Genomic DNA, 72,089 nt, shown 5'->3' on the forward strand with positions numbered 1-72,089 from the left:
GAAAAATGAAAATGATTTTCTCTTCTTGGCTCCTGCTTTGATTTTACATTTTAAAATTAGATTTCACTCGTGCCTTCCAAATTGGTAGCTTGCATCATCTGCTGCCTTCATCAACTACATTCTGTTTTTACTCACCTTCTTTTTTTTAATGGCATACGTCCAAAAGGAAAATTACTTGAATTGAAAGGGGAGACATATTTGGCATTTTTTTTTCTGAAGCAGTATATCAGAAACCAGATAAGTATACATGATTTATCTTACGCTTGTTGGAATCTAAAAAGCACATGGACTTTCTCATGAGATAGCCAAAAGCACCTTTTTTTTGACAACACAAATTATTTCAAACAAATCAAGTAGCCATTTATAAAGTTTTATGTTTTAGGGTATTGCATATATTCTCCAGTGAGTAAATTTGAAAAGGCACCATTTCAATATAAACTAGAAGTACACACACATGTGTTTGTGTATAAGTGTACTGGAAGTCTCTCTCACTCCATGATAATGACAGTATCAGAAAAAAGCAAATTGGGAACAATTTAAGAAAATCCAAACCACTCTGTAAGAAATTTATAGGTCACTAGCCTGGAGAACCAAATTTGTTTTTCTGAGGTGTTTATCAAAAGGAGACATCTAATATGTCATGGGAAATTCAACTCAGGAAATTGGAAATCTCTCAGAATTGAACAAATTGTCCTGACTGAAAGGACAGCTGAAGTTTGCATAGAAGCAGTTTTGAATTGAGGCTACTCAAGCATCCAGTGTGGATGGAGACTGAAAACTAAGACCATCTGTCAACATAGCAACAATTTACTGCAGCAAATTCTTATCTTGGAACATCAAACTGATAACCAGTAAATAATGCCACAATTTTAGGAATTTTTGTTAATCAAATTATTCAAGCACACAGTTTGCTCATCTGGGAAAAGAGCTGTCCTTTTAGGATAATAGTTTGTCATCAAAACATACTCAGGACATTTGACTCACTATGTCCACCAAGCCTTAAATTACTATCTTGCAAACTTTCCCAAATCCAACCTGTTGCCTACCTTGAAAATCTTGCCTTAAATTATTCAAAGCCATGTCCCCAAATCTTGTAAATTTCTTATCTTAAATTTCCCCTCTACAGACCTACTGGCACATCTCAACGTGGAAATCTCTCTCTCTCTCGTAAATTTAATGAATTTAGCTTTGCTCAATCATCATATTTTTGTCATGGTCTTTTAAAGGAAATTAAATGAAATTAAATTAAATAGTAATTGAATATTAGAATAGGTAAATCAAAAATCAAATAGTTTTCAGGTATTGGTGTGATAAGACATTATAAAAGCCACAAACTTGAACAGTAATAAAATTACTGCTTTATTAAAAACAAGGATTTGAAGAATTTAGGTTATGTTTTTCTGGCTTCAGAAGTCTTGTATCCAATAATGTTTATATTCTCATGCTAGTCATGCTATTCTCTGTCAAGTGTTTGGGGGACACTCTAGTAGATCAACATTCTTCCTTCCTTTCCTTCTTTCTTCTTGACATCCAATATTTTATGATAGTGTTTTTTATTGTTTTTCAGTACGCGGGCCTCTCACTATTGTGGCCCCTTCCGTTGTGGAGCACAGGCTTCGGACGTGCAGGCACAGTGGCCATGGCTCACGGGTCTAGCCGCTCTGCGGCATGTGGGATCCTCCCGTGTCCCCTGCATCGGCAGGCGGACTCTCAACCACTGCGCCACCAGGGAAGCCCTATGATAGTGTTTTGTTCCTTTTAATTTCTTGTTATTTTCATCATTTATCATTTATAGACCTCCCAGAGTAGTCTTTACCCCAATGAAAGACTATTTATTGAAGGTCTGCTTGTCCTTTATACATTTCTATTAGCAAATACTCTGGGCATTTTCTAATTAAATCACCTCATTGTCTTTGGGTGATGGAAAGTCTGCATTTATGAATGGCAAGCGTAGAAGACCTATAATTTCCCAATACTATTGGTGAACAAAAAAACTTGGAAAGATTGATAAACATTAAGGGGATTGTACCTATAAAATGTATAGTAAGAGCATTTTTGCAGTTTTTACAGAATAAACACCATAATGACTGCTTGTCAGTATTTCTGAAATATCATAATCATTGGAAGAAATTTAATGCACTATTGATTACTTTTATTGAAGATAAAAACAAAATAGTATGCTAAGGCTACATTAATGTCTCATTAACATAAAGAGATTTTTTGTTGTTGTTAGCTCGGCAATTTACAATATAGTGCTTCCATCGTTGATATTAGGCCTCCAGGAGCAGGAACAACCGCTTCTCAGACTTGGAGACGTAAACTGAGAGTTAGGAAAAGGGGAATGTTGAAAGCACACTGTTATTTGAGGAACTTGTAATAAAGAGTAGAAAATGCAATTGAGGGCAGAGGCACACTCCTGAAGATGACTGGGTGGATTGGAGCCTGTCCCCAGGGCCACCTTGGGAAGCATGTGCTTCCATGAGCAGAGCTACATGAGGGAAAGAGCCTGGGTCATTGTGTCACACCTGGAGGAGAGTCACCCCCTTCCAGGAACACTTGAATTGAACAGCGACAAGCTGACTCCACATAAAACCATGAAATTGTAAGACCCAGCCATTTCCAGTTGATTTCTCCTGAGTTCTTAGAATTGAAATCTAGGTCTCTTAGTTAATACTTTTGGAGATTCAGTTCTCTACCCCTGACAGACTGCTTTGACCAAACACAAAGGCATGAGAAAGACTTCAGAGAAGGGAGATCTCTGGGACCTTTGTAGGCAGGACCTGAGGAAACTTGAAATCAAGAGAATGAGCCTCACCCAGGGATGTGGGCCCTGACAGACTTATGTGCAGAGAAGAGGGTATCACATGGGAGTGCTTTGAACTTCTAGGTTTGCTGTAGGACCAGGTGGGGCCTGGAGTAGCAGATCTCCAGGCTGTAGTCAGCCATTTCCACTTCCCTTCATCTACTGTGTAAGTAATGTAATTTTCTTTTCATGCAGTGAGCTGAGCAAAGTTAGGGAACACTGTTTTCTAGTACCTGGCTGGCTTCCCCGTCCCTCAGTCCAGCTATTGGACTACGCTGTTTGCTTGGCACTGTACACGTTAGACATGGATATTCCACAGGGTTTCTTGTGATCACTTGTGGCCCACAGGATGCTGGCAGTTAAAGACAGAGCCTTCCCCTGAGATGTCTTTTCAACAAGTCCTGGAGCATCTTTGCATTCATCATCACTGCTCTGATGATGACATATTAATACTTGAGACAAGTTCCAAGTCTCCTTGGGTGTCCCTGGGAGATACTGACATGAACAGCTGTGATGGTTTTTTTGTAAAGAGACAACACATATTAAGAAGGGAAAATGAGATAGCCAAAAGTTGCTCCATCCGGGTTGAAGGCTATGGAAAAAGCAGTGAGAAGAATGGAATAACAGCACAAGCCAATGAAGCCCTCAAGTCACCTGTGGTGGAAACCAGCCCTTCAATGTGACAAACCCTGTATTTGGTGACACTGAATACAAATCTGAGCAGGGCTTCACTTGAGGATATAGTAGAATTTCTTAAAAAAAGGACAGAAAAATGAGCCCTTAAGTTTTCCCAAGTGACTGATGCCAAACACATCTTAAAACACAGCACAACTTGTAATGCTGGCTAATGTCAAATCCAAATTCAGGTCTTTCCTAAGTGGCCATTTTTGCTTCTGCTGCTACACCTGCAGTCCAGGGAGGCCCAGATGTGTCAGGGATCCTCTGGGTCATCAGGTCTCCTAGGAAGGAGGTGGGTCACACTGTGAAGGCTCAGGGATTCCAAGTCCCCTACAGCTTTAACAGAACAGGTCAGAACAAACAAATTTGAAGAATCATCAGCACACTTCATCTTATTCCACTGAAAGTGTGTGTGTGTTATTGTAGTCATTAACAAAAATTTGCTTAATGAATATCTATTGAGTTTCTTCGATGTCTTCAAAATTATTCTAGATGCTTATGATGCAGTGATGGAAAAATAACCGGATAAGGTCTGTGGACCCACAGAGCTTACATTCTTACATATCAAGGTCATATGATAATGAACAAATAAACAAACAGATGGTAATATGTGCTCTGTGAACAATCGCAACAGGGATTATAGGATAACACCAAAGCTGTAACTAGTCATGTGGTCATAGCTGGTATTTATAACTACTATTTTCCACTATACATTCACTCTTTTTGCCCTTAGCAAGTTTTTCAGTTGGTCATGGTTCTTTACCTGGCTGGGGTAAACCAAACTTTTATTCCTGAAGGATCTGTGCCATTAGTAGTCCTGCCTGGATTGGCTGTTGTAGTTTTCTACTAACTTTAATCACAGGACATGGTAATACTGAAAGTCACCCTAAGAGATCTCCTACGTATTCCAGACATACTCTTCCTTTTAACAAGGATGGAGGAAAAAAAGAAAAAAAAAAACATTTGCCAGATCAATAACTGCATGCCAGATACTAGGGTATGTGTTCATTTTCTCAAGCAATGAAACCAATTAAACAGTTGCAATTGGAGTTACCACTTGGTTAAATTTATGATAATCCACTGTCAGACTCCAAGATCTGTCTTCTGTACAGACCAAATAGGCTAGCTGAATGGGGAAGTGGTGAGAATCACCACCTGTGCATCTGTCTTTTAAGTCCTTCATGGTGACACTAATCTCTGCAATCCTTCCAGGGATACAATATTGCTTTAGTTTACTATTTTTTCTGGGTAGTAACAGTTCTGGTGGTTTCCTCTTGGACTTTTCTACCATCGTAGCCCACACTCTACATCTCAGGGAACCAATGTGGAAATTCTGCCAGCAGACAGCCTTCAGATTGGAATTGCTGCATTGGATTTTCCCTACATCTCCAGTTTCTGGCCTGCTCTGCAGATTTTGAACTTGTCAGCCTCCATAAACATGTGAGTCAATTCCTTAAAGTCTCTATTTCTCTACACACACACACACACACACACACACACACACACACACACACACACCTTATTGGTTCTGTTTATCTGGGAAACCCTGACTAATACAGACTTTATATTAGTCAGGGTTCTCTAATATCTAAATACTAAATGTTATGAGCTGAATTTTGGTCCCTCAAAATTCATGTGTTGAAGTCCCAACCCCTGCTACCTCAGAATATAACCATATCTGGAGATAAGGTCTTTAGAAAGGTGATTCAAATGAGGCTGCTAGGGTGGGACCTTTATCCAATATGACTGGTGTCCTTATAAGAAGGAGAAATTTGGACACACAAGGAGACACTAGGGGTACCCATGCCCCGAGGAACGTCCATGTGAGGACACAGAGAGAAGGCAGCCTTCTTGAAGCCAAGGAGAGAGTCCTCAGGAGAATCAAAAACCTGCCAGTACTTTGATCTAGCCTCCAGAACTGTGAGAAAATAAATTTCTGTTAAATCTTCCAGTGGTACTTTGTTATGGCAACTCTAGCGAATGAATTCACAAGGCATTGTTGGAATTTTTCCTATCATTGCCAATGTTAATCTTATAATTTTACTTCAGATAACTGCAGAAAATATTTCCCAAATTAATTAGAAACTCCACTATTTGTTTTTGCTTAGGGTTCAGAATTTCCAAGGTTTATAACTGACTCAGGATCATTTTGTATGTTTGCTCCATTTATATAGGGTATGGTTTTCTGTACATTGTCACAAGAACAGCAAGGTGGAATCTGTAGCCTATTTCCTAAATAGTTGTTCCACTAACCAGGATAAACTACAGCCCTTATCCTGGTGCCTGTGCACAGAATATTCTTTCTCCTAGTGAAGCAGAGAACAGCATATCCCTTGACAGTTTATTTCTAAGGTGATTTTATCTTACTTTGAAACATCATTGTGCAAATGTGGAGTGTGACTGTAAACCATGAGTGTTTTTGGAGTATATTAAATTTTCAAAATATGTCCCTTTATCCATTCAAAAAGGAAATATTCAGACTTTTGCAGAAAAGAATGGGGCTGAAACTATTTATATTTATTTGTTGGTTGTGTGTATATGTATGTGTGTGTTTGGGGGGGGAAACAAAAACTGTAGAGTAGAATATAAATTTTACATGAAACCACATTTTACATGATTATTGTGCAAGTTTTATTTTATTTTATTTTTTTTTAACATCTTTTTTGGGGTATAATTGATTTACAATGGTGTGTTAGTTTCTGCTTTACAACAAAGTGAATCAGTTATACATATACATATGTTCCCATATGTCTTCCCTCTTGCATCTCCCTCCCTCCCACTCTCCCTATCCCACCCCTCCAGGCTGTCACAAAGCACCGAGCTAATATCCCTGTGCCATGCGGCTGCTTCCCACTAGCTATCTACCTTACTACGTTTGTTAGTGTGTATATGTCCATGACTCTCTCTCGCCCTCTCAAAGCTCACCCTTCCCCCTCCCCTTATCCTCAAGTCTGTTCTCCAGTAGGTCTGCGTCTTTATTCCTGTCTTACCCCTACGTTCTTCATGACATTTTTTTCCCTTAAATTCCATATATATGTGTTAGCATACGGTATTTGTCTTTTTCTTTCTGACTTACTTCACTCTGTATGACAGACTCTAGGTCTATCCATCTCATTACAAATAACTCAATTTCGTTTCTTTTTAAGGCTGAGTAATATTCCATTGTATATATGTGCCACATCTTTTTTATCCATTCATCTGATGATGGGCACTTAGGTTGTTTCCATCTCCGGGCTATTGTAAATAGAGCTGCAATGAACATTTTGGTACATGACTCTTTTTGAATTTTGGTTTTCTCAGGGTATATGCCCAGTAGTGGGATTGCTGGGTCATATGGTAATTCTATTTGTAGTTTTTTAAGGAACCTCCATACTGTTCTCCATAGTGGCTGAACCAATTCACATTCCCACCAGCAGTGCAAGAGTGTTCCCTTTTCTCCACACCCTCTCCAGCGTTTATTGTTTCTAGATTTTTTGATGATGGCCATTCTGACTGGTGTGAGATGATATCTCATTGTAGTTTTGATTTGCATTTCTCTAATGATTAATGATGTTGAGCATTCTTTCATGTGTTTGTTGGCATTCTGTATATCTTCTTTGGAGAAATGTCTATTTAGGTCTTCTGCTCATTTTTGGATTAGGTTGTTTGTTTTTTTGTTATTGAGCTGCATGAGCGGCTTGTAAATTTTGGAGATTAATCCTTTGTCAGTTGCTTCATTTGCAAATATTTTCTCCCATTCTGAGTGTTGTCTTCTGGTCTTGTTTATGGTTTCCTTTGCTGTGCAAAAGCTTTGAAGTTTCATTAGGTCCCATTTGTTTATTTTTGTTTTTATTTCCATTACTCTAGGAGGTGGGTCAGAAAGGATCTTGCTGTGATTTATGTTCTGCCTATGTTTTCCTCTAAGAGTTTGATAGTTTCTGGCCTTACATTTAGGTCTTTAATCCATTTTGAGCTTATTTTTGTGTATGGTATTAGGGAGTGATCTAATCTCATACTTTTACATGTACCTGTCCAGTTTTCCCAGCACCATTTATTGAAGAGGCTGTCCTTTCTCCACTGTACATTCCTGCCACCTTTATCAAAGATAAGGTGTCCATATGTGCGTGGGTTTATCTCTGGGCTTTCTATCCTGTTCCATTGAACTATCTTTCTGTTTTTGTGCCAGTACCATACTGTCTTGATTACTGTAGCTTTGTAGTATAGTCTGAAGTCAGGGAGCCTGATTCCTCCAGTTCCTTTTTTCGTTCTCAAGATTGCTTTTGCTATTCGGGGTCTTTTGTGTTTCCATACAAATTGTGAAATTTTTTGTTCTAGTTCTGTGAAAAATGCCAGTGGTAGTTTGATAGGGATTGCATTGAATCTGTAGATTGCTTTGGGTAGTAGAGTCATTTTCACAATGTTGGTTCTTCAAATCAAAGAACATGGAATATCTCACCATCTATTTGTATCATCTTTAATTTCTTTCATCAGTGTCTTATAATTTTCTGCATACAGGTCTTTTGTCTCCTTAAGTAGGTTTATTCCTAGATATTTTATTCTTTTTGTTGCAATGGTAAATGGGAGTGTTTTCTTGATTTCACTTTCAGATTTTTCATCATTAGTATATAGGAATGCCAGAGATTTCTGTGCATTAATTTTGTATCCTGCTACTTTACCAAATTCATTGATTAGCTCTAGTAGTTTTCTGGTAGCATCTTTAGGATTCTCTATGTATAGTATCATGTCATCTCCAAACAGTGACAGCTTTACTTCTTCTTTTCCAATTTGGATTCCTTTTATTTCCTTTTCTTCTCGGATTGCTGTGGCTAAAACTTCCAAAACTATGTTGAATAAGAGTGGTGAGAGTGAGCAACCTTGTCTTGTTCCTGATCTTAGTGGAAATGCTTTCAGTTTTTCACCATTGAGGACAATGTTGGCTGTGGGTTTGTCATATATGGCCTTTATTATGTTGAGGAAAGTTCTCTCTATGCCTACTTTCTGCAGGGTTTTTATCATAAATGGGTGCTGAATTGTGTCGAAAGCTTTCTCTGCATCTATTCAGATGATCATATGGTTTTTCTCCTTCAATTTGTTAATATGGTGTATCACATTGATAGATTTGCGTATATTGAAGAATCCTTGCATTCCTGGAATAAACCCCACTTGATCATGGTGTATGATCCTTTTAATGTGCTGTTGGATTCTGTTTGTTAGTATTTTGTTGAGGATTTTTGCATCTATGTTCATCAGTGATATTGGCCTGTAGTTTCTTTCTTTGTGGCATCCTTGTCTGGTTTTGGTATCTAGGTGATGGTGGCCTTGTAGAGGAATTTGGGAGTGTTCCTCCCTCTGCTATATTTTGGAAGAGTTTGAGAAGGACAGGTGTTAGCTCTTCTCTAAACGTTTGATAGAATTCACCTTTGAAGCCATCTGGTCCTGGGCTTTTGTTTGTTGGAAGATTTTTAATCACAGTTTCAATTTCAGTGCTTGTGATTTGTCTGTTCATATTTTCTACTTCTTCCTGATTCAGTCTTGGCAGGTTGTGTATTTCTAAGAATTTGTCCATTTCTTCCAGATTGTCCATTTTATTGGCATAGAGTTGCTTGTAGTAATCTCTCATGATTTTTTTTTATTTCTGCAGTGTCAGTTGTTACTTCTCCTTTTTCATTTCTAATTCTATTGATTTGAGTCTTCTCACTTTTTTTCTTGATGAGTCTGGCTAGTGGTTTATCTATTTTGTTTATCTTCTCAAAGAACCAGCTTTTAGTTTTATTGATCTTTGCTATCGTTTCCTTCATTTCTTTTTCATTTATTTCTGATCTGATTTTTATGATTTCTTTCCTTCTGCTAGCTTTGGGGTTTTTTTGTTCTTCTTTTTCTAATTGCTTGAGGTGCAAGGTTAGGTTGTTTATTCGAGATGTTTCCTGCTTCTTAAGGTGGGCTTGTATTGCTATAAACTTCCCCCTTAGAACTGCTTTTGCTGCATCCCATAGGTTTTGGGTCGTTGTGTCTCCATTGTCATTTGTTTCTAGGTATTTTTTTATTTCCTCTTTGATTTCTTTAGTGATCACTTCATTATTAAGTAGTGTATTGTTTAGCCTCCATGTGTTTGTATTTTTTACAGATCTTTTCCTGTAATTGATATCTAGTCTCATGGCGTTGTGGTCAGAAAAGATACTTGATACAATTTCAATTTTCTTAAATTTACCAAGGCTTGATTTGTGACCCAAGATATGATCTATCCTGGAGAATGTTCCATGAACACTTGAGAAAAATGTGTATTCTGTTGTTTTTGGATGGAGTGTCCTATAAATATCAATTAAGTCCATCTTGTTTAATGTATCATTTAAAGCTTGTGTTTCCTTATTTATTTTCATTTTGGATGATCTGTCCATGGGTGAAAGTGGGGTGTTAAAGTCCCCTACTATGAATGTGTTACTGTCGATCTCCCCTTTTATGGCTGTTAGTATTTGCCTTATGTATTGAGGTGCTCCTATGTTGGGTGCATAAATATTTACAATTGTTATATCTTCTTCTTGGATCGATCCCTTGATCATTATGTAGTGTCCTTCTTTGTCTCTTTTAATAGTCCTTATTGTAAAGTCTATTTTGTCTGATATGAGAATTGCTACTCCAGCTTTCTTTTGGTTTCCATTTGCATGGAATATCTTTTTCCATCCCCTTACTTTCAGTGTGTGTGTGTCTCTAGGTCTGAAGTGGGTCTCTTGTAGACAGCATATATAAGGGTCTTGTTTTTTATCCATTCAGCCAATCTGTGTCTTTTGGTGGGAGCATTTAGTCCATTTACATTTAAGGTAATTATTGATATGTATGTTCCTATTCCCATTTTCTAAATTGTTTTGGGTTCGTTATTATAGGTCTTTTCCTTCTCTTGTGTTTCTTGTCTAGAGAAGTTCCTTTAGCATTTGTTGTAAAGCTGGTTTGGTGGTGCTGAACTCTCAGCTTTTGCTTGTCTGTAAAGGTTTTAATTTCTCCATCAAATCTGAATGAGATCCTTGCTGGGTAGAGTAATCTTGGTTGCAGGTTTTCCTCCTTCATCACTTTCAGTATGTCCTGCCACTCTCTTCTGGCTTGTAGGGTTTCTGCTGAGAGATCAGCTGTTAACCTTATGGGGATTCCCTTGTGTGTTATTTGTTGTTTTTCCCTTGCTGCTTTTAATATGCTTTCTTTGTATTTAATTTTTGACAGTTTGATTAATATGTGTCTTGGCGTATTTCTCCTTGTATTTATCCTGTATGGGACTCGCTGTGCTTCCTGGACTTGATTAACTATTTCCTTTCCCATATTAGGGAAGTTTTCAACTATAATCTCTTCAAATATTTTCTCAGTCCCTTTCTTTTTCTCTTCTTCTTCTGGAACCCCTATAATTCGAATGTTGGTGTGTTTAATGTTGTCCCAGAGGTCTCTGAGACTGTCCTCAGTTCTTTTCATTCTTTTTTCTTTATTCTGCTCTGCAGTAGTTATTTCCACTACTTTATCTTCCAGGTCACTTATCCGTTCTTCTGCCTCAGTTATTCTGCTATTGATCCCTTCTAGAGTATTTTTAATTTCATTTATTGCATTGTTCATCGTTGCTTGTTTCATCTTTATTTCTTCTAGGTCCTTGTTAACTGTTTCTTGCATTTTGTACATTCTACTGCCAAGATTTCGGATCATCCTTACTATCATTATTCTGAATTCTTTTTCAGGTAGAATGCCTATTTCCTCTTCATTTGTTAGGTCTGGTGCATTTTTATCTTGCTCCTTCATCTGCTGTGTGTTTTTCTGTCTTCTCATTTTGCTTATCTTACTGCGTTTGGGGTCTCCTTTTTGCAGGCTGCAGGTTCGTAGTTCCCGTTGTTTTTGATGTCTGTCTCCAGTGGCTAAGGTTGTTTCAGTGCGTTGTGTAGGCTTCCTGGTGGAGGGGACTAGTGCCTGTGTTGTGGTGGATGAGGCTGGATCTTGTCTCTCTAGTGGGCAGGTTCACGTCTGGTGGTGTGTTTTGGGGTGTCTGTGGCCTTATTATGATTTTAGGCCGCCTCTCTGCTAATGGGTGGGGTTGTGTTCCTGTTTTGCTAGTTGTTTGGCATAGGTTGTCCAGCACTGTGGCTTGCTGGTCGTTGAGTGAAGCTGGGTGCTTGTGTTAAGATGGAGGCCTCTGGGAGATTTCCGCCGTTTAATATTATGTGGAGCTGGGAGGTCTCTTGTTGACCAGTGTCCTGAAGTTGGCTCTCCTACCTCAGAGGCAGAGCCCTGACTCCTGGCTGGAGCACCAAGAGCCTTTCATCCACACGGCTCAGAATAAAAGGGAGAAAAAGTAGAGAGAATTACTAGAAGTATGAGGAAAGAAAGAAGGAAAGGAGGAAAGGAAGGAAGGAAGAAAGAAGCAAAGAAGGAAAGAAAGGAGGGAGGGAGGGAGGGAGGAAGGAAGGAAGGAAGGAAGGAGGGAAAGAAGGAAAAAAGACAGAAAGAAAGAAGATACAGTAAAAATAAAATAAAGTATAATATAGTTATTGAATTAAAAAATATTTAGAAAAAAAAGGGACGGATAGAACGTTAGGACAAATGTTGGAAGCAAAGCTATAGAGAGAAAATCTTACACAGAAGCATACACATACACCCTCACAAAAAGAGGTAAAGGGGGAAAAATCATAAATCTTGCTCTCAGAGACCACCTCCTCAATTTGGGGTGATTCGTTGTCTAAAGGAGGGAAGGAAGGAAGGAAAGAAAGAAAGAAAGAACGAAGGTAAAGTATAATAAAGTTATTACAATTAAAATTAATTATTAAGAAAAAAAATTTTTTTTAAAAACCATGGATGGATAGAGCCCTAGGACACATGGTGGAAGCAAGACTATACAGACAAGATCTCACACAGAAGCACACGTACACACGTACACATTCACAAAAAGAGGAAAAGGGAAAAAAATCATAGATCTCGCTCCTAAAGTCCACCTCTTCAATTTGGGATCATTCCTTGTCTATTCAGGTATTCCACAGATGCAGGGTATATCAAGTTGATTGTGGAGCTTTAATCCGCTGCTTCTGAGGCTGCTGGGAGAGATTTCCCTTTCTCTTCTTTGTTCTCACAGCTCACAGGAGCTCAGCTTTGGATTTGGCCCTGCCTCTGCGTGTAGGTCGCTGGAGGGCGTCTGTTTTTTTTCTCAGACAGGACGGGGTTAAAGGAGCCGCTGATTCGGGAGTTCCGGCTCACTCAGACCGGGGGTGGGGGGAGGAGGGAGGGGCACTGCGTGCGGGGCGGGCCTGCGGCGTCAGAGGCGGCGTGACGTTGCTCCAGCCTGAGGCCCGCCGTGCGTTCTCCCGGGGAAGTTGTCCCTGGATCCCGGGAACCTGGCAGTGGCGGGCTGCACAGGCTCCGCGGAAGAGGGGTGTGGAGAGTGACCTGTGCTCGCACATAGGCCCCTTGGTGGCGTCAGCAGCAGCCTTAGCGTCTCCTGCCCGTCTCTGGGGTCCGCGCTTTTAGCCGCGGCTCGCGCCTGTCTCTGGAGTTCCTTTAAGCAGCACTCTTAAACCCCTCTCCTCGCGCACCAGAAAACAAAGAGGGAAGAAAAAGTCCCTGCCTCTTCGGCAGGTGCAGACTTTTCCCCGGACTCCCTCCCGGCTAGCCGTGGTGCACTAATCCCTTCAGGCTATGTTCAAGCCGCCAACCCCAGTCCTCTCCCTGCGCTCCGTCCGAAACCGAAACCCGAGCCTCAGCTCGCAGCCCCGCCCGCCCCGGCGGGTGAGCAGACAAGCCTCTCCGGCTGGTGAGTGCCGGTCGGCACCGATCCTCTGTGCGGGAATCTCTCCGCTTTGCCCTCCGCACCCGTCGCTGTGCACTCCTCCGCGGTCCCGAAGCTGCCCCCTCAGCCTCCCACAGTCTCCGCCCGCGAAGGGGCTTCCTAGTGTGTGGAAACTTTTCCTCCTTCACAGCTCCCTCCCACTGGTGCAGGTGCCGTCCTTATTCTTTTGTCTCTGTTTTTTTCTTTTTTTCTTTTGCCCTACCCAGGTACGTGAGGAGTTTCTTGCCTTTTGGGAGGTATGAGATCTTCTGCCAGCCTTCAGTAGGTGTTCTGTAGGAGTTGTTCCACGTGTAGATGTATTTCTGGTGTATCCGTGGGGAGGAAGGCGATCTCCGCGTCTTACTCTTCCGCCCTCTTCAAGCCGTCCTTGTGCAAGTTTTAATACTGACAATTGTATCAGATTCTTATGAGTCAAATACTGCTAAAATAATAATAGTAAAAGGAATAATAATATAATAATAGCAACAGCTTTGGGTTGTTTACTGTTTGATAGACAGTGTTCAGCTTTGTGTTGTTTACTGTTTGATAGACAGTGTTCTGTGTGCTTTACATTTTTTAGCTCATACCATTTTCACAACAAGTTATGAGGCATGAATTATTGTTTTCTCTACTTTACAGGTGAGGAAGTTGAAGCACAGTGATTGTACATCATAGTCCCAAAGTCAAAGTCAAGAATAGAAGATATATTAAAGCTTGGATTGAACCAGGGCCGTCGGTTACTAGATTCAATTCCCTTGATAATGTAACACACTGCCTTACCATGGAAACTTCAAGGATTTCCAAATATAATGAAAACAACTTCATATTTCATTGCTACTAATTTACCTTTTCTCTGTTGAGAAATTGTGAATGCTTTATTTGCAAGTATATAGGTCTAGACTTATCCCTACATATGTGTATGTAGATGTTTCTGCATGTATATTCATGTCACTTATGTTTCAACTCAAAAAAGAAAACTCAGTCCTCTTGTGGGTTGTTACATTTTTCTAAGTAGTAATATTTAATTGGAATTTTTTTAAAAAGTGTCATATTTTTTCCTTTACATTTTGCTAATATAGATGCTATACTCTTATTATTTTTATATTCAAGAAATGTTTATAAAAGGAAGTAGAAATAATAATAATGTGTTTAAATACTGCTTACAGTGTGTTAAGCATTCTTATTAGTGATTTATGTTTATTAGCTTATTTAGTCCTGATGATGTCTATGAAGTAGGTACTATTATTAGCATCATTTTATAAATAGGAAACTGAGGCACAGATAGATTATATAAGCTGTTCAAAGTCACACAGCTGGATTTCAAATCTTGAACAACTGGCTCTAGAGTCTGTGCTCTTAAACTTTTCTAAGTTTTGCTTCTCAGTTTAGAAAAAAAATCAGAAAAAAAGTAAATAAAAACTGCATAGAAATGTAAGTTCATTTTTCTAGCAATTATTAAGTGAGAAATGTTAAATTATTAATAATAATATACCTATAGTATATATGTTTAATCCTAACCTATTAAAATTAACTACACACTATGATTTCAAAGCATATTTAGCATTATTTATGGTTGTGTCAGATTTAAGATGGCTGCAAATCCTTGCAACCACTCCTAACCTAAACAGAAATAAAATCTATTTCTTTATCCTCCTGAATCTTAGCTGGCCCTGATTCTATTTAATCAGTAGAATTTAGCAGAACTGACATTGTATCAGTTGCAGGTTTGAACTTTTCAGAGGACTGGCAACTTCAGATTCTCCCTTTCTGACCCCATTAGCCATGCTATGAGGAAGCCCAAGTAGTCAGAGAATAGAGTCTCTGGCTAATACCCCTCTCCCTGAAGCTGAACTCCAGCACTGAGGGTGAGCCATCCTGGAAGTAGATTTTCTCCCCAGTAGAGCTTCCTTAGCTTGATTTTCCCTACTTGCAACATCCCTACCATGCCACATGCAAATAGCAAAATTGTGAACAAATAACTTATTGCTATTATTTTAAGTCACTAAGTTTTGGAAGGGTTTGTTATGCAATAATAGATAACCAAAACACTGATAAATTCTTTTCAATATTTTATTAAATGTCTATTATTAGCAACCTTAAGAAATGAAGATTATTGGATGATTCTTATATTTCTCTTTAAAATAAGTATGTGCTTCTAATTTTTAAGTTTGTTTCATTTAGAATTGTTAACCTGATTTGTTTTTCTATTTTGAAATTCACCTACAATAAAAGGGGATGGGCTGGCCCATTATACCTTCCACTTGGTTAAGTGGAACTGTTTACCAGAATATTCTTTTCTAAGTGGTCTTGGCAGAGTCGACCGAAAGACACGCTTGCGTGAGATTTAGGAGGCAGAAATAAGTCATTGCCCATTGATTTCTGAAGGTTGGGATGGTGAGTGGTTGTGACAGATAGATTGGAACAGATAAGGAGATTCTGCATATTCCAGTACCCTGCATCCAGCTCATTTTCCAGCTGCTGACCAACTAGGCATATCCCAGGTGCTTGGCTGAAGACTTCAAAACTTCCCCAGATATTTCCAAATTACCCTCCATGCTTCCATTCCAGTAGCTGGATGTGCAAGACTTCTCAGATTGACTGGTTGGTGAGTTCTCTGATTCCCTATCCCCACCTTCAGACTTTTACTTCCCAAGCTTGTCTCATATAGAACTTCTGCTTCCCTGATTGAATCCCAACTGTCATGGGGGTTATAGAGTTTCTGGCTCCATGCCAGCCACATTTCATATTTTAAAAGATTTATAATTCTTATAGTATTCCATGGTACATTGGTAGAGGAGAAATACATGATGGTAACCTCAGTATACAATATCTCAGCCAGTACATGCCAAGAACAACGTAGAATGTAAATGAGAACCATGGCAACTGATACTACAGTAATGAAGATGCATGTTAGGTATGTTTGTTTGTACAATAACTGAATTCCTGCAGTATGGCATATAAATAAAAGCTTATCACTTTCAGTTCATTCAGCAAGTATGCATTGGGGGCATACTATGTAGCTGCATTAAATTAAGTATCAAAGTACAATAAAGAAAAAAAAGAAGTGTGGTCTTATCTCTCATAGTGTTTACAGTATAACAAAGAAAACAGGAAATTAAATAAGTTAATAAAATGAATTAATAATAGAAGTGTAAGGTTCTTTGAATTTTATGGCATGGGATCCCTCACAAGTCTTGGGTTTCCTGATAGACATTCCAAGAAAGTGAAGGTTCAGCTAATGTCTGCAGAAGAATGAGCAGCTGTTTCCTGAGTGGTGCAGGGAGAACATCCCTCCCACAGGATCAATAAGGAGAGAGAGATGAAAATATGGGAGGCATTGGAAGCAGCCTCAAGAGGGCTGGAGAGCACAGAGTGATGGGGGAAAGTAGTGAGAAATGAAGCTTGGCAGTTAGGCAGGGTCTAGGTTTTAGGGGCCTGAGTCCCAAATGGGTATGACATTTAATCAGTTTAGGCAGGAGGAACCTGAATAAATTACATTTAGCCAATAGGGCCTGAATCAACAAGAGGAAACAGCAAGAATCTTGATGGCCAGCAGGGGATAAAACTGGAAGGAAACGTAATCTAACTAGCATTTGGGGGGAGTGGTATATGGAAAATAATAGTTAATCAGGTTACAGGTAGAACCACCAGGAGAGGCTGGAGCAGTATGGGCTGAGCAGATCTGGGACTTGCACAGCTCCCTGAAGCAGAGGGTGCATATGTTAGAGGGGAGGTTCTCTTTGAGGTCCTGTGTCAAGTAGGCCAGGTATCTATGAGCTGGTGGAGTCCCCACAAGAAATACAGAGGGTAGTCAGGGAAGGTGGGGTGTTGGAGTAGTCTCTCAAGTTCTCTGGGAAAACAAACCATGACCAATGGGGTGCACTGGAGAAATTTGTCATTTTAACTAAGTGAGCAGGACATTGAAGTGGCCTTGGCTTAGACTTAAAGAGACTTTGACTCCAGGTCTTTGAAGATAAATTGGAGATGGGGGTTAAACAGAGGGGAATCACAATATTTTCATAATGAAGAATATATTCTATTTAAAAGAAAACCTAAATGAATATTTGACAAATTTATTTTGGAAATATGGTCTCTCTTTAAGTGCTACACAGAGTAACTAATAATAGGAATGATTTACCAGCCCCATTCTTCTAAACCATTTCATTGAGGTATGATTGACATATAAAAAGCTGTACATATTTAATGTATATAACTTGATGAGTTTAGAGATGGGGATACATGAAACTACAGTCTATGCCAACCCAATCCTTATTCCAAGAGTACAGGAAGTGAATATATTCCTTAGTTCTCAATTTCATATTGGAATGCAATAGCCGTCACTCTTTTTTCCACTTTCTATCCACAAAGTGTTTACATGTAATTGCAGTACCAATTAAAAAAATCTTTAAAAGCTTATCTGGGGGCTAACCTAACATAATTCACAAGTGTATAAGTAACACTTAGATTTTCAGGCTCTTGAAAAAGAGAAATTCCCTCCTCGCTGCCCAGCAAATTGCAAATCTGATTTCTCTCCTCAGACATAATGGTGCGTGGGTGTCATGAGGGTAGAGGGTGAGAGTAACACTGTGCATGTAGGAATATGTCAGGAAGCAGTTCATGGGCTGGCCTTAATGAAATTTCTGAAGAATTGTGCTTTTCATAGGCTTGACTGCAGGAAAACTATCACAGTGGGGTTTAATAAAATCAGAGGTTAGTAATAGAAGGAGCGTTCTGGGAAAATAAAAAATAAAATTTTCTACTTCATAAAATATACCTTTCCACTGAAATTTCCAGCGTATTATAGATGAAGCTGCATTGAAGTTGAAAAAAGCACATGAAGATTATGATTGTTTTTTAGCCTTTAAAACATTTTGCTTTTTCTACTTATCTGCTAAAACCTGAGTTCAGGGATTTGCTCTCTTCCAAAAGATATGGCATCTTGAAATGGTCAGAGGGCTGAATTCTCCACTGTGCCTTACATGTTAGGCATGGATTTGGGGGAGAAACTAGCAGGGACTGAAAGGCTGATTTTTCAACTACAAATTATTAGAATATTATTGAGATGAAACAGTGTATGGTCATGCCACCCAAGATGGCTGTTCTCTTGCTCTCTGTACATCCCCTGCTTGACCAGTGCCTGCTTCACCTACACCCTATTCACTCACATGACTGACCTTCATCATACTTGCCCCAGCTAGTGATTGTTCTAATCTTTAGATCAGAACATCTGCACCATGATAGCTTATCAAAGGGGCAGTGAGGGGTGTGCCCCTCTGCTAGTTTCCTTGGTAACTTATGAGCCAATCTGACCTCAGTTCCTCCTTTAACTGGTAACCTCCCTCTGGGAACAAAAACAGCTTCCATGTCCTGCCCACTGTCTGCTGCGCACAGTGGGGTGTCTCTCCGGGACCTTGCTTCAGACATGTAAACCCCTCCATCCATTAAACCGTTGATGTCTCTGTCACTGTCTCTGAGCTCTTTCTTCAATCTTGAAGCTGGACAAGCACAGGGCTTGTAGACCTGCAAGGTGCAGCCCCACAAACGGCCACAGTTTTCACTTGGGGCATTTTAGAATTCATTCTGAAAAAGAATATCTGTTCAGATTGCCCTTTCGTCTATCAACCCCTGAGTTCTTCAAAATGTTTTAATAATTTTTATAAAGTACACTTTCACGTCTCTACTGGAATCACATATGCCTGTAATTACAGGTGTAGAACAATGAACATAATGTTGAAACTGAACTTTTTAAGAAAAATAAATAAATATTGCAGTTATATTTCTACAAAATTCAAGAAAATAAGCAAAAGTGACATTTTAAGGCTGGCAGAATAAGAATTGGAATGAGGCAAATAAGGTAATGCATCTAACGCATAGGATACATCTTGTCCATCTTTACATGTCTTTGTATGGGTGGGATAGATGAGAAGAAGGAGAGAATTACTGGAAATAGATCACTTTATGTTGGACTTCCTGACAAAATTGTACAATAAAATATTTCTTAAGAGCAATCAGTTCATTGAGGATAAGAGGAACTTTTGAGTCACATACAGGATTAGGATAACCCAAACAATCTGTTCATGACCCTCTTTCTGCTGTTGATCATGATTTGGGATTAGCAAACAGCTTGAGACCATGTGAGTGGAATGCTCATCAATTTCCAGGGCCCAAGGTGTGAGGAAAGGTCTCTTTCAACCTCTACCGATTAGCTGTATTTATACTAATTGTGTGGCATGTGGTGTTATGGTTTAAATGATTGTGTCTCCCTGAAATTCATATGTTGAAGTACTAACCCTCACCATGTGATGATATTTGGAGGTGAGACCTTTGGGAGGTACTTAGCTTTAGATGAGGTCATGAGGGTGGAGCCCCCATCATAGGATTAGTGTCTTTATAGAAGAGGAGGTGATACCATGTGAAGCCACAGGGAGAAGGTGGCTCTCTACAAGTCGGGAAGAGACTCTCACCAGGAGACTAACTGTCGGCACCTTGATTTTGGACTTTTCAGCCTTCAGAACTGTGAGAAGTAAGGGTAAGTGTTTAAGTCACCTAGTCTATGGTGTTTTGCTCCTGGTTGATAGTCTTGCCTGTTTGACTAAAAGACATGGTATTAGTGCTGTGGTATTTCAGAAGAGGGGTGACTACTGTGGATTCAAATTGTGAGAAAAGCCACTATGGAGGATAGATTTGGATAGTTAAAACAAAAGAACTTTCCAGAAAGGAAAGTGAAGCATGAAAACACAGAAGAGGAAATGAAAAAAAAATGGTAAAGTTAATGGGGAGACTACACTGATCATTCTGTTCACAGATTGGTACTTACACATTGATTGACCTATGTACTCAGGCACTGGGCATAGAGAAATTAATTAGATACTCATCTTCCACTCAAAATTTCTTTAATTAATTGTTCAGAATACAACCAGTGAGAAATTTTATACACACACACATCAATTATAGTATATTTCCAATGGTGGTCAGAGAGATAAATTAAGACTTTGGGATTAATGCATACACCCTACTATATATAAAATAGATAAACAACAAGGACCTGCTGTATAGCACAGGGAACTATATTCAATGTCTTGTAGTAACCTATAATAGAAAAGTATCTGAAAAATAATATATATATATATATGTATAACTGAATCACTTTGCTATACACTGGAAACTAACACAGCATTGTAAATAAATTAACTATACTTCAATTAAAAGTTAATTACATATATATATGTATGTGTTTGTATATATATATATATATATATATATATATATATATATATGACATAAAGATGTAAAATACTCATTTCAAACCTAAAAAATATTATGGTATACTTGCTAAGTACTGAGCTCAGAGAAAAAAAAAAAATAATGTAAAATGGGAGGATGCAGGGTGGAGCAATTAACTCTACCTGGGGAAGGAGTGTTCAGGGAAGCCTACTTATAAAATTTCTAAGTGGAAGCATTTGTGTGGGTTGAAATGTGCAAAAGGCATTGTGAATCCTTTCTGGTGAAAATGGGGCCTGAGATGTATCCTTGCACCTCAGAAGTCTATTGGTTGTTGCCCATCTTCTCCCCCTGCGTCACAGAGGCTGCCCCTTTCTCACCACCCTGCACACCTGGATACTGAACCTGCTCTACACTGAATGAGATATGCCCTGAATTTGTTTCCTTTATATATTATTTCCTCCAGGTTGCACTTTTGAGGATACTTTTATAAGAAATCTCTCCCTAGCCTTCATCAGAAACATGCAAATATTATTAGTTTCATCCACTAAATAATCTTTGTACCTGACATATCTATTCCTTTAAAAATGTTTTATTTTAAAATGTCATACATATAAGATAGTATATAAAATGTATACATAAAATTTGAAGACTAATAAAAATAAAACAAAATGACTACCTGCTTACCTATCTTAAGAAAGAGAATAGATTTTTTTAAAAAATCAAATAGGCTAGGTTATATTTCTGATTTTCACAACAACTGCTAGATTAAAAAAAGACACATGCTATTTTTGGCTTATCTTAATATTTCATCACTCCCTAATACCCAGTGAGGTGCTTTTTAAATTATTTTATGATGATTGAATTATGTCTCATGTCAGACTCCTTTCCAGGGATTGTGAGATGCATTCCTTTTTCAAGAGGCTTTTTTTTTTTTCCTGCAATGAAAGAAACATTGTGAATTCAACATTCTGTTATATGTACATCTGATGTTCAGTTCCCAAATATTTCTTTCTTTCCAAAGTTAGCTTTCTAAAGCCTTTAGCTGGAAGAAGAGAAATTTATCTCTGATAGAAGTTCTGTTAGTAGTTTGCTGAGGACTTCAATGTCATTTTTAAAAATCCAGGTGCAGATCATTTCCACACATATTAACACATTTGAGGGGTCTAGGTCGATTCTCAGCCACAGTTTGGAAATATAACCTTGGAAGATAGAACATATCTCACCAATCATATCAGTTATAAAAAAATCCACTGAGCTCATATTTTATAGCTCTTTGTATGTGAAGGACATTGTGTTAGTTATTTCAGCACAAAGGGATGAGGAAGACATACCTATTTTTTGAAAGTTATAACTTAGGATAATCTTGCTATCTAGTCAAATTTCTGATTTGAGAGACAATGTAGTTTCCAGAGATGGTAGAATCTTACGATCCTTAGTTCTGTCCAGGTTTCTATTTTCTAGTCATATCTCTAACATCACATTCTCAATCCAGCTACCGTGCCCTGTCCCAGAACTTGTTAATCTTCCTCTTATTATTCATTACCTGTGCGCATATTAGGCTATCACTCTGAATTCTCTCTGCCTAAATTAGGCAGAAATTTTCCTTGTTGCTTCCCAGTAATATATTGATGTACGCATCCTATTTACTGCTCTTAGACTATTGAATCCAGAACCTTAGATTGTTTTTGTTTTTGCTTTGTTTTACCTGTTTATTCTGTGTCATGAAAACCTTTCCTAAAATTTTGTTAAACCTGGTAAACTTGTTTTATTCACCTTATTGTTAAGCTGACAAGTGTGTAGAGTGTCTCTGAGGTCCCTGAAGTTAAAGAACTGTTGGTCTTTTAAGCATTTTATTGTCTTATTAGTATACAAATTCATTTTAGTTTTGTATTGATTGCTCTACAGACTTCAATATATATCTTTAACTCATCACTATCTTTAAATAATATGATATTACTTTACTTACAATGTAAAGTCCTTATAACAGCATAGTGCCATTCCCCCTCCTAGTGGTAGTGTTGTCGTGCATATTTTTCTTCTGTGTATGCTAAACACCAAACATTATTATTAGTCTGCTTTAAAGAGTCGATCATTTAAAATTAATTTTTTACATGAGAAAAATACGTTTTATATTTATTAACATATTTACCATTTCTGGCACCCTCCAATTCTTGATGCTTCATTTTATATCACTTGTTTTCAGCCTGAACAGTTTTCTTTTTTTTTTTTTTTTTTTTTTTAGCAGTCACAGGGGAGCAAGAAAGCGAATTTGAGAGCAGAAGCTTCAAGATTTCTGAGGCCAAGACTCAGAAGTCACATACTGCTTCCATGAACACTTTTTGTAGTAAGTTCTGTTGGTGTCAAATTCTCTCAAACATCTCTTATTTAAAAATTTTTGTCTGGCTTTTTTTTTAAGGCTATTTTTGTTTTGTATAGAATTCTAGATTTCTCCCCACAACCACAGGACTTTAAATAGGCTATTTCCAATTTTTGTTTGTTTCCACTGTTTCTGATAAGAAATTATGAATTACTCTTCATGATTTCCCCATGCATGTGATCTGAATTCTCTCTTTGGCTACTTTCAATATTTTTTTCTCAAACATTAGTTTTCAGCATTTTAATTATGATTTACCTTGAGATGACTTTCTTTGTGTTATGTTGTCTGGGGTTTATTGCAATTCTTTGAGAACATTTAGCTACTATTTCTTTAGCAATTTTTCTCTCTTTTTATTGTGATACTCCAATCATATATTTTAGGTCTCTTAATACTGTCTCACAGTTCAATGAGGCTCTGTTCAATTTTTTTCCAACATTTTTTGTCTGCTTGCTTTGGATATTTTCACTGTCTTCAAAGTCACTTAAGTTTATTTTCATAGTGTTTAATCTACTGTCAAGTCCACCCAATAAAATTTTCACTATAGATGTTACATTTTTAACACTAGAACTTCCATTTGTTTAATTTGTATAGTTTCCATGTCTTTATTGAGATTCCCTATTTATCCCCTATTAATTATTTGTTGGTAACATTTCCCTGATTTTCCAGGTGTCCAGAACTTTTTTTTTTATTGGTTGTTAGACATTGTGCTATAATGTTGAGTAGCTCTATTTTATTGTCTTCCCTAATAGAGTGTTGGGTTTGTTTATAGGCAGTTAATTTAATCGAAGATCAGCCTGTTTAATAAAATCCTGTTGTTCAGCAATGTTAGGGCAGTTCTAGAGTTGCCTTGACCTAGATCTAGAATATCTCTTTCTTACACTGTAATGTTTTGGGGATATTACTCAATGTCCATGATGTAGAAGTGGTCTTTCAACTCTGGCTAGTTTGTATACAAATATTTTTCATCCTTTTATGAAGTCTAGCAGTTATTCAGGTCACATTTCCAGATAGATGTTGATTTAAAATTTTGTTTTTTGCCTCATCTCATGGAGTCTTACCCTGTACATTTGCACTTACAATCAGCCAAAGACTAGCCAAAGCATTACACAAATTTCCATGCAGATTTCTGGATCTCCTTTTCTGCATATTTTCTACCATTCTGATATCTTGTATGACAGATCACATCTTCTTGGTAGCTCCAAATGCCTCCTTCTGCCTCCACAGATCAACAAAGCTTCTTTGCTCCCACTCTTTGCGCCACACCCACCTATGATGGATCATCAAGCTATCAGTTTTGTTAATGAGAAAGTGATGGATGACCTTTGAAAGAATAGTTTTAGTAGAGTGTCAATATGATCCTATTTCAGGTTCACAGGTCTTAAAAGGATGGGGAAGTAACTCCAGTTATTGCAAATTTCACTGTATGTTCCCATGATCAACTCTTCAAAATATAAGAGAGATGTGTGCTGGTTATGTTTTTCTAGAATAAGCAGCATAAAGGAATCACCAACCACAAAGTTGGTGCTGATGGCTATAGTAATAGAAATAATAATAGGACAAAGCATTATTAATAGTGGAGATGAACAAAACCCTTGAAATGTTATTTTATTTTACGCCTAGTATTTTCTTCAAGTGAATACTTATATATTTATCGCAAGATTTTGTGTTATAATTGTATTTTTTTCCACTGGGCTGTGAGAACTTGCCTCTTTGACTTTTCATCTCATAGTTCATGGAAGAGCTTATCTAGAAGTATTTTAATATTTAGGTAGTATGGATTTTTTTAAAACTAAGAGCTATTTAGTACTTTGCTAATTTCCTAAAATTGTGAAACAATTATATAGTTGTTATACAAATGAAGAAAGAAACTTAGACAGCTAGAGCTCTATTTAGGGAAAAATACAAGGAAAATAAATGGTTAAACAGTTAATATTATTTATCAGCCTTATATAGTATAGTATATTACAACATAGTATAGTGTAGTATAGTATAGTATAAATAGTATAACAGATAGCATAACAAAAGCACTGGACTATAGAGTTCATTTGTCTTTTGTGTCATCATTATTATTCAAAAGAAGTAAGAAGGAGTTCCTGCAAAACAGTTCATAACTCAACACTTTTTGTTCTCTATAATTTTATAAGTCTCTTTCAATATAAATTAAATCTACCATGCAGGCAAAAATCAAAACGAGGAAAGAAAATAGACAATAGACAATAAGATTTATAATAGGGCTGCAAATCAAGAGGATGAACCAATTTTTAAATAGTTTTCCCTCTGCCATGACACAACTAGGAACATATCCCCAGGGCTCACTGATGTCCTTGGAAATGGTTGAGAGGTTTGAACATACCCTGCTCTACAGCAGGCTCAACACTTAAATAAAATGGTAAAATAGATTTGTAGATTGACCTTAGTAAAAAGCAGCTAATGCTTCCCAATCTTAGATTATTGTAGCCTGGCACACTTTCTGTTGTACTTATCTCTGACCTACTCTACACAATGGCTCTGTCCTGATAATAGGTTGTGTTCTACATAGATGGCTGTCTTTGATTGCATATTGGAAGCTTGTTGATTCTCAATGTAATTCACTATTGATGATAATTAATGACTTGCTTGCCTTTACATAGGAATAGAATGTTGATAATTCTAGATGCGGAGAAAAACCTGTCACATTCTATCATTTAAAACATTTTACTAGAGGATATCCCTGGTGGCTCAGTGGTTAAGAATCTGCCTGCCAGTGCAGGGGACACGGGTTCGTAGCCCTGGTGAGGAAAGATCCCACATGCCACAGAGCAGCTAAGCCCGTGCATCACAGCTACTGAGCCTGCACTCTAGAGCCCGTGAGTAACAACTACTGAGACTGCGTGCCACAACTACTGAAGCCCGTGCACCCTAGAGCCTGTGCTCTGCAACAAGAGTGAGAAGCCACTGCAATGAGAAGCTCACACACCGCGATGAAGAGTAGCCCCCATTCACCGCAACTAGAGAAAACCTGCGTGCAGCAACGAAGACCCAAAGCAGCCAAAAATAAATTAAGAAAAACAAGCAAACAACATTTCATTAGAGAAAGTCTGGCAATTGAAGTGCTCTTATCAACAGAAAATAGTTTGTGTTTCTATGTTCTTTGCCCATGGAAATGTTTGGATGTAATAATCAAATTACTTTTGGGATGTCTTGTTGCTTTAGAGGTATATGTTTAGAAAATCAGATAGTGTTTTGCATTCAAATACATCTTCTTCATTATTTAAAGAATAAAATTACAAGAAACATCTTAATGTGTTGATACTGATTATGGAATGGTCATTTTGCAGAAGAATTCCAAGATAGTTTTCAGGTGTTGGGTGCTTGGTTCTGTAGGTACGAGCAAGTTGGTCCTGTCAGGATATGTGGTGTGAATGGATCCCAAATAAAGGTTCTATAAATGTGAGCTAACTTTGCATAGAGAAAATGTGTGTTTGGACTTACCTTTTAATTTCAGCTTAAAAGTCTTCACCAAAGCATGTTGTGGGGTGTCTCAGTGAAGATCTCCAATTTCCCAAAACTGTTATAATAAAATAGGTAATATTTAGATACCAAAGTCCTACACTTAAGCCCTTACTCTGCAAGGTATTTCGTATGTGGTTTTGAAAAAACTCACTTGCATAGTAATATTTTTACTTATAAAATGAAAATCAGATTAATGCACACCTTAAAGTATGGTAGAAAGATTAAGTGAGAAAGTTTACAAGAAGCTTTGAAAACTACGAGAAAACTGAAAATTATAACTACTACCTTTTTGTTTATTATTTTTATTTTTTCTATTATCATTGTGGGAAAATAGCTAAATGTGTTCTCATGCTATTGACTTTGGGTCAACAAATTTTACTTCTCTGTGATAGTGATTTATAGGACCAGGCATGGCTTTGATTTCTAAACGACTAGCATTGTGAGTTATGCCATGTTAATAATAACCAACTGAAGAAAGTGTGAAAATTCCATGAAGACTTGGAGAAAATGGCATAAGTGCCTGTGACAAAGTGGGCGATTCCCATTAATTTTTCCGTGTTCTGTTTTTCCTCCCTGTATTCTAAGTAAACAGACTGCAGTTTTCACTATACAAATAACCTTGTTAGTTTGGGGAGAAAAATGTGTTTAAGTCAAAGAATTTCAGTACCTTATAGCTTTGGTCGGTTTTATAATTGCACATTTTGCAAAGCAATTAAATTGGAGAAATTACAGTCTGATATAAAGGACCTATGTCAGAGAAAAAAATTAAGTGTGATAACTATGAGTGCAAATATAAAGTCCATTATTTACAACCTATTACTAGATGGAACAGCCCAGTAAACCTATTGCTCTCAGTATTCATGGTTATTTTGGGCTCGGAGATGTCCATATTATGATAAGAATTAATACATAATGCATATACACACTACTGAATACTGAACACCGCCTAAATTTCTATGAAGAATATATTTACTATACCAAGGAGTTACTGCCCATCACTGCTTAAAAGCTTCTGCAGAGGTCTTAGTGAATATCCACTCACCCACCTACAACTATGTGTGACATTTAAATTTGTTTACCATAATAAATCAAAAGAAAATGTGATCAGTATTCACTTTAGATTATAAGTATAATACACCCAATTGATGACTAAATAATAAAAACAGAGCTGAGCTCTTCCTTGGAGGTATCTAAAATGCAATTTCTTCAGATACTCAGCTCTCATGCTAAGGACAATTTATTAGTGGTCTAGTATTTTCCTTCTAAATAATTTTCTTCAAAAAATACTACCTTTATTACATTTTACTAACAACAATCAATTTAAAAATTTTAACACTCTATGATAGATTCTTGTACCAATTTGTGTTCCATATTATGTTGCCATATCAGCAGAAAAACTACTTAAGCAAAAATTAACAAACTATCAGTTGAAAGCATCCATTTTGTTTATTCTATAGTCCAATAAATCAAATAGTTTTGGGCTTTATGACTAGGAAATACTAAACCAGTTTGACTTAAATGGAATAAAAAAATGAGAGATATAGTACAGCTTATCTCTGGGCATGCTTCTCATTTTGATAAGGTAGTTTAGAAATAAATTTCCTCTCTGTAAAATAAAGTACGCTAATGCAATTTTTATTAGAAAGTTTTGAGCATAACATAAAAAATCAAAATGGGATTTTGAAAAAAGATGGCTACTCCATTTTTAACAGGATAATTTATACTTCGGGTGTATTTAGTACATAAAGCCCTCTCTGTGTGCCTTTTACAACATTTTCACTTAAACTTGCCTTAAGTGGATTGCTTAATATTCCTCAATGGCTTTTCTCAGAGTGATGATGAAAACCAAACTCTTTTCCCTGCCTACGAAGCCTGATGACATGTGGTGGCCTGTCACTTACTTGCCTTCCTCATCCCCAACCACAGTTTCCTCCACTTGCTCTGGCCTTTTCATTCTCAGAGCACACCAAGCTTGTGCCACCTTAGGGGCTTTGCACTTTATAATTTGTCTTTCCCCAAATCACCTTCTAATTAATTAGTGGCTCAAAGGTCAGCTCCCTCAAATCACCTTTTAATTCATCTCTCAGCTCAAATGTCACCGCTTCAAAGGCATTTCCTACAGCCTTTAAAGTCATGGATAGAATCCATCCCCTTGTTTACTTTTCTGTGTAGTATACAGTGCTATTTTTTGCTAGGGCTTTGTTGGGAAGGAAAAACTTTTCCTCCATCCTCTCAGTTTCAGTTCCTGTGGACCAGCAAATTAAATTGACAAAGGACCCTTTAACTGGAGAAAAATGGTTTGTTAGTATGCATATGGAAACTAACAAAAGAAATAGGCAGATTACTAAATGGTTAAAGTTAGAGGCTTAGGTACCTTATTTAGTGCGGGAAAGGGGGTGGGGAAGGAGAACTAATGAGAGATAAAGTCTGTGATATGTTTGTTTATGCAGGTGTGAGTGGTCTTTCTATCTTTTTCATGGCCATGAAGCTTTCCCAGAGAGGGGACTTATGGTACATTTTCTCTTGGCCTCTCTCCTGGGAGTAGACTCTCCAAAGTGGGAATTTATGACAGCCTCATGTCTCAGAAGTTGTTGTTTTTGGTCAGATAAGTGAAGATCTGAGAAAACCTCTGTCTGCTGTTGAATCTCAAATCTTCAGCTTAAAATAATTTTCATACCACCTATGGGGTTCCAAGTAGATCCCTACAGCTGCCAAAAAAAATTCCACAGACTGGGTGTCTTAAAAAATAGAAATTTATGGGCTTTCCTGGTGGCGCAGCGGTTGAGAGTCCACCTGCTGATGCAGGAGACACGGGTTTGTGACCCGGTCTGGGAAGATCCCACATGCTGCGGAGCGGCTGTGTCCGTGAGCCATGGCCCCTGAGCCTGCGCGTCCGGATCCTGTGCCCCACAACGGGAGAGGCCACAACAGTGAGAGGCCCACATACCGCAAAAAAAAAAAAAAAAAAAAAAAAAAAATTGATAAAAAGAACTCAAAAATAGACCCAGGACTTTCCAGCTTCCGTTTTCTGACTAAATGCTTGCAAAAACTATCATCTTAAAACTTGGCTTTCCAATTCTGTACGATTCTGTCAGTCAGAGAGTCAGTCATTCTGACCGTCAACTGGTATTTTTAATAGCACTTAAGTATCAGACTAGGATTGTTGGGGTGGTGGGTGAACAGGCCAAGAGGGAGAATCACTGCCTCAGGGAGACTGTATTCTAACAGGAGAGCAAACTGGAATATATGCAGACAAAGAATATAATGACATCAGAAAAAAGGGGCCATGCAGGGATAGGTCAGGGACTCTGGATTTTAAGTTTCCTATAAAGCCATTGTGGGGTTGAAAGCAGAAAAGTGAAAATACTGAGCTGTACTTTAGAAAGATGACACTAGCACTAACTAGATTGTTAATGCTATTATGCTGCCATCGTATTTGTCTCTTCATCAAAAATGTGAGAATTCAGTGACCTGAGAATAATATTTGATTAGGTTTGATTTTCAGAAGTTTACTCTTAGACCTGTTTCTTAAATACAACCTGGCTGCCCGTTGTAATCTGGTGAGTCTGATCTTTACAACTTGTCCATTTCCATTTTTGTCTGTCTTGTCCTAATTATAACAAAGTTAAAAAACATTTTATATCTGGAGAGTATTTTTAATATATATTCTGAGACAGTTTTTAAATAAAAGCCCAGTTGGAAAGTAATGACCAAAGTAGTTGTGAAAACACAAAGTATCCTATATCTTTAAATTTCAGTTTTAATTGGTTGAATTCTATATCTGTATATGTTACATTTTCACTTCGAAAATGAAGTGGAGGATTATGACAATTCAAACAAGAGAACTTTTATAAATTTAATCATCTGAAGAACTGTGTTACTTCTTTAATTCTCCAATGACAAATTGCTTATATATTTATAACCACATTAAGACTAATATTTTAATTATTTAATATTAAGACTTGAATTAGGTCATTTTCCTTATTTATTTATTTAACCGATGAATTGCTTTCTTCAACAAAACTTTAGCTCTGTCAGAGAATGAAGCAGTGCAACTCTGGTTAAAACAGACAATGCTACTGTATGCTGTGCCGTGCACTTGAAATTTGCTAAGAAAGTAGGTGTTCTCACCACACAACAGAAAATGGTAATCATGTGAGATGATGGGATATGATCTGTTGTGTGTCATATAATTTCTGGACAGTGCAATATTGTGTGTCACTCACAAGAACCAAGTTGTGCTTAGTCATGAATATGTAATTGACCCTAAAAACATCTAAGATTGGACTTGTTCCTGTATTTCCCTTTTTCTTCTTTCTTTCTAAAATCTACCAGCAGCTTCTTACAGCAAGATATGACTATTTTCCTGTAGAGAATTTTGTCTATTTTAATTTCAGACTTAATTTTTGAAATGTGCCTTAGGTAGATTGTCATCTGAAGAATATTTGGAAATAGCTGAAATTCTTAAGCTGCATAAAATTAGTTTTAAATTGGCAATGTGTATTATTTAATGATATTAAACCTTTGAGCTTAGTTGTGGACTTTGATTCATGTTACCTGGGAATTAAACAGCATTGTAGGGAATGGAATTTTTGTTTATTTTGTTTATGTTTTCGAAGTGAAAATGTAACATATACAGATATAGAATTCAACCAATTAAAACTGAAATTTAAAGATATAGGATACTTTGTGTTTTCACAACTACTTCTGTCATTACTTTCATTTTATTTTAATATTAAGCTTCTATTTTCAAAAATTGGGGCAATAACATGAAAAGAAATGCAATATAAGAGACCATAATTGTACTTTAATAATAGTCACATAGCCTGTACTCAAAAGTAAGATATGCATTATATAAAAATAATCAGCATACAGATAATTTTGTTTTTAAAATATATACTGAGAAGATTATATATTTAAAGTCAGGATTCATACATGTTTGGTAAATTGATTGCATAAGAAGAGAGGACACACTTTAGTTTATATTCCCTCTGTTTTTCTTTTTCATATTTCTTCCTTTTCATTTCTGTTAAGTTTAAAAATTAATTGTTGCTTTATTGATTAAGAAATATCTATGCATTTATTTGGGATTCAATTAGTTTTAAAAATCCTAATTATTTTATTCTTCCTAAAACTTTCTTTGAAGGTTTTATTTTTGCTTTTATTTTTAATTGTTCCAACTGGACCCTGTCTCACAGAGGAAAAGATAGATTCATTGATTGTCAAATAGGAGCTCTTTTGAACCGATTCCCCCTTGCAGGTAAACGTGACTTGGTGGGTTTTAGAATTAATTCAAAGTTTCTGATACAGTATTGGTGAGACTTCTCTCAACAACACAAAGGCTATTGCAAGTGATTTTAGATTAAGACTCACAGAACCCTAATAACTGCTTGACCTCAGTTTTTTTTTTTTTTTTGGAACCATAAATTGCACTCAGAGGAGCATAAAGCATACAGGTGACTGAAAAGCCTGGTTTAGGATAGAGCTCAGGATGAGGCTCAGGGTTTATACTGCAAAATGAACTCCAAGTAGTTCTTGAAACCTGCCCTTTCCCTGTGCCATGTCTTGGATGAGTTCACTTTGTCCAATCTTCAGAAATGCAATTTTTTTTTTTTTTTTTTTTACTGCTACTGTGTGATAGCATTGTTTGTATTTGTCACTGTCATTTGGACTTCCTGCTCTGCTTTTCTTAGTTACGTTCTATTGTGTGAAAATGTACTAAGGAAAGTCAGGAATGGGAAAATGAACCAGGGTTGCGAAACTTGGGTTTGATTTTGACTCTACCAGAGGACAACTATTTAAGAAAAAGTGGAAGAAAATATCAGCCCCATCTACTATGTGTTTCTGGACGGTCATATGAGAAAATTAATATGAATGGGCAATGTAAGTTAAAGAGCTGTAGGCAAAATTAGTCTTAGTATTTGCACTATGATCATTTTTTTTCTGCAATCTTATGAGGGGCAGAAACTCAAAAAACTTTCCCAGAGCAGCTTTGTTTTTGAGTTCCAGAGACAGCTACTCCATTTCCTCTTCATTTCTACACAATGAAATTTTGATCGGGGAGGTCATGTTGTCACTGTGTCATTTGGCTATAGCTGTGTAAACCACCTCCAAAATGCAGCACTTAAAACAACAAATCCTTTATTATAATAGCTCTCAAGTTCTGAGTTTGGGGTTTGGCTGATCTCCTGTGTCCTCACTCATATCCAGGGGCTGAATGATACAGGCTGGCCTCGTCTAGGCTCTGCTCTGAGTGTCCTTCATCTTTTTTTCTGGGACCAATAAGCAAAGTTGAGTATGTCTACCTCATGGCAACAGCAGAAGGGCAAGAGTGAGCAAGCCTGATCTTGCAGGCCTCTTTCACGCTTCTACTTAGGTACAGATGCTAACATTCCATTGGCCGAAGCAAGCTACTTGGCTAAGCCCAGGGTCAGGAAATTATACATATCACCATTCCACACAAGATGCTGCAAAGTATGTGGCAAAGGATGGAAATAAGAGGGAGAGACAAATTGGGGTCATTTACAATTTACTACAGTCACCTCCTTAGAGTACTATTTTCCAAAATGAGACAAATGGATATATGCACATGATTGAGTAGACATACAGTATAGTCATATATATTAAGAACAAAAGTAATCTTGTGATGAACATGATGAACACATTTTTTTCTTATTTTTAAATTTTCAACCAACTTAGAGTTATCAACTCCAAGTATTAGCTGTTAACACATAATGTGTAGACTGTATAGTTAGATGATACCAAATAATATAAACATTAAAATCCTAGGTAGTAAAATACACACACACACACACACACACACACTTCTCTTTCCAAGTTGAGCCATATTTTGAAATTTATAGCATCAGATTAACAACCTAAATCAAACATCAATATAGAAAACAGAAAGTAATAATAACTAATATTGCTGTTATCTTCTATGCATGCATGTTATAAATGTATTTTTGTGTTCATTATAGTTCTTATACTTGATAATTTGGAAGAACTTCTTAACTGTTCACATGGTTTCTTATTTCCAGAAGATATTTTAGCAGAATAAATTCATTTTATAGCACTCCTTATAACATTTCATTTGATTTAAATTGTATTTATCTTTGCTAAATCAGACATGATTTTTGAGATTACATTGCTATTCTAAAGTTATTAAAATATAACTTAATAGTCTGTTTTAGTAACTATTACTGCTTTTCTCTAAATGTGTTCTTGCGAACATAATTTGCATTTATTTTCCAATGGACTTTGCAGAACCTGATATTGTTAGAGAAGGAAGGCTGATAATTATTCTCCAGGGCACACTTTGTCATATTTATGCTTCATTCAGCCCATTAGGAAATAAAATTGTATTTGGTTTTAGCATGCTCATCATTTTCTTTTGTGTATATTTGTGTGTGTGAAGTAGTAATTCTAGTAGCTCAAATTTGAACTCATACATTGTCATAGAATCATTTAAAACCAAACTATTTTTGGCCTATTTGGAATACAGTAAGGATGCTGACTTAACCATCTAAAGGAGGCTAATAAAGTATAGGTAAAATACATGTAGACAAAGTTTGTTTCTTTAGGAAGCAGCAGAGGTCAGATTTGTTTAAGAAAAAAAAAGTATGAGCCTCAGTTGACAGTATCTAGTTTCAATACTTATCTTCAGGTCAGAGCGCAGGGAGAGGACTGGGGTTGGCGGCAGGAACACAGCCTGAAGGGGGTTAGTGCACCACAGCTAGCCGGGAGGGAGTCCGGAGAAAAGTCTGGACCTGGCGAAGAGGCAAGAGACTTTGTCTTCCCTCTTTGTTTCCTGGTGCGCGAGGAGAGGGGATTAAGAATGCTGCTTAAAGGAGCTCCAGAGACGGGCGCGAGCCTCGGATAAAAGCGCGGAGCCCAGAGACGGGCATGGGACACTAAGGCTGCGGCTGCCGCCACCAAGAAGCCTGTGTGTGAGCACAGGTCACTATCCACACCCCCCTTCCGGGGAGCCTGTGCAGCCCGCCACTGCCAGGGTCCCGGGATCCAGGGACAACTTCCCCGGGAGAACGCACAAGCGCACCTCAGGCTGGTGCAACGTCACGCTGGCCTCTGCTGCCGCAGGCTTGCCCAGCACTCCGTACCCCTCCTTCCTCCTGGCCTGAGTGAGCCAGAGTCCCCGAAGCAACTGCTCCTTTAACCCCGTCCTGTCTGAGCGAAGAACAGATGGCCTCAGGTGACCTACGTGCAGAGGCGGGGCCAAATCCAAAGCTGAGCCCCGGGAGCTGTGAGAACAAAGAAGAAAAAGGGAAATCTCTCCCAGCAGCCTCAGAAGCAGCGGATGAAAGCCCCGCCATCAACTTGAGGTACCCTCCATCTGTGGAATACATGAATAGACAACGAATCATCCCAAATTGAGGAGGTGGACTTTGAGAGCAAGATTTATGATTTTTTCCCCTTTTCCTCTTTTTGTGAGTGTGTATGTGTATGCTTCTGTGAGAGATTTTGTTTGTATAGCTTTGCTTCCACCATTTGTCCTAGGGTTCTATCCTTCCGTTTTTTGTTTTGTTTTGTTTTTTTTCTTAAAAATATTTTTTCTTAATAATTAATATTTTAATAACCTTATTTTATTTTACTTTATTTTATTTTATTTTATCTTCTTTCTTTCTCTCCTTCCTTCCCTCCTTCCTTCCTTCCTTCCTCCCTCCCTCCCTCCCTCTCTTTCTTTCTTTCTTTCTTTCTTCTTTCTTTCTTTCTTTTTTGCTTTCTTTCTTTCTTTCCTTTTTTTTCTTTCTTTCTTTCTTTCTTTCTTTCTTTCTTTCTTTCTTTCTTTCCTTCTTTCTTTCTTTCTATCTTTCTCTCTACTTTTTCTTCCCTTTTATTCTGAGCCATGTGGATGAAAGGCTCTTGGTGCTGCATCCAGGAGTCAGTGCTGTGCCTCTGAGGTGGGAGAGCCAACTTCAGGACACTGGTCCACAAGAGACCACCCAGCTCTACATAATGTCAAACGGCAAAAATCTCCTACAGACCTCCATCTCAACACCAGCACCCAGCTTCACTCAACGACCAGCAAGCTACAGTGCTGGACACCCTATGCCAAATAACTAGAAAGACAGAAACACAACCCCACCCATTAGCAGAGAGGCTGCCTAAAATCATAATAAGTCCACAGACACCTCAAAACACACCAGCAGACGTGGACCTGCCCACCAGAAAGACAAGATCCAGCCTCATCCACCAGAACACAGGCACTAGTCCCCTCCCCCAGGAAGCCTACACAGACCACTGAAACAACTTTATCCACTGGGCACAGACACCAAAAACAACAGAAACTATGAACCTGCAGCCTGCAAAAAGGAGACCCCAAACACAGTAAGATAAGCAAAATGAGAAGACAGAAAAACACATAGCAGATGAAGGAGCAAGATAAAAACCCACCAGTCCTAACAAATGAAGAGGAAATAGGAAATCTACCTGAAAAAGAATTCAGAATAATGATAGTAAAGATGACCCAAAATCTTGGAAATAGAATAGACAAAATGGAAGAAACATTTAACAAGAACCTAGAAGAACTAAAGATGAAACAAGCAATGATGAACAACACGATAAATGAAATGAAAAAGACTCTAGATGGGATCAATAGCAGAATAACTGAGGCAGAAGAATGGATAAGTGACCTGGAAGATAAAATAGTGGAAATAACTACTGCAGAGCAGAATAAAGAAAAAAGAATGAAAAGAATTGAGGACAGTCTCAGAGACCTCTGGGACAACATTATTCACACCAATGTTCAAATTATAGAGGTCCCAGAAGAAGAAGAGAAAAAAAAAAAAAGGACTGAGAAAATATTGGAAGAGATTATAGTTGAAAACTTCCCTAATATGGGAAAGGAAATAGTTAATCAAGTCCAGGAAGCACAGAGAGAGCCATACAGGATAAATCCAAGGAGAAACATGCCAAGACACATATGAATCAAACTATCACAAATTAATACAAAGAAAAATATTAAAAGCAGCAAGGGAAAAACAACAAATAACATGAGGGAATCTATATAAGGTTAACAGCTGCTCTTTCAGCAGAAATTCTGCAAGGCATAAGGGAGTGGAAGGACATATTTAAAGTGATGAAAGGGGAAAACCTACCACCAAAATTACAATACCCATGAAGGATCTCATTCAGATTCAATGGAGAAATTGAAAACTTTACAGGCAAGCAAAAGCTAAGATAATTCAGCACCTCCAAATCAGCTTTACAACAAATGCTAAAGGAACTTCTCTAGGCAGGAAACACAAGACACGGAAAAGACCTACAATAACAAACCCAAAACAATTAAGAAAATGGGAATAGGAACATACATATCGATAATTACCTTAAATGTAAATGGATTAAATGCTCCAACCAAAAGATATAGACTGGCTGAATGGATACAAAAACAAGACTTGTATATATGCTGTCTAAAAGAGACCCACTTCAGACCTAGGGAGACATACAGTCTGTAAGTAAGGGGATGGAAAAAAGTATTCCATGCAAATGGAAATCAAAAGAAAACTGGAGTAGAAATTCTCATATCAGACAAAATAGATGTTAAAATAAAGACTATTACAAGAGACAAAGAAGGACACTATATAATGATCAATGATCAATCCATGAAGAAGTTATAACAATTGTAAATATTTATCTACCCAACATAGTACCACCTCAATACATAAGGCAAATACTAACAGCCATAAAAGGAGAAATCGAGAGTAACACATTCATAGTTGGGGACTTCAACACCCCACTTTCACCAATGGACAGATCATCCAAAATGAAAATAAATAAGGAAACACAAGCTTTAAATGATACATTAAACAAGAATGACAATTGATATTTATAGGACATTCTATCCAAAAACAACAGAATACACTTTCTTCTCAAGTGCTCATGGAATATTCTCCAGGAGAGATCATATCTTGGGTCACAAATCAAACCTTGGTAAATTTAAGAAAATTGAAATCATATCAAGCATATTTTCCAACAACAACACTATGAGACTAGATATCAATTATAGGAAAAAATCTGTAAAAAATACAAATACATAGAGGATAAACAATACATTAGTTAATAACCAAGAGATCACTGAAAAAATCAAAGAGGAAATCAAAAAATACCTGTAAACAAATGACAATGAAAACACGACAATCCAAAACTTATGCAATGCAGAAAAAGCAGTTCTAAGAGGGAAGTTTATATGAATACAATCCTACCTCAAGAAATAAGAAACATCTCAAATAAACAACCTAACCTTACACCTAAAGCAATTAGAGAAAGAACAACAACAACAACAAAAAAAAACAAAATTAGCAGAAGGAAGGAAATCATAAAGATCAGATCAGAAATAAATGAAAAAGAAATGAAGGAAACAAAGATCAATAAAACTATAGGCTGGTTCTTTGAGAAGATAAACAAAATTGATAAACCATTAGCCAGACTCATGAAGAAAAAAAGGGAGAAGACTCAAATCAATAGAATTAGAAATGAAAAAGGAGAAGTAACAGTGACACTGCAGAAATACAAAGGATAATGAGAGATTACTGCAAGCAACTTTATGCCAATAAAATGGACAAATTAGAAGAAATGGACAAATTAGAAGAAATGGACAAATTCTTAGAAAAGGACAACCTTCCAAGACTGAACTAGGAAGAAATAGAAAATATACACAGACCAATCACAAGCACTGTAATTGCGACTGTGACTAAAAATCTTCCAACAAACAAAATTTCAGGATCATTTGGCTTCACAGGTGAATCGTATCAGACATTTAGAGAAGAGCTAACACCTATCCTTCTCAAACTCTTCCAAAATATAGCAGAGAGGAACATTGCCAAACTTATTCTAGAAGGCCACCATCACCCTCATACAAAAATCAAAGATGTCACAAAGAAAGAAAACTACAGGCCAATATCACTGCTGAACATAAAGGCAAAAATCCTCAACAAAATACTAGCAAACAGAATCCAACAGCACATTAAAAGGATCATAAACCATGATCAAGTGGAGTTTATTCCAGGAATGCTAAGATTCTTCAATATACGCAAATCAATCAGTGTGATAACCCATATTATCAAATTGAAGGAGAAATACCATATGATCATCTCAATAGATGAAGAAAAAGCTTTCTACAAAATTCAACACCAATTTACAATAAAAACCCTCCAGAAAGTAGACATAGAGGGAACTTACCTCAACATATTAAAGGACATATATGACAAACCCACAGCCAACATCATTCTCAGTCATGAAAAAGTGAAACCATTTCCACTAAAATCAGGAACAAGACAAGACTCTCCACTCTCACCACTATTATTCAGCATAGTTCTGGAAGTTTTAGCCACAGCAATCAAAAAAGAAAAAGAAATAAAAGGAATCCAGTTTGGAAAGGAAGAAGTAAAGCTGTCACTGTTTGCAGATGACATGATACTATACATAGAGAATCCTAAAGATGCCACCAGAAAACTACTAGAGCTAATCAATGAATTTGGTAAAGTAGCAGGATACAAAATTAATGCACAGAAATCTCTGGCATTCCTATACACTAATGATGAAAAATCTGAAAGAGAAATTAAGGAAACACCCCCATTTACCATTGCAACAAAAAGAATAAAATACCTAGGAATAAACCTACCTAAGGAGATAAAAGACCTGTATGCAGAAAACTATAAGACACTGATGAAAGATATTAAAGATGATACAACAGGTGGAGAGATATACCATGTTCTTGGACTGGAAGAATCAACATTGTGAAAAAGATTATCCTACTCAAAGCAATCTACAGATTCAATGCAATCCATATCAAACTACCAATAACATTTTTCACAGAACTAGAACAAAAAATTTCACAATTTGTATGGAAACAAAAAAGACCCCGAATAGCAAAGGCAATCTTGAGAGAGAAAAACAGAGCTGGAGGAATCAGGCTCCCTGACTTCAGACTACACTCAAAGCTCCAGTAATCAAGACAATATGGTACTGGCACAAAAGCAGAAATATAGATCAATGGAACAGGATAGAAAGCCCAGAGATAAACCCACAAACATATGGTCACCTTACCTTTGATAAAGGAGGCAAGAATATATAGTGGAGAAAAGATAACGTCTTCAATAAGTGGTGCTGTGAAAACTGGACAGCTACATGTAAAAGAATGAAATTAGGACACTCCCTAACACCATACACAAAAATAAACTCAAAATGGATTAAAGACCTAAATGTAAGGCCGACACTATAAACATCTTAGTGGAAAGCATATTCAGAACAGTCTATGACATAAATCACAGCAAGATCCTTTTTGACCCACCTCCTAGAGAAATGGAAATAAGAACAAAAATAAACAAATGTGACCTAATGAAACTTAAAAGCTTTTGCACAGCAAAGGAAACCATAAAGAAGACGAAAAGACAACCCTCAGAATGGGAGAAAATATTTGCAAATGAAGCAACTGACAAAGCATTAATCTCCAAAATATACAAGCAGCTCATGCGGCTCAATGTCAAAAAACAAACAACCCAATCCAAAAATGGGCAGAGGACCTAAATAGACATTTTGCCAAAGAAGATATACAGATTGCCAAGAAACACATGAAAGGATGCTCAACATCGCTAATCATTAGAGAAATGCATATCAAAACTACAATGAGGTATTACCCCACACCAGTCAGAATGGCCATCGTCAAAATATCTACAAACAATAAATGCTGGAGAGGGTGTGGAGAATAGGGAACCTTCTTGCACTGTTGGTGGGAATGTAAACTGATACAGCCAGTATGGAGAGGAGTGTGAACTTTCCTTATAAAACTAAAAATAGAACTGCCACATAACCCAGCGATCCCACTACTGGGCATATACCCTAAGAAAACCATAATTTAAAACGAGTCATGTACCACAATGTTCATTGCAGCTCTATTTATAATAGTCAGGACATGGAAGCAAGCTAAGTGTCCATCAACAGATGAATGGGTAAAGAAGATGTGGCACATATATACAATGGAATATTACTGAGCCGTAAAAGAAACAAAATTGAGTTATTTGTTGTGAGGTGGATGAACCTAGAGTCAGTCATACAGAGTGAAGTAAGTCAGAAAGAGAAAAACAAATACTGTATGCTAACACATATATATGGAATCTAAAAACAAACCAAAAAAATGGTTCTGAGGAACCTAGGGGCAGGAAAGGAATAAAGACGCCGAGGTAGAGATTGGACTTGAGGATACGGGGAGGGGGAAGGGTAAGCTGAGATGAAGTGAGAGAGTGGCATGGATATATATACACTACCAACTGTAAAATAGATAGCTAGTGGGAAGCAGCCACATAGCACAGGGAGATTAGCTCTGTGTTTTGTGACCACCTAGAGGGGTGGGATAGGGAGGGTGGGAGGGAGATGCAAGAGGGAGTGTATATGGGGATGTATGTATAGGTGATTCACTTTGTTATAAAGCAGAAAGTAACACACCATCGTGAAGCTGTTATACTCCAATAAAGATGTTTAAAAAAAAATGTAAATCTCCAAAAAAAAAAAAAGAATATCAATGACCATTATGGGGACCTTTTGAAATTTCCAAACTTAATTTACTTAAAAATGAATTGGACTACAATTGCTCAAAAATGTCCAGAACTGAATGGAGTACTTATTTCAATTGGTATGTTGAGGCTTCCCAATGTTTTCAGGAGTCTAAAATTGTCTCTCTACAAAACAAGTTTTAAGGTTATCCAAGGAAACAGTGAAATTGGCCCCCAAAATGTCAGGCTCCTCTTCCTTGGCTTCTTTGTCCCAGCCTCCCCCTCCAGCACCATCTTGTCTCTCTCCCTCAGCTCCTCATGGTGAGATGCTGTGTCCAGGGCCCTCTTCCTAAACTCCTTCCCAGCCACAAGGCAGGAGCCATTCCTAAAATGCAGGTTTTTATATGTTCCTGGCCATATAGTTATATATTACAATCAATAAAAATTGGATTCTTAAACACCATTCAAAATGATTTCTCATCTACCCACATTCTTAGCTTGAAGACATCTACTCACTCATTAATTTAGATACCCAATAATTATTGAACAAGGTACCACAAGAAAAGTCATTGTCCTAAAATATAGAGGGGGACTGACCAGAGGACCTGTGAACTCAGAACATGGAAACATATAGTGAGAAGCAGGAACCCAGGAGGGTTAGAGATCTCGAGAGCCAGCCTTTGATCAGATGTTTCCAGACTGAATTTCACAGGTCCTTACAATTTCAACAAGTGACCATAATCTAAGGGTTCTGCATATTGGGTTCTCAACCTTCCATACTGCCAAGTAAGAAATTAAAAATAACACACTACCCTCATTATTACTATTATTTTATAAAAGAAATTTTAAGTAGAGAAAAAAGGCAAGGCAAGTTATCTCAAAATAGGAGACTTTTTTTTTTTTTTGCGGTGCGTGGGCCTCTCACTGTTGTGGCCTCTCCCGTTGTGGAGCACAGGCTCCAGATGCGCAGGCTCAGCGGCCATGGCTCATGGGCCCAGCCGCTCCGTGGCATGTGGGATCCTCCCAGACCTGGGAACGAACCTGTGTCCCCTGCATCGGCAGGCAGACTCTCAACCACTGCGCCACCAGGGAAGCCCCAGGAGACCTTTTTTGAGTTAAATTTATTTAGATTTATGATGGTTTTCTATCATTCTTTTTTTTTTTTTTTTTTGCAGATATATGAAAAGACTTCGTATGAACAGGAGATGGGAATGTGGGAAACAAACATTCTGGTACTCAGCAAACCTTGTGTTTAGAAAGAACATTGGGTAGAACTTTCAGAATCCTGTTCTTTGTCTCATCTGTGTGTTCACACATCCATTCTGTGAGTCCTTAGTGAATACCAACTCAGGACAGGCTCTGACAATGTAAACAACAGAAGTAGACAAGAAGCAACCCCAAGAAGCCACAAACACCACCCTGCCTCCTGTGTGCTCACATCCTGCTGGGGAGACAGGAACGAGATAAATTCATGAAGCAGAAGAAAGTGGGATGACAGCATGGTCATGAGCACAAGTGGCCCCACCTTGGCTCTTCATCTAGAAGCAATGGGGGCATAAGGACAAATATAAATACTGAGTCCAGGGCTCAACCTAGATTTTAATATTAGGTATTAGGGGTTTATCTGACAGTTGCTTTTACTCTTTATAGCAGCATTAGATGCAATCGGTTTAAACTTTCCAGTAATCACACAGGCTGACAGCAAAGACCACTGTCCCTGGTCCTGTCTCTTCAACCATGGCTCCAGTTTCGTTGATCCAACCACCACCAACCCTATTTGTGATTTCTTCTGGAATTTACCTCTATATTTTTAAATAACATGCTTCTGGGTCATATTCTGATCTGTCCATTGAGCATATTAACTCTTGTAGTTGGCAGAATAATGTTCCTCAAAGATGACCATGGCCTATTCCTGCAACGTGTGAGCATGTCACCTTCCATTCTAAAAGGCAACTTACAGGTGTGATTTCCTTGAGGATACTGAGATGGGGGAGACTAACCTGGGTTATCCAGGCTGGTCCAATATAACCAGCAGGTTCTTACAAAGGATGGAGCATGGAAGAGTCAGAAAATGCAGATGTAACAAAGAAATCAGAGGTTGAAGTGATATACTTTGAAGGTGAAGGAAGGTGTCAAAATCCAAGTCATGAAGGCAGCCTCTAGTTACTGGAAAAGGCAAGGACACAGATTCCCTTAGAGCCTCCAGAATGAAGACAGCCTACTTGACACCCTGATTTTAGCCCAGTGAGAACCATTTAGACTTCTAAACTCCAGAACTGTAAGATAAGACATGTATATTGTTGTAGGCCCCTGGCTTTGGGATAATTTGCTACTGAAGAAACAGGAAAGTAATACAGCTCCATGATATTTCCCCAAACTGACACCTGTCACCTCCAAGAAACATAAATGTCCCTTTTTCTTTTTCCCAATTTAGTTTCTCTGGGCTTTCTGTTAAAAGTCAACATTACAGGGCTTCCCTGGTGGCGCAGTGGTTGGGAGTCCGCCTGCCGGTGCGGGGGACGCGGGTTCGTGCCCCGGTCCGGGAGGATCCCGCATGCCGCGGAGCGGCTGGGCCCGTGGGCCATGGCTGCTGGGCCTGCGCGTCCGGAGCCTGTGCTCCACAACGGGGCAGGCCGCAACAGTGAGAGGCCCGTGTACCACAAAAAAAAAAAAAAAAAAAAAGTCAACATTACAGCTATGTAAATATTTTTCACTGAGAGATATGATTGCATTTTTGTGTTGTACAGTTGTTTTTCTTCAGTGAATAATTACCTTATTTTTTTCCATGCACTTATGGGAATTGTAAAAGCTACAGTTCATGTGTAACACTCCCTTCTCTTTTCCACATGGTCCATACATCAGACAGCTTTTTATGTCAAAGCATAAAAAGATCCCGAATGAATTGCTGGCCTTACAGTAAAACAATTAGATGCTCCCACTTCAGTTATTAATCATTAAGGTGAGGGAAACTTTTGAAAAACACAAGTGTAGATGTGATAGATGGAATGGACATTGGAAAATCAATTATCTTATACTAACTAAGACACTGAATGAAAAAGAAAAAAGGTTGATGTTCAATGATAGCGCTCAAGAGATGACCAAGTGCCTAAGTTACTATTTTACACTTAAATTCACCATGAGAAATTTCATGTAAATGTTTAAAGAGAAGACTTGAAAATGTGTGATGGATTTGGATGCTATAATATTCACCTTAAACCCCTTAACAAAACACAACTTCTTCCTGAACCAAAAATACTAATCACATGGCAGGTATCTCTCATAATGCTCAGGTGTCACCCACCTCTCAGCCTATAACCATCATCTTCAGACATTATAATTCCTCCTTTGTGACATCACAAATGCTAATTTAAGAAGGAGAGGTTTCCTGTGTAAATCAAATTCTCAGATCAAATGCTCTCTGATATACTCTTTTTTTTTTTTTCTTTATTTTGAAAACTCCAAGGGCAGTCCAAATTATACTCAGGCCATAGCTATTTTGGACACTGCCTTAACAGCGCCCATGTGTATAAGTCAAGCCAAACTGAAGAGCTCCATAAAATGGTGAACACTTTGCAAGCTAAATTTCTACTGACATCTACATAATCATTGGGGCTGAACCTACAAAGGTAGGTGCTGCCTTATTTTAAAGTTACCCCTAAACTACATGGTCCTTAGTGCTGTGCAATCTTTTTTACTTACTGAAAATACACACTTTTTCTAAAAAAATATGATGCTTTATCCTATAAAATCTTATTATTTTCTCTTCATCAATTTCCATTTGTAAAACTTTAAATCCTGCATCAACAACTTTATGCAAGCTTGCACAACACCCTTTAAAACTAGAAATTAAAGAAAAAAATAAAACTAATATTTGAAAGCCTTGTAGAGGATCATCATACTTTGCACCTATCTATGTAATAATCATATCCTCCCATAAAAAAACCCATCTGAAAAGGCTATTGAAGTATTAAGCACCCCAGGGCCATAACAAAATAGTCATACTACACTTCCTTGTGGTATTGAATGTAAATACTATTTTATCTTCTGTGCTACATTATAATTGTTGACCTATGTTATAGCTTCTCTAGTCCCCTTCAGGTAAATAGTCGATACATGTTTGCTTTTTCCTGGGAACATCAGCAGTGTATTCAGATCACTCAGTATCCATTTCCTTTTACACAATTCTTTATACAAGATAAAGAATTATTTGAGGTCCTAAAAACTTAAGTAACCTTATGTGGATGGCCAATTGCTACGTTCTAATCATGAAATGAGCACATTGATTATATTTATCTAGTTGTTGTTTGAATTCCAAAAGGATTTTAAATTTCCACAGGAAACTATATTTTTATATAAAAGGACATGATATAGCCCAGGGAGATATTCACCTCACTTCTGACAGATTACAAACAATTCAAACACTCCTGGTCTCTTAAAGATAATTAAGACAATTTTTTTGAATCCCATTGGTTCCTGTAAGAAATGGGTTCCCAAATTTTCTGCAATTATCATGCTTATATTTGACTTAGCCAGGTCCTTAGTAACTTAGAAAATTCTTCCTTAGGAACCATAAAAATGGTTAAAGATTATGCAATTTAAAATTAGCACTTCAACAACTCCCAACCTTGAGTCTACCTTATAATCACAGGCTTACCTACCTATTGGTAGAGTGATCTGGAGAAACCCTTGATACAATGACTCAACTTTATGGAAGTCATCAATGATCAATAGCTCACCACAGCCTTTCACTTGGACTGGTGGCAGAAATTTCCACACCTTGCCTCAATGTAATAGTAGCTACATCTGAACTAGTAAAACCCAGTGCTGCCTTATTTTAAAGTTACCCCTAAACTACATGGTCCTTAGTGCTGTGCAATCTTTTTTACTTACTGAATATACACACTTTTTCTAAAAAAATACGATGCTTTATCCTATAAAATCTTATTATTTTCTCTTCATCAATTTCCATTTGTAAAACTTTAAATCCTGCTATTCTTTTTCGATTACCTAAACAAAGGAAAACATAACTTTCTAGTATTTGTCTGAAAAACTGCCTGGCTCTGAACAGACTTATTAGAAGCTCTTATAAAGAAATCCAAATTTAATCTCACTTGTTGATGGATCCTAGTTTAAAATTGATAAAGGAGAATATCAGGTCAGATATGCCTCAACAGATCTCGACTCACCCCTAGAACATGACTCCTTACCAAGGAAAAAATCTTCCCAGGTTGCAGATTTCATTGTTCACTAACATAGATAAGGGAATTAAAATATACACCAATAGCAGGTATATATACCAAGTAGTCCCTGATTTTGGAATGCTTGTAAGTAATTGTGTTTGATCTTATACAGGATCACAAGTAAAATTTGTCAATAGGGAGTACTTTTAAATCCTCTAAACTGTCCAAGGAGGTGGCTAATATAGATAAAACTCATTCAAAAAGAGATCGTATGAAGGTTAAAAAAATGTCCTGACTGATCATATTTTTAGACAGGCAATGCTCATGTGAAAGGTCTAAAGTGAGTATTATAAAATACCATTTTTAACTCTAGTGTCAGAAAGGAATATTGGAAAAAAAAATCTTTGCAGATTAAAAGAGAATGATCACAGGCACTTTCAGGATGGCCATTTTTTGGCACCAGAGAATCTCAAATAAAAAAAAATAATGAAATCATTCATTATAGCAAGGACAAATTGGCCACTGTACTCAACTGGCATTGCTGGAAAGTTTGACTAAAGTTGCTGATGTTGTCTCCGATAAATGTCTCACTAGTCACCAGCATGAGAAAGGAAAGGACATACATAAGAGCTCAAATCTTAGAGTCCTTTCAATATCTACAAGTAAATTGCATACCATATTCCACAACAATAGGTTTTGAATATGTTTGGTCAGTGTGTTCTTATTCTAGTGATGGATGAAATCTTTTCCTTGCCAGAAAGCTGAGTTTAATACTGGCAATGATATTACTTGATTCTGTTTTCCAAACCTGGGGATTCCACCCTACCCCAGCAGTGACAGAGACACCTATTTTACTGGGACTGTCACTAAAGAGATTTTCAACACTTTGCTGCTTATTGAGGAACTTCACTGCCCATATTATCCCCAATTGTCAGAATGGTAGCAGTAAAAAATGGATTTTTAAACTAAAACAAGAATCAACAAAGCTTTCAGACATTATAGGAATTCAAATGGTATTGACATTGTTTTTAATGACAATAAAATTAGCTATTTTCAGGAGTTCACTGACTCTTCCTTTCTGAATTAGTAGTAGGCTACCTTTTATACTTAGGAATTTTATCTCTGATTCTGGATCCTCCTTAACACAAGCAGATATTTTCTAATACTACAAGGGACTCATGGAATTCACGTGGTCTTATCATTAACTGATAGTTTTTATTCAATATCCTCCTGAACAACACTTGGATGGTCTTAAATATTGAGCTCTTACCTTCTGGAAGAAACATCGGATAGTATTGTTGAACTCTAATGTAAGATAGCTTATTAAGTACTGTAACTAGTCAGCACAGAAGTAAAAACTCTAGGAATACTATTGTTTCCTGGATGCACTCGCACAATTAGAACAGAAGTCATACTGCAATCATTGAAAACTGTTTTAACAAAAGACCTTAAGCTGAGGATTCTTAGAAATCTTCCAGAAGTAGACACTATTGAGAAAGAGAAGCTTCAACCCAAGATTTTTGTATCAAGTTGATGGTTGCACCAAGCCATTGATCCAAGGAACACAGAACATGATCCAGATAATCACAGACATATATTGTCACACTTTAATTTGCATGTTCTTATTCTTTACCTTCCTAAATATTTTCTTTGCTATTTGCAGGTTTAAGGTTCTGTACTTTTTTTTTTTTTTTAAACCCCACATTTGTTTATTTATTTATTTATTTATTTAGGCTGTGTTGGGTCTTCGTTTCTGTGCGAGGGCTTTCTCTAGTTGTGGCAAGAGAGGGCCACTCTTCATCATGGTGCGCGGGCCTCTCGCTATCGTGGCCTCTCGTTGCGGAGCACAGGCTCAAGATACACAGGCTCAGTAGTTGTGGCACACGAGCCTAGTTGCTCCGCGGCACGTGGGATCTTCCCAGACCAGGCCTCGAACCCGTGTCCCCTGCATTAGCAGGCAGATTCTCAACCACTGTGCCACCAGGGAAGCCCGAGGTTCTGAACTTTTAATAAACACCTGTTGCCTCTTAATTATTATATCTATATCTTTAAAGTCCTTATCCTTAACACTGCATTGCTTTGTGCACACTTAATTACTACTTGTTGCATACCCTGCTACAATTTCCTGAGCTTTTGCTAAAATATAAAAATAAACTAACAACCAATTCTGTTCTTAGCTTCCTTTGGATGGCAACTAGTTTATTTTGGTAACAGTTCCTTTTTATAAGTAAGTTTGTATCTTGGATAGGCAGACTTGAACAACAAAATATTTTTGAGATGACAAACACAGCAGGTCAGAAAACCAAAAAATCCATAACATTCTATCACATCATATCTCCAAAGTGAACCTTTGTAGCAGCTAGATTTTTAAACTGAGCTATTAGAGAAATAGACCTAAAGAAAAAGTAGGATACAGATGATATATAGTTGGAGACTGTATTACTGTCATAGATCTTACAAGAGAGCTACATTACAAATTCTTAACCCCAAACATTTTCCTTTATATCTACCTGAAGTCTTCTGTATTTCAAGTAACACTGCTTGATAATGGATCACTCTTGATGGTGGTAGAAAGTCATTAAAATAATATTAGACATTAAAATATGTGGTATTTTTGGCTGAAAATAAATCACTGAACAGTCATGAATGACCGGTACTGGATTTGAGGCATACAGCCTATTGGCTGCTTTCTGCAAGAGACCTGTTTTCTGATGACTACCTGATTTCACCCAGGGTCAATTTTTTCACCGAATGTCTCTTCTGGTCTCTCAGTTTCCCTTTTTACATATATATATATATATATATATATATATGTAGATAGATAGATATATATGTATATAGATATATGTAATTCAAATCAAGAACAAAAAAATTGGAACTTGATTTTCAAAATTTTTATGAGTGAAAAATAATCTTTTTCCTTAATTTCATGTTTTAAGTTTCCAAAAGTGAATAAAATTCTGAATGCTATAGTTCATAGAATAGAAGAACTAGACAATATCACTATGACTTTAGAAAACTTTGTCATGAAATTCGACAATCCAGTGGTTCAAAATAAAGCTGATTTAGATATATCAGTGTCATGTGAGAGTAGAATATATCTTATCTTAGGAAGAATGTTTTGCTTGTATCCATACAGATTTCTCGAGTCACTTTAATATAACAAGAAAGATCTATGAAACAAAGAAGTGAAATTAGGTGATTTGGTTAATAGCCAGTTAAATTAATTTGGTTAAATCTGGTTCTGAGAGCACTTCATATAAAGAAGGGAATCTGTTCTCTGGCTATAATTTGAAATCTCTTTGTTCCTATCTTAGAAATAAGCTATGGGATCTGGTTATATTCCGTCTCTTAGTATTTTTCTGGGCTTCAGTGTTCAAGTGTGTGACCACCAGAGACTTAAATCCTATTGCTCAGTCATTGTCATAAGTGCTATGCAGCTGTTGTCCCATGGAAATTTCCAACAAATGATCATCCAACAAATTTGACACAAATAGATGTTGAAACGGCTACCATGAAGCGCTTCAAATGTGCCTGTATCAATTAGGGTTGAACCAGAATCAGTAGAAGATGTACATTTAAAGATGAGTCATAGGGAACTGACTAATGTGGTTTTGGGAACTGGCTAGGCAAATCCAAAATCTGAGGCGGGATTCAGGAAGGGTAGACTTAAACTCTCAGGCATAGACTGAAGTTGCTCACAGGTGAAATTTCTTCTTCTTGAGAGAAGCCTCAGCTCTGTTTTTAATGTTTTTTGATGAATCAAGATCAGCCTCACTCTGATTATCTAGAATAATCTTCAGTCTTTAAGGTCAAGTGATTATTGACTGTAACTACTTCTACAAAATATCTTCACAGCAACACCTAGTTTAATGTCTTATTGAGTAACTTGAGACTGTAGCTCATCCAAGTTGGCATATTAAAATGACCATCACAGTTGGTCTGTATTAGTTTTCTATGGCTGCCATAACAAATTAGCACAATCTGTGGCTTAAAACAGCACAAATGTATCTTACAATTCTGTAAGTCAGAAACCCAACACTGTTCTCAATGGGTAAAATGCAGGAGGTGGTAGTCTGTGTTTCATTCTGGAATATCTAGCAGAGAATTCATTTCCTTGACTTTTCCAGACAATGAAGGCTTCCTAGTTTCTTTGGCTCATGGCCCCCTTCATCCATCTTCAAAGTCAGCAAGGGCAAGTTGAGTTTTCCTTACATCATATCACTCCAACCTTATTTCTATCATCATATCTCCTTAGGTTACTCTGCCTTTTCCTCCCTCTTTTATTTACTTTTTAAAAGTTTTATTAAGAGAATTCATTTACCATACATTTAACTCATTTAAAGCAACAAGTCAATGATTTGAATTTTCTTCTTGTCTTTGACTTTCAGCATTTTTACTATTATGTGTCTGTTTGTGCATATCTTTGCAATTTCCTACTTGGAATTCATTGAACTTCCTGGATGTGTAAGCCAGTGTTTTCTAATAAGATTGAGAAGTTTCCAGCCATTATTTCTTTGAATTTTTTTCCTCCTTTTTTTCTCTCCTCTCATTCTTTTCCCTCCATTACATGTATATTGATACAACTTATTGGGTGTCCCACATTTCCCTGAGGGGTAGTTAATTTTTCTTCATTCTTTTTTTCTTGTCTTTCTTCTTAAGCTTGTACAATCTCTATCAATCTGTCTTCAAGTTTGCTAATTATTTCTCTGTCAGTTCAAGTCTACTGTTGACCCCATCTGGTGTACATTTCACTTCAGTTGCTGTATTTGTCAGCTCCAGAATTTCCATTTTTTTCTTTAATATAATTTCTATCTCTTTAGTGATATTCTATTTTTGTTGTGACATTGTCATCATATCTTCCTTTACTTTTTAATTCATAGTTCCATTTATTTACATGAACATATTTATAATGAGCGCCTTGAAGCTTTTCCTGTTAAATGTGACACCTGGCTGCTCACACACACAGTTTCTGTTGCCTTCTTTTGCTCCAATGTATGTGCCCTACTTCCTGATTTATTTTGCATCCCTTATACTTTCTTGTTGCAAGCTGGACATTATAAATAGTGTATTATGGCAACTTTGGGTACTACTGGTCTCCCCCACTTCAGGACTGGATTATTTTAATGACATCTATTTCCCCCACCTAATGTTACTATACCTATGATGTTGTTCCTCAGGAAGGTTTTTGTTTTGTTTTTTGTTAGTTTGTTTAATAATTTTCACTAGTTTCATTGTGGTGGGAGCCCCAGAGCTCCTCACACTGTCATGCTGGAAGTTTTCCCTCCTCCTCTTCTATTCTAAAGAAGATTATATTGTGCCAACTTAGATAATCCAGAATAATTGTCCTATTTTTAAGATCAGCTGATTAGTAAATTTAAATCCATCTGTAACTTTAACTTACTTTTCTATATAATGTAACATATTTCCAAGTTGTGGAGTTTAAGAAGTGGACATCTTTTTGGGGAGTGTGTGTTTCTGCCTACTGCAGAGACCCTGACACAGCAAAAAGTGGTGTTGATCTATATTAACCATATCCCCATAACATAATGGTCTATATTTCAGTTTAGCCTAAAGCATCACCAAAAGGGTCAGTGAGAATTAATATGAGCATACTTTTCTCTCCTTGTGATAAGCCAGGCATATTTTTCTGTCCTTGTGTAATACGGATGCTAAGCATATTTATGTGCCACTGTGTTAAACAGTACTGAAAGCAAGCAAAAATAACTTAGGTATTTATTCATAGGAATATTTATTTTTTAAGAAAAGACTGAATCAACTTCAATAGCTTACTAAAACTCTTTTTGAGACTCATTCTTCACTGTTCAAACCCATTAATTCATAAAATTTCCCTTAATTCAACCAGTTTCCTGCTTTGAAAGACCCATCTTAAAATCACTCAGCCCACATCATGAAATCCTAAACATCTCCTCAAACTTTCAAAGGTTGTGACATTACTGAAGCTCTGTTAAGGAGTATGTGTGTGTGCGTGCGTGTGTGTACGTGCACGTGTGTGTGTGTGTGTACATGCGCATGTGTGTGTTTCTCCATTACTTACAAGAAGTCCAAAACACTAAGTTTTGCTTGATCATTTGTTTTTTCTGATGACAATTTTTTTGAAATTTGACAGCTGACAATTGAATCAAGTAGGTAAGTGTAGACAATATATTTACAGCGGAAAATGTTAAGAGTTAAAAACAAATGAGCCATACTGTGATATTGTACATTATCTTTTTGCATATTTGTATTAACAGTCTTTAAAATAGTGATATTGGAAGCAGAAAAATGATATAATCATCCAAAGTACCCTAAAGTGCAGAAATAAGGGTTTCAGAGAAACATTAAGAAAAGCACAGATTTTTAGACTGTTGCTTTTTTCTCCTTTGGAGTTTCTATGATCTACTTATTGAGATAGAAAATATGTATGATTGTTTCTTTGCTTTATTTATATATTTTGTCTTTCTCTTCTATCCATCTCCCTAGTAAGTTAACAGAAGTGAAATATATTTTTCTTTTTTGCCACCATAAAGAAAGAGAAATTAAATAGTTCTGGATTTTTTTTTTGCAGAGGGTTTCCACTGATTATTTAAATCAATATTCTCTGAAATAATACTACATTGCTGTTGAGTACTATGTCCATGTGAAGTATACAGAATGTAAATCCTTAGACTTATGAAGCAGGAAGAGATCTGGATATCAGTAACCAACAGTTTTCAACCCTGGCTATAGGTTGAAATCACCTTCTGAAGCCACATCTCTTAGTACTAGGTCTTGGTTTCTTCACAGATGATTCTGATGCACAGTGATAGTTTGGCAGTACTGATATAATTCATCTGCTAGATTTTGCATTTTAAGAAACAGAGATTAACAGAGGTTATGTTTTCATTCAAGGGTATCAAATTTGTAAATGGTGGTTGTGAAATTATAACACATTATTTCTGATATCAAAGTAGAAACCTGATTAAATAAATCATGAAAATAAAGCCAATACTATAATCCATGCCTTGAGATATTTATTTTAGTAGTTGATCTAGGTCATGGTTGCAGTACTTAGATTAAGTTGTTAACCTTAAAATATACTGAGTCCTGTATATCAAGGGTGAGGAAAAAATAACCTTTGGGCCAAATTGAGCCTGCCACGTGTTTTTGTATGGCCTGTGAGCTATGAATTGTTTTGCATTTTTAATTACTGGACAAAATTTTTGAAAAGAATAATATGTGATACACATGAAAATTATGTGTAATGAAAATTCAGTGTCTGTAAATAAATTTTTATTAGAAAATCCATGCTCATTCATTTCTGTATTGTCTGTGGTTACTTTCATGTCACAGAGTTGCGTAGTTGTTATAGAGATCACAGTGCCCACAAAGCAGAACATATTTGCTATCTGGCCTGTTATAGAAAAGGTTTAACAACCTTGCTTTTCAACAAAGACTTAAAAGCTCTGGATCTGTGCAAATTAGTGGGTGTGCGTAATTATGCAGCCTATGTAGCTGTTGAATGCATTCTTGGGTGTGCTCCTCTGCTTGTTTAATGCCACTCATTATTCTATTTGACTCTAATTGTGTTGCTGCATCGATATGTTAAAGATTAATGATGCACTTATTCTAAATCAAGATTCACAGAAACGTGAAGATAAAGCAGAGAATAGAAGGCATGATGGTTAAAGATTTGATTTTCGCTTTCCTCTGGAGAAATTCTTAGGATTTTATGTGTAAGAAATTTAAGCAGTTATAGCAAACTTCCCAGAGGATGCATAGCTCTGCTGCATTCTTGTCATAAAGCTGACAGTATACCTATGCTATCTTGCTTGGAAAAAATATGACAAGCTGATGTGCAGTGGCAGTCATTTGGGGTTTAATTGAGTAATAAGTATACATAATATTTGCATATGTCTCTAATTGAGAAAGATAACTTCAAAACTGAGTGCTTAAGGAGATGGTAGTGACTGTCACAAAACAGTGTGGATCTCTGTACCCAAAGCAAGATATTATTTGGTAACAGGTATAAACTATTGAAGGGCTCCCAGTACAAACATAACTACTAAATAAACAACATTTGCAGTGATTAACATGCTATGGGATGATGAGGGCAGGTTCCTGTTGATTATATGAACAGGAGTCAACTTGTTAGCCATTAGGATCAAAACAACTACAGCAACAACAGTAGTAACAATAGGGACAGCAGCAAATATGTATTTAGCTCTTTCTATGTGCCCAGAACTGTTTTAGGTAATTTTTAAGCTTTAACCCACTCAAATCCTCACAGCAACCCTACAAGGTAGATAATATTACACTGTGTGAGGTACACTGTACATCATATTGTACAGATGAGAAAAATAAAAAGCAGAGAAGTTAAACAGCTTGGCCAAGTTCACACAACTAGGAAACGGAGGAGTCTGATTTGAAATCAGGCAATTTGACTTCAGCTTTTGCTCTTAAATAGTATATTTTACTGCTTAACAAAAACTATAGTTTATACAGCATTTATGCTAAACAATAGAATCATGTTTTAGAAAAAAATAGAGATTTAAACCATGACTTGTTTTCAAGGGATTTGAAAACACATATAAGTAGATATGTTTATTTTGGCTTTCTTAACTGAAAAACAGGAATTCTATTTACTAATATTGTAGGAGAATGGGACTATCTCTCAAGACATGGACAGTTTGGTATGTCAACTTTGTTAAGGAGAACAGAGGACTTTAAGCTTATATTAAAATGATTACTTTTCCCATTAATTTATTTAAAAAATAGCTACTTTTCCCCTCTGCCAGCCTGAGCATAAGAGGATATTTCTCTGATATTACCTGTGATAACCTGATAGAGCTCCTGGAGGTGAAACTCACAAAAGTGTGGGAGCCCCCTGGACTGGGTCTCAATAGTTTTAACTCTAGTTCACGCTGAATCCAGCAATCTAGCTTACCATAGGCTGTGATTCTTTGTACTTGGCTCTTTCTCCAGTTTTTCAGGTTGGCAGTGTACCCATGACCTTAATATTCTAATGGATATAAGAAAGTTGTAGATTTTCAGCTTTTTGAGTTTTTACTTGTGAAGAGGACAGAAGAAGTGGCTTCCAAGCTCTTTACATTTGATAGCAGAAACCACCTCTCCTTCACCTTTAAATCACCTACGGTAGACTTACTTGTTGCCTATATTTGTGTGACAGTTCTCATAAATATTTTTGATTTATAATTATAAGTTGGCATTTTTAAACATAGTATAAATTAGTAAGCTATTTCAATATATTTCCAGTAATGCTTAATTTTTTTTCTAGTTTAGACATTAAGAAAAATTTCAACTAGCAATCTCAACATGGACTCAAAATTAAATATTTGAGCTGAATTGTGAAATATTCACATCTCTATACATGGGTTTAATCAGAAGAGTGATTTTCTTTCTTGAAATATTTTCCACCTTAATTTCTACATAAAATATATGTTTTCAATTTATAATTTAATAGTTATAACTATTCATAAAATGTATACATATATATATGTTTATATTTCTAGGTTCTTTATTACTTTTTCTTTCTTTGCATTCTCTAATTTTCACTCTAAATATAATATAGGAGTGCTATCAGTAACTACTCATAAAAACATATTCTAACTGATGAAATCAGCAAGGCATAGTTGCAATGCTGGTCATGCTTATCTTTTAGCTAACTGATCTCCTCCGAATTAACCTTATTCCATAAGACAAAGACTGTGATATCTATTTGGCTGAGTTGCTGTGGGAATCAGAAATTATATAGGCAAGTTCACTATCCACAATACTTGTCATGTTGTTAGAAATAAAATGAAGTGCGGTCACAACACATTATTGAACACATATATTTTATTAAGACCTCACTAAAGTGTTATTCTCCAAGACTATTGATTGTCAGAAATAAAGGTTCAAGTGAAAAAGTTCACCTTAAAATTCAATGTGTTTATTTTCCTCTTAACAAACCTACCATGTCTCATGTACAATCTTTCTCCGTTCAATTTAATACAATGTAAACAAAATTCACCTCAGGGTAATGATGAACATTATTTCTTTGCCAAAAGGGTTTTTCTTCTCTAAAAATATGTAGGGTATGAGGCCTGCATCCCTATAATGAATCACCATATGTTTTCCTGTGGCATAGTTGGAAAATCACAGACATATTTATGAGATAATAGATTAAAAAGAACTGAGCCTAACATGCAATGGTTCTATGGAAAAAACAAATTAATGTTTTATTTTCCTGAATGTTAAAAATGTTAAGCATATAACTCATTCTGTTTCTGTGTGCTTTAGAGAAGCACAGTGTAAAATATCTTTTTATAGGTGAAGCAGAAATAAGTGAGCTAATGGTCTGGAAGATTTGTAAGGTGCTGCATCCAAACTGTTCTCTCTTAAGATGAGCTGGAAGTACAAGCCTGCACATTTTTCAAGTAAATTGGCAGAGCTATTGTATCAAGGGGATTGACACAACAACACACGCAGGTCTTTGCTGTTTCAAGTTGTACTGTTGAGCTCAAATTATTTCATTTTTTCAAACTCTTTCACTGAGTCAGTTAAATTTTAGAGTAATATTAAAAATCCAAAAATGATTTTGTACATTCAAAAGTGTTAGAGAAATAAAGACATATAAAACGGTCCTTTCTTCTCTCTCAGAACAAGCATCTATATTCTAAACCGTATCTGTGTTACTAAAAATTGCAGAAAAGGCTCCATGGGCTACTGCTCCTCCTGAATGATTCTTGTCCTCAACCCTAACTCCCAGAGTCCAGACCTTCTTCACCTTTCCTGTTGGTTCAGTCTTTATCTTTCCGGTTGCATAAAAGCTAGTCTTTCAGGTTAGATACAATAACAGAAATAAACTAGCAAGCCCCAAGATTAAATGGGACAGACATACTTTATTTTATTATTGTAAGTTGTAGTGCTTTGAATATCTTTTTATAGCTTCCCTACATCATCAGATTTTCTCTGTGTTAAAGGAAACAAAACTCAAAATTCAACCTCTCATCCAATCTGTGAGTCTTAAAAGTATTCTTGTCAGTTGTTCATAGGTCACTTCAGGAATATTATAGTCATGGTCGAAGCAGCTACTAACTCATAAAAAGACAGATTGCAGCTCTGATGTTTCACGTGATGAGCCTAACCTGCCAACCTCCAATTTATCCCCCAAATTTTGTTCAACCATTTGGACTGAAGCAGAATTAATTCTTCTTTCATTCTTCATGCATGCAACTGGAATTTACTGAACCATACCAGGTACTGATATGTGTATTGGTGATTAGTAGTGAGCAAAATAAACATAAATCCCTGCTTGCATGGCCTTCACATTTTAGTAGGTTTGAGATCATGAACAAGAAAAATATATACCATATTAGGTGGAATTATGTGGTAAGTGGGCAAATACAGAGAGGAAGCTAGGAGCTGTGTGTGCACAGGATTTAGCAATTTAAATAGGGTGACTGTGGAAGACCTCACTGAGAAGGTGACTTGTCAGTGATCGAGATAAGGAAAGCCATACACATATTTGAAGGAAGATTTCCAAGCAAAAGGAACAGCATGACAGAGACTGCAAAGTAGACAATTTTATACCATTTACTCCATGACCGTCCCTGAACTACTTATCAATTACTAGTATATCATTCAGTACTTCCTTCAGTTGAAAAGCCCAGTGTTTTCCTTCACTTCACAGATAAAATAATTTAGACAACCTTTAATAACACAGTGACCTTCCTTCTGAGAACATTTTCTACTTTGTTTTCACCATCTTTTCCACATTTGCATAGTATAATACTAAATATTTTATTATACCTGTTCGGGAATGACAGAAATGAATGAATGGATTATTTTTACGTCTACTGCTCTCTCTTTTTTAAAAAAGTATGGTTCTGATATGATTAAAAACTTTGTCGGCTATTCACTTCTCTTTTATATTAGTTCTATGTATTTTCTCTTGCTCTTAACATCTTTCTTTGTTCTAGTCTTCCAACCCCGAAATAGCACTCAATTATGGATTCTTGCTAAAAACATTTAATTATTGTATTTCTATCTCAGCCAAAGCTGAAGAGGAAAGAAAGGAGTGTTGAGTATTGGACAAAGTTCATTCCTTCATCTAATCTCTGTCATTCAATATCTGTCTCATTTGGTACCAAGCAGCAGAACTGGAATTGCTAAATAACAAATTGCTAAATTCTAACAAATTTCTGTTGTGTCATCACTATGTCATTTTTTTTTCCTCTAAAAGTCACAGTGATAAAAATCAGTGAAACACTGGTAAATGACATTGCAGACTTCACCTCCTTTAACTGTATAAATCTCTTCCTAGGTTTTAGATACTCATTATAAATCATATCAGTCAATAATACCTGTTATAAGTAGAATGAACATACAATTTATCAAACAAGCTGGAATTTTTTGCAAGTTAACCATAGATGGGAACTGTAAAAATTAAGCCACGATAACAGATATGAAGCAGAACCATGTAAAGCAAAACTGGACTCATGTTTACTCTACTTATATTAAATTTAATAAAGGTAATATCACATAGCTGCTACCAGATCAGGTTCTAGAATCACAAAGAACTGAGTTTGTATCCCACTGTTTGTGAAACAGCTGTAGGACCTTGGGGAAATTGTTTAACCATTTTAAACCGTATTCTCTATGTTTGTAGAGTGTAACTATCTATAGTATTTTTCCCATAGGGTTGTCCTGGAGATTCACTGAGGTTATATGTATACATTATTTAGCTTAAGGGTTATGTATATGATGCATTAAAAAATAGAAGCACAAGATTTGTGAAATACTTTATATTAAAATACTAAAATGACTTATTTTAAAAATAAACTAAAAATCATAAAGACAAAATGCAAAATGTATTAACAAGCATAATGATACTGATAATTGGCTTTGAATTCCTGATTTAAAGGTAAATGACTAGATAACGGAATTAAAAATAGTAATATATGACAGACATGGTTTTAAGTACTTTATAAGTGCTAACTAATTTAATCATATCAACAACTCTATGAGGAGTTACTGAGACACAGTGTTCAGAAACCCATCTAATATCACCTAAACAAGAAATTGACAAAGCAGAGATTTAAATCCAGGAAGTTTTGCATCTTGACATTTATGATATATTCTTGTTATGAACAGAAATGAAAAACCATACATAGCAAAATTAGAAATATAAAAAATAGGTACTTTAAAAAAATCTGTCTCTGTTTACAGTGAAGGTGGAATAAATGAAAAAAAATATATTTCCAATCTAGAAAAAGAAAAACACCTAGAAAACCAGACAAAATATATAAAACAACCATTTTTAAGATATTGAGCAACAGGAAATAGGCAGTATAAGAATGTGATTCTTGAATAAATAAAAATAAATGAGATGAGCCCCATTATTGCCCTAGCTTATGGCTTTGATAATTTCCAGACTTAAATGCAGAGCGTGGAGAACCAGTCAAAGCTTGGAGTGCTTGCTGAGTTGAGGAGACAGAGTCTGGAGTTTGGAAGGCCAAGGTGGATAAAATGTACAGTGCAAAATTCTAGAGAGGAGAGAGATTGACAGAGAGTGAGCTCTGGATATTTGTGTTGGGGGAACCCCTCATTTTTGTCTGAGAACTGAACTTTACATGCATAAGAGGGCACTATCTGAGGTTAGGGAAAGAAGTATTAGAAAGCAATAAGTGGAATAATGCTTGTAGCTCACAAAGAGTTGGGAAAAGTTAGTGTTCCAACCAAAGTGGAAAGACTTACAATACAAAAGGCATAGTGTATAGACCTCAATATATAAATAGTATTGCATTAGTAATAAGGACAAGTTAAATTTATACTGCTTTGTCTTGACCATCCTAACAAAGCTTAGTAACTGATTCACTTTGTTATAAAGCAGAAACTAACACACCATTGTAAAGCAATTATACTCCAATAAAGATGTTTAAAAAAATCAAATAAATAAATAAAAGACAGGAACAATTTTTTTTAAAAAAAAGCAAGTCTTAAAAAGATCAAACTGATCCCAAGTATCTTAGCTGTGTCCCAGAACAAAACCCAACAATATTTAAAGGACTCTCAACAATACACAAGAAACAAAAACATAAAATTCATAATGCCCTATATTCGAACAAAAACTAACAACCGTGAAAGGAAGTAGGCAAATATGATCAATACTCAGGAGAAAATGCAGCAAATGGAAGCAAGCCCAGATTTTTAAAATATTACAGAATTAACAGTAAAGAACATTAAAACATCTATCATAAGTATAATCCATATTTTCAAGATGATATAGAAAAAAATGAACATAATGAGTAGCAAAATGGAAGATGAGAAAAGAATAAAATTGGGTTTCTAGAGATGAAATAGCCTATCTGAAATGAAAAATACACTGGAAGATATTAACAGGAGATTAGAAACTTCAGAATAAAAGATCAATGAATATGAATACATAGAAATAAAAACTATCCAAATGAAACAGAGAAGAAAAGAAAATCTGAAACAAAAATACTAACAGAACTACTACATATGAACAGATCTTTAGAACAATATCAATCAGCATATTATACACGTAACTGGAGTTACAGGAAAAACGGTGGACAGAAAATTATTTGAAAAAATAATGGCTGAAATTTTCCAACTTTCAATGAAAACTATAAACACAAAAAATACAAAAAGTTAAAAAAAAATAACAACATCAAGAAAACTACATCAAATCTTATAAGAATGAAATTGCTGGAAACCACTAATAAAGATAATGTCTTTGAACATAAAACCAGAGCAAAAGAAACAAGGAACAAAGATAATAAAACCACAATCAGAAAGTATGCAAGCGGAAAGACAATAAAGGAGTATCTTTAAAGTACAGGGGGAATGAAAAACCAACAGTTATCAACTTAAAATTATAATGTAGAAAATGTATCTTGAAAAGGAAGGCAAAATAAAGACTTTTTCAGGAAAAAATGCTGGAATAATTGATTTCCAGTACACATGTGTTACAAAAAATGTTAAATAAAGTTCTTAAGGCAAAAGAAAAATGTTACAGTCAACTAATTTTGCATATGTATATACATATATGAATATATATGAAAAAGGAGAATGAGTCAAAGTAAAATTTGTCTAAGAAATGCAAATTGTGCTAACATTTAAAAATCAAAAATGTAATTCACTCTATTAACACACTAAGAAAAAAACACAAATCATATTAATAAATGCAGGAAAAATTTGATAACATTCAAAATCCATTCATGAAAATAACTCAGTATACTAGAACTAGAAAAACACATCCTCAGCCTGATAAAGGAAAACTGCTAAAATCTTGCACATTGTAATGCTGATTGTTTTCACCTATTTTGTTTTCTCTCACTACTTCTATTCAACATCATGCTTAAGGAAGGTCATGAAAGTGAAAAAAGACAAGAAGAAAAGGAAAAGTCATACAAATTGAAACAAAAAATGTAAAATTGTGCTATTTGCTGGTTATGATAACATATGCAGATAATTCAGTCGAACTGTGAAAAAACAAATCTGCTAGAAATTACATGTGAGTTAGGAAGTCCATAGTGTACTACTAGGTCATTAGACATGTATCAATTTTATTTTACATACTTAAAGAAAAATGGAAATTTAACAATAAAAAAATTACCATTTATAATTTGAAAAAATATGTGAAAATGTTAGGGATAAAGTTAACAGAAGTTGTTCAAAACCCGTACATGGAAATCCACAAAGTATTACTGAGAAAAATTAAGGAAAACAAAAAGTAAAGGAATAAACCATGTTCAAAGATTACAAGACCCAGTTTTGTTAGGATTATATCAATTCTCCCCAAATTCATCTATAGATTCAAAGATTTCCAAGTTAAAACACCAACAGGACTTTTTTATTTTTTATTTTTTTGGTAAAAAATGTCAATACAATTACAAAATTTCATGGAAATTCAACAGATCTAGAATAACCAAAAAATTTGGGAAAAAAGAATATCAAAGTGGAGAACTTAGACTATCTGCCTTGAAGACATTGTGGAATGTCTCCATGGGTTTAAAATTGACATGATCAATGGAACTGTATACAAAATCCATATACAGACCAATAATTGTATATTCAATTGATTTTTAACAAAGTTTTGAAGGCAGTTTGATGGAGGAAAGGGTAACCCCTTTAACAGGTACTACTGGGACAGTTGGATATTAATGTGCAAATATTTAGCTTCAAATCTAACCTTAAAATATATACAGAAGTTAGGGCTTTCCTGGTGGTGCAGTGGTTGAGAGTCCGCCTGCCAAGGCAGGCGACACGGGTTCGTGCCCCCATCCGGGAGAATCCCACATGCTGCAGAGCAGCTGGGCTCGTGAGCCATGGCCGCTGAGCCTGCGCGGCTGGAGCCTGTGCTCCACAACGGGAGAGGCCACAACAGTGAGAGGCCCGCGTAATGCAAAAAAAAAAAAAAAAAAAAAAAAAAAAAATATATATATATATATATATATATATATATATATATACAGAAGTTAAACTCAGAATGAAAGATCAACCTAAATGTAAGGGAAATATTTATGAATCTTCTAGAAAAAAAAAATCTTAGCTAACTTTGGTTAGGCAAAACATTATTAATTAAGACATAAAAAGCATAAAATAAAATGATAAATTTAACATTTTTTTCTCTTTAAAAGACAGTGTGAAACCAATGAAAAATAAGCCATAGACTGGGAGAATATATTTGCAAGTTGCTTTTCTGAAAAAGAGTTTGAATCTAAAATATATCAAGAGCATATCTTTTGTGACAGCATAAGAAAAAAGTAAAAAAAAAAAATAAAGATAAAATGAGAAAAGGATTTGAACAGACATTTCACCACAGAAGCATGTTTAAAAATACTTGATAAGATTAGTCATTAGGGAATAGCAAAATAAAACCACAGTGAGTTAGAACTACATACATATTGAAGTGATTGATATTAAAAAAAGACTCAGTGTTTGAATGGATGTGAAGCAACTAGGAAAACAGTTTGTTAGTTTGTTTTAAGATTAAACATGTGCTTTTTATATGACCCAATAATTCCATCCCTAAATGCATAACAAAGAAAAATAAAAACCTGTAACTACACAGAGATTGCAGTGAACGTTCATGGTAGCTTTTTTCATAACATCCAAATAGGAAAGAACCCAGAGGTCCTTCATATGATGACTAGATAATTTGTAGTATATCTATCCAATGGAATACTACTCAGCAATAAGAGAAAATAATTTATTGATATAAACATCAACATGGACACTTTTCTAAAGCAGTACGCTAAGCAAAAGAAGCCAAACACAAAAGGCTGCATATGATTTTGTTTTTAAAAAAATATTTTTAAAAAGACAAAATTATTATTTTAGAAAGAATATCAGCGTTTTACAGGTTAAGAGATGTGAGGAGAGAGCATTTACAGTTAAAGGGGAAGGAAATGAAATTTGGGGAGTGATGGAAATTTTCTGTTAGTCACTATCAAATGTATGCATACGTTGACTTTTACAGTGAAAACTGGTAAATTTCAGTGTATTAAAATTGTGTCTCACTAAGGCTGATTTAAAATATGGGTAGAGTAATATAAAATATGTAGAGGTGGCTAAAGACATATCTAACAATAACTTATAATAAAATTTACAAATGAATATGTGTAGAAAATTAACCTGCTAAACATTTAATAAAATTATCATAAGCTAGAATTTCTTAATGAGAATTTTAAAGTTAATTCGTAGTCATGCATGCTAAGTATGAATTCTTTACTATTAAAATAAGCTAGAAAACTAAGCAATACCAGTGACATTGACTCAAATAAAAATAACAAGCTTCAAATTTATTATTTTTCAAAGTATACATAAAAATATTTTAAAAGTAAAGTTTAATGAGGTTGATGGACCTAGAGTCTGTCATACAGAGTGAAGTAAGTCAGAAAGAGAAAGACAAATACCGTATGCTAACACATATATATGGAATCAAAAAAAAAAAAAAAGGGTCCTGAAGAACCTAGGGACAGGACAGGAATAAAGATGCAGACGTGGAGAGTGGACTTGAGGACATGGGGAGGGAGAGAGGTGGGCTGGGACCACGTGAGAGAGTGGCATGAACATTTATACAGTACCAAATGTAGAATGGATGGCTGGTGGGAAGCAGCTGCATAGCACAAGGAGATCAGCTCAGTGTTTTGTGACCACCTAAAGGGGTGGGATAGGGAGGGTAGGAGGGAGACGCAAGAGAGAGTAGATATGTGTATATGTATGGCTGATTCACTTTGTTATACAGCAGAAGCTAATGCACCATTGTAGAGCAATTATCCTCCAATAAAGATGTTGGAAAAAAAAAAAGTAAAGTTTAAATACAAAAGAATTATTAATGGAAAATACCCCAAACTTAATACAGTTATGAATTGTTTTAAAAGTGAATGTATGAGTTTTAAAGTACATCATTAATTTTAAATGAAAATAGAAACAAGTATAATGTGCCACAGCATTATTTATGAAAGTGCTATCAAAACTCTTTTCATTTTGACAGATCATTTGAAAATGTAGCAAAAATATGTCCAAAATTGCTAAAAATCTCTTTGCCACCTGGGTAACATCAAAATAAGTAATGCATTTTTTTTTATAAATAAGAGAATGTTAGAATATTTTCATATGGCTCTGAAATAAATAAATCAAAATAAATTGGAAGTAAATTAAAGGATATTAATAAAACTATATAGTCCTTGTCAACAATATAAAAGTACCTATAAATACCTTAAGCTATCGAACTGCAATTCCACCTGAAATTTGTAAAATGTAGTTGCTAAAATTGTAGAATTGAAGGCTGAATGTCCAGGTAACATGTGTATGGAAAAGCCAGGATTATAACTGTCTGGGACCCTCAGAGACTGTTGGATTCTGTAACATGCATCCTTAATCATTACACTGTACCAGTCAACTTTCTGGAATGCTAATTGGACATATTTGGCCAAGTTGAACAAAATTCCAAAATTAGCTCTTAATAAGCCACAAAATTTTAAAATACTTATTATATTTGAGAGATAATGGAAATGGGTATAATATTTTTGAGCAAATCTTATTTTTAATTTTTTCATATCACAACATGGCGTCAATGCACTTTCACAACAATTTTCACATTTGATCCTATTTTCCACCAAATTTGTTCATTAAAAGTGTAAGAGGAAAATAGAAGTCTTCTTGCACTACTCACACACACAAACATTAACCAATAAATTCTAAGACTGAAGTATTAATTTAGAAGAAAATTTCATTGAGAAAGATACAAAAAAATCAGTAACTGGTGCCCTCGACATGAATGAAATGTTAACCAATGAAGAGAAAACTAAAAATTTCCTTTTCCCTCCATCAAAGTCATTGATGTTGATTTCACCATTTCTTGAGAATTCCATGTTAATTCTTTCTTCAAGACTTCACTCTTACCCTTTCCAAGTCCTGGATCTTTTGTGTCCTTTTCTTATACTTTCACATTAGATTTTAAGGTCCATGGGGAGTGCCAGTGTATCTCATTTATTGCTTTATCTTAATTCCTAAGACAAGTATTGAGATATGATGGGCGTTAGTTAATATATGTTGATTGGAAATACATATACTTATCCAACTGTAGTACTTGAGGGAACAATAAGTTATAAAGGATAAAAACAGAAGAGCATTGAGAAAACCAAGCCCAAACATTCAAGTTCTGGAAATCCACTATCAGCTAAGAAGAAAGTTTTATAAAATAAAATTTTTAATTGTTGGCAACAGTCATTGTCATTACAGAAATAGCTAAGAGGTATGTGATTTGCTCAATAGCTAGTGATAGCTTTTGCCTCAAAGTCTGAATAATATTCTAAGCAAATAATTTTAAAAATTCAGATATAGACTTATTGGTTTGTTATTTACTAATGTGGAAGATTTGATCAAAAACATTGATTATAGTATTGACATGGACGTTTTGAGGAAGACAACATAAACTAACATGTTCATTTGAAATGACCATTACTAGATGGTAATTAAGTAATCACAATGTTTTTGCAGAAGCAATTAGGAAATATCCTGTTATATGAGCAGGGCTTATTTCTATTAGGAAAGACACAGATTATATACCACTTTAGGGAAGATATTTTAGCAAAAAATAAGTCCAGAGCACTGTACATTAGAACTGTAGACCATACTACAACCTCGTCATGAAGTGTAATGGAGTTGTCACTTAAAGACATATTTCCATATTTCTTAAGAAAGTGATAACAAAATAATCAAAGATCTTTGACGTTGATATGCAGCCAAAAGTGAGACCTTCAGAAGAAAGACCTCAGAACAAGATTAACAGTCATGAACAAGGTGAGAAAGTGACATTAAACCTTTTCATCCTAGAAACTTCACTGAGAATTCTTCACCCACCTTGTGTGAAAGCACATGTAACTCGGGCTCTAACAGCTGCAAAGTCTCTGAAGACAGTGAGAATGAGCTACTAAAAACATCATTTTCAGGAATCTGGAACTTCAACCCTCACTAAGCTATTTAATATGAACTCTTATTTAATTTATTCTAAAAATACCAGAACTAAAAGTGTATTGTGCTAGACTCCAATATTACAGAAACTGTCTCAATTATGCAAAACCTTTTCTCTTTTTCTGGATCATGTTTTCAATCAACTCCTGGACTTCTGCAGTCAAGGCTACTTCAGGATTAAAGGATGAGACGCACAGCATTGCCTACATGTCTTAGTGATCATGTACACTCCCTTTGTTTAAGAATGCTTAACTTGCTTTTGGCTGATAAGCAGATTTATGTTAATATTGCTATTTGATCAATCTCTGCATTTTTGAAAAGGAGAAGGAGACCACCCTCCAAGAAGTCAAAAATTACTCAGAGTTTACATAGAAAAGGCAGCAGTGACATAGAGCAAATATCTGGCTCATTCAGTTTGAGTCAACTGACTTTTTCGCAATAATTTCTCCAATGTTTACCCTTTTTGAAGGGCGTTGAGAGGGTTTCAATGAGAAATCCTTATTTAAAAACATTATTCAGAAATTATATTTGGAAGTACAATGGGGATATGCATGCCCTTGCATCTGTGATTTCCAGAAATCACGTTATTAACATTTTTAGTGTCTATAAACCAAAATAACTGGCAGGAGAAAGCAGTTCTTTCATGGATATTAATATACATGAAGTTTATTCTTATATTTGTTTACCAGATATCACTGAGTAGGTACCAGGAACTGCACTAGGATGGGGCAATGGAGGTGAAAGAGAACCAAGTACTCTGGTCCTCAAGGAATTCCCAGGCTAATAAGATTTAGAGAGTCAAATTCCCCATGGCAGTGCAGGCTGCTGAGGGTCGCCATAATCAGATTCTAGTATGTGATTCCAAAGTGTGAGAGGAGCTGTGTTCAGGTGAGCTGTGCTAATTCAGACTCTTCCTCTTCATTGTTCTTTCTCTGAATGCCCTGATCAACCACTTATAAAATTATCACCATTGGAAAACCTACATATGAAAGAGAAGTAGACAAATTTGGACTCCATATAACTGTTAAATTTGGTCTAAAAATAGAGGTAGCACTATTGATTTTTTTTTTAAATGATCAGTCATTTTTCTCTTTTAGTGTAGAATTTTTTAAGTGGTTTGAGAAAGAAAAAAATAAGAGCAAATTTGAAAGCCTGAGTCCCAATGCCTTCCAGGGACCAGTGTGCTATGATATAGCAATCTGTTCATGGACCGCAGACTACATACACGGAAAATACCAAAGGCACTCTCCAGTCTTTAAAGTGAGAGACTACCTTTCACAAAGTATGTTTATATGTTTACTTCTTGGAACTTTATGGGAGCAGGAATCATATCATTTGTTTGCTGCTATATTTTTAGCTTCTATTACATGATGGTACATAAAAAATACTGTTAACAGATTGACTGACTGACATTTAGGAGCATCTATAGACCAAATTAATTAAAAATCAAAGAAGCTTATTTTGTTTTTCTAAATTTAGTTTCTTTGTATTAGAGTTCTCCAGAGAATCTGTTTCTCTGGAGAACTCTAATACAAAGAGATTACAATATACTATATGTATATATAACCCATATCATATATAATATATATATCCTATAACCAATAAAATCTATCTATTTATCTATCTATCTATCTACATATCTATCTCCTGAAAGAAATGTATTGTAAGAAGTTGACTCACATGATTGTGAATGCTGAGAAGTCCCACAATCTGTTGTCTGCAAGCTGGAGACCCAAGAAAGCTGGTGGTGTGGTTCCAGTCCAAGTCTATAGGCCTGAGAATCAGGGGCACTGATGGTATATGTTCTAGTTTAAGTTTGAAGGCCTGAGAATTAGATAGTTTATGGTGTAAATTCCAGTCTGAGTCCATAGCCCTGACAAACAAGAGTGAGGAGTGTCGGTGTAATTCCCAAGTCTGAGGGCAGGATAAGACTTATGTCCCAGCTCAAATATTCAGGCAGAGAGAGAGAGAGAGAGACAGAGACAGAGAGAGAGAGAGAGAGAGAGAGAGAGAGAATTCCATCTTCTTCTACCTTTTTGCTCTATTGAGGCCCTCAATGGATTGGATGATGCTCAGTCACATTGGGGAGGGTAAACTTCTTTAGTCAGTTTACCAATTCAAATGCTAATATCTCCTAGAAATACCCCATACCCCAACAGACATAGCCAGAAATAATGCTTAATTAGGAACTAAGGGGGAAAAAAGAGAGAGAAGAAAAATGAAGTTACTAAAAAGAAAATGTAAACAGTCAAGAAAAATTTATGAATGGAAAGTGAAATAGTCACATGCAACATGGTGTATAATTAAGATATGCCTAGAAAAGAATATAGGTTGAGAATCAAAAGAGAAACAGAGGAGCACCGAAAATTTAAAACGCACACATGTAATAAGATGTGCGTAAAAAATGGATTTGAGAGCTTCCCTGGTGGCGCAGTGGTTGAGAGTCCACCTGCCGATGCAGGGGACATGGGTTCGTGCCCCAGTCCAGGAAGATCCCACATGCCACAGAGCGGCTAGGCCCGTGAGCCATGGCCACTGAGCCTGCGCGTCTGGAGCCTGTGCTCTGCAATGGGAGAGGCCATAACAGTGAGAGGCCTGTGTACCGCAAAAAAAAACAAAACAAAACAAAAAAAGCACAAGGATTTGAGAGGTAATGTAAAGGCTTTGGCATAAATAGCATAACACTCTTCACTAACAACAGTACATGTGATGATGAGAATCAAGTCTCTTGTCTAATAATGCATCTTATCCACTACAAATAATTTTTAGCAACCATTATCATAAGTTTGACCCCCAAAGAGTAAGTAATAGAATATTACCTTTCTTTGTAAAAATGAACCAGAAATCTACCTAAAATATCATGAGAGAAAAGGGAATAAAACTAGAAGAACTGTATAACTTATTGTAAAAATGACCCTCTTTACCTGCATCTATGTCCTTTTGCCAATGTGATTTCGTAGCTACTTCCCAAAAAAGGTGTAGTCAGCTTTCCCTCTCTTGAATCTGGGCTGACCTTTTGGCTTGTTTAGACAATAAATCACAGAAATACATTTCTGGGCCTAGGCTTTAAGAGGCAATACACACTTATATTCCCTTGGAAACATGGCAAGCTGCTATGAGCTAGCTATTGGATGATAAGAAACATGGGTGGCCCAGTTAACCACTCTACCTGGCTGACCCCTCAGAGGAAGAGTCATTTGCTGACCAACTGCTGACAGCAAATGTATATACGAGTGAACCCAGCCAAGATCAAAAGAAGTTTCCATCCAGATAGTTGACCTGAAGAACAGTGAGCTATTTAAATGGTTTCTATTTTAAGCCACTAAGTTTTGGGATAGCTTGTTTAGAAGCAAAAGCCTACTGATACACATATTGTAAATATACTTTGTTTACTTGCATATTATAGAACTATCTAAAAACATAAAATCTGAGAGTCTACTGACTTATTAGAATTAGAAAGAGAATTCATAAATTTGTTGCATATAAGATCAATATAAAATTTCTATAAACTAGTGCTAAACAGAAAACAAAATTTTTAAGAAAAAATATACTATTTTGTATAGGAACAAAAATATAAAGCAACCTAGTATAAATCAAATCTTTACTGGAAACATTATTTCACATTCATGGGCTTTTGCAAGAATTAATGTCATAATGATGTCAATGGTCCCAGAATTAACTTATAAATTGAATGTTTATCCAATTATAATCTCATCAAGATATTTTGTGGTACTTGGCAAGCTGATTATAAAATTTATGTGGTAGTACAGAAGCCCAAGAATAATTAAATCAATGTTGAAGAAGTAAAAAAATGTGGAGGTTATCCAGATAGTTTAATTCATTATACAGTTAAGAAAGATGAGTGTTTTTTGCAAGTAGACAAGCACAATATTAACTGAGAAATTCAAGTTTGGAAAAATCAAAGTTATTTTTAAATATAAATAAATACTTATTACAAATCTCAAATAATTACACATGAAAATGTTCAATTCTATTTTATTAGTGTTGAATAGCTACAAATTATACTAATGTAGATTGTCAACCAATAATCAGTAACAAGGCTGCAAATAACAAAGAGTTTTTTTTGGGGGGGGGTCTTAAGAATTGCAGTTTGGGAGACACATATTTGGGTAAAACCAAAAGAGTGTTCTGGGGAAGAGAAAGAGTCAGGCGTTTATAAAGGCAAAAGCCACAAGGTTGCTAAAGTTGTCTGGCAAGAATTATCATTGACAGACACAAAAAGGAAAAAAAGAAATATTTGTCCTTAAGAGATAGACTGTCACAAGTTACTTAGGGTAAGGGTAGGATAAGTATCCTGAGTTTGTGGAACATTGTGCTGATGTTCTAGATAACTGTTTTAAGACATTAAGTGGTCAAAAGCTTAGATCGTATCTGGGCTGAAACATTCATAAGTCACACTTCCTCCCAGTTCCGTTTCAGAGAGCTCTTTTAGCGATACTGACTCCATTTTGATTTTCCTTTCACAAGATACACTATAGCTTTTACAATGTTAATATGATGTCACCTTTTATAGAATGAAATATTGTGAGATTTAATTGATGCCTAATGTATTTAATAGAAAATCCACTAGAAGATCCACTAAGGATTTAATTTTTCTATACTTTGTAGAACTGGCTGAGACCATTCATGCATGCTTGAAATTAATTGGGATTAATCAGGGCTTGAGATTGATGATGATTTCTAGTATAAAAATTAAAGTGATATTGTATCATGATTATTTTCATTGTAAGTTGATAAACCAAACTCAAAATTTCTTAAGCAAAATAAGCATGCAATGATTGCCTTATCCTTAACTGAAAAGTCCACCTGAAGGGGGCACTTTCAGCTGGGGGTTCAAACGATGTCATCAGGACTACTTCTCACTTGCACTACCTTTTTCTGCATCTTATGACTTTACTGGTCTTGTTTATTTCTCTCCTCCATCATATAAATAAGATAAAGATTCTGACTAACCTTGGATCACGTGCTTGTTGATAGATCAATCACTGTGTTCAGGCATGTGGGGTGCCATGATTGGCAGACACGTAGGGTTATTTGTTGAAAAGTCTTACCAGAATCACACTAAATAAATGTGGGAATCCTCCCATGCCAAAAAAAAAAAAAAAAAAAAGAGAGAGAGAGAGAGATTGAGCAAACAAAAATAATAGACAATAAGTCTTCTAATCTGTATTATGCATGTATTTTTATTTTGATGCTTTGACATCTTGGGCCTTGTGGACACTGGGACTGTTTGTCTCAGCCTTACCTAAATCCTAGAGATAGAAGAAAATTTACCAGGGAGTGTGTCTTTCATATGCCAACTATCCAATCCATAGCCCTCTCCTCCAGACCTTAATGGGTTTTTACACTTCCAGCTAGGCTAGCATTACCCTGCTCTAATCACCTCAGGGCAGGTACCAGACAACTGAGAGCACACTGAAATTATTCAAACTAGCCAATTCTAAGCCTACCTGACCTACCTCTCCCTTTTCTTCCTTTGGAAACCACAATAAAGGCTCTTACCCATGTTTTCTTCTTGTTCCTTCTGCTTCCTGACTGACCCTGGTTCCTCCTCATGTGT

This window comes from Monodon monoceros, unplaced genomic scaffold, assembly GCF_005190385.1.
Source record: "Monodon monoceros isolate NGI ecotype Baffin Bay Population unplaced genomic scaffold, NGI_Narwhal_1 Super_Scaffold_11, whole genome shotgun sequence".
Taxonomy (NCBI): domain Eukaryota; kingdom Metazoa; phylum Chordata; class Mammalia; order Artiodactyla; family Monodontidae; genus Monodon; species Monodon monoceros.